The 67,362-nt window shown below is 41.7% G+C and overlaps 4 protein-coding genes across 6 annotated transcripts; 2 read left to right on the forward strand and 2 right to left on the reverse strand.

Moving 5' to 3' along the window:
* The first annotated feature begins 12,124 nt into the window (after positions 1-12,124).
* fdxacb1 (ferredoxin-fold anticodon binding domain containing 1) lies at positions 12,125-19,711 on the forward strand. 2 transcript variants are annotated; one of them, XM_080435771.1, is made up of 6 exons: positions 12,125-12,296; positions 13,530-13,839; positions 16,036-16,192; positions 16,351-16,554; positions 17,435-17,593; positions 17,915-19,711. In XM_080435771.1, the coding sequence occupies exons 2-6, from the start codon at positions 13,656-13,658 to the stop codon at positions 19,176-19,178; spliced, it is 1,968 nt and encodes a 655-aa protein (XP_080291897.1). In that variant the 5' UTR covers positions 12,125-12,296; positions 13,530-13,655; the 3' UTR covers positions 19,179-19,711. The 2 variants fall into 2 exon arrangements, with proteins under 2 accessions (XP_080291897.1, XP_080291898.1); XM_080435772.1 differs by having other exon boundaries at positions 12,142-12,181.
* An 877-nt stretch (positions 19,712-20,588) lies between these two features.
* alg9 (ALG9 alpha-1,2-mannosyltransferase) lies at positions 20,589-32,834 on the forward strand. Of its 2 annotated transcripts, XR_013933581.1 has the most exons (16): positions 20,589-20,756; positions 22,789-22,924; positions 23,215-23,349; positions 23,507-23,577; positions 24,392-24,480; positions 24,591-24,726; positions 24,948-25,035; positions 25,127-25,232; positions 25,692-25,814; positions 27,146-27,300; positions 28,462-28,591; positions 29,540-29,687; positions 29,878-30,007; positions 30,434-30,564; positions 31,793-32,342; positions 32,528-32,834. XR_013933581.1 is itself a non-coding variant. In XM_080434956.1 (15 exons), exons 1-15 carry the CDS (start codon positions 20,611-20,613, stop codon positions 31,914-31,916), a joined length of 1,848 nt encoding a protein of 615 aa, XP_080291082.1. In that variant the 5' UTR covers positions 20,589-20,610; the 3' UTR covers positions 31,917-32,834. The 2 variants fall into 2 exon arrangements, 1 of the variants encoding a protein (XP_080291082.1); XM_080434956.1 differs by having other exon boundaries at positions 31,793-32,834.
* Positions 32,835-35,478: 2,644 nt separating this feature from the next.
* Positions 35,479-42,957, reverse strand: layna (layilin a; the record flags this gene model as incomplete). Its single annotated transcript, XM_080436143.1, has 7 exons — positions 35,479-36,760; positions 37,449-37,545; positions 38,077-38,139; positions 39,189-39,233; positions 40,574-40,731; positions 41,830-42,130; positions 42,942-42,957. 7 exons carry the CDS (start codon positions 42,955-42,957, stop codon positions 35,479-35,481), a joined length of 1,962 nt encoding a protein of 653 aa, XP_080292269.1.
* A 4,136-nt stretch (positions 42,958-47,093) lies between these two features.
* LOC308090871 (complement factor B-like) lies at positions 47,094-59,858 on the reverse strand (the record flags this gene model as incomplete). Its single annotated transcript, XM_080436144.1, has 17 exons — positions 59,759-59,858; positions 59,077-59,262; positions 58,024-58,191; positions 57,263-57,349; positions 56,454-56,593; positions 55,511-55,661; positions 55,102-55,230; positions 54,485-54,595; positions 51,927-52,067; positions 51,545-51,657; positions 50,981-51,095; positions 50,655-50,793; positions 49,502-49,578; positions 49,041-49,138; positions 48,679-48,808; positions 48,463-48,512; positions 47,094-47,177 (listed from the first exon to the last, which is right to left on the reverse strand). The coding sequence occupies exons 1-17, from the start codon at positions 59,766-59,768 to the stop codon at positions 47,094-47,096; spliced, it is 1,929 nt and encodes a 642-aa protein (XP_080292270.1). The 5' UTR covers positions 59,769-59,858.
* Between the last annotated feature and the right edge of the window lie 7,504 nt (positions 59,859-67,362).

Raw genomic sequence — 67,362 nt, forward strand, 5'->3', positions numbered from 1 at the left:
GTGGCAGCCGCTCTCATGCCACTCCATATAGCTGTTTGTACACCTCCTGTGCTGACTGCTCGTGTGTATGTACTGTAGAAGATCTTGTCAGGCAGAAATGGGTGAGGCCTATATCGCGCGATGCGTCATAATCCAAGGAACCCTGGGGAGATCCAAGGAATCAAGAGTTATAGGAAATAAAGTGAAGCGGCCTGTGATAGTGCCACTGCGTGCAAAGTTTCACGCTGATCGGTCTAGCAGGGGCGTACACACACACACACACACACACGGACGGAGGGACGGACAGGGGAGAAAATATAATTAACGTACATGAATGTGAGAGAGAAGACCATTTAACCAAGCAAATCAGTATGGAAACAGCTGTGTAAAGTTGTGCAGAATTATGAGGGATTGTAGATATGTATGTAAGGCAAGAAGGCCACAGAAGTACCTCAACTAGTTTTCTTTTAAGAGTGTTTTTTTAAGAGTTTTTCTTTTCCTGGCTGTCACTTTTTTTTGTCAACCAAACCCCCCCCTTTTCTTTTTATTGCTCCATCATAACATTAGTTTTGTTGCACTGACTGCAGTTGGTTACATGAGGACATGATTCGAAATGCTGTGAAAAATGCAGTATTTCAGATACAATTCTGCAGTTCACCACACTACCATCTTCTGTCATTTTCATGAACATTGGAGCTATAGGCTATTTAATGGCCTATTTAATGTTAATGTTTACTGTATTGTACAGTGAAACATATTGATGCCCTGTGGGATCGATTTTTGATAATTCAAAACCCCGGCAATAACTTTTGTGAAGGACAGTCTGAATATGCTGTGTAGCACCGGTTTTGTGTTAATTGTGCAAAAATGTGGGAGGAGATGGAGATGGAGATGGAGGAGATTTCTGTGCACTTGGGTCTACCTATAGCCTAATAGAACAAGACAAATAAACGTATAATTAGACAAGCTAGCTTGGCTAGTGGACAGCCCGAGCAAGTTTGCACTAACATTAAATGAATACATTGAGTACAAAAGCAACGACTGAATGCCGTCAAGAGTTGATCGATGAAGAAAACAAATCAGAGGAGGCAACTTTAGACCCAGCAAAGCAGCAGCATCGTCATTGTCTTGTAGGCCTACTTGCCAAACCATGTCGTGCAGGGGCGCAGCCATGGGTGGGCTGGGGTGGGCCGTGGCCCACCCACATAGAAAGCTGGCCCACCCAATCGTTTTTGCAAAAAAATAAAATAAAAATTATAATAAATGTTTTGATAAAAAAATCTGTAGAATCAGGCAAAAAAATTGAATTAAATAACATAACCCTAACCTAACCCTAACCCTAACCCTAAAACCGAAATAAAGTAACAAAAAAACGCCCAATATCCGCCCAATAACCGCACATTTTCACGCGCGCGCGTGCATGCAGGCCCACCCGCTCCTGCTCAGGCCCAGCCTATACTAGCGTTCTGGCTGCGCCACTGCTGTCGTGTCCAGGTACAACAAATTACACAATCACCAAAGTGACAATGCAGATAACCACAATGAAAATGAGTTTACTTCACTAGCATGCCATAGGGCATGCCACATTGCTGTACAACGGTCACTTTAAAAACCTGCAATAAGCAGATAGGTCACCCACAACTCAACCTCATGTGTGCTTGAGAGAGGCTATCTATCAATGTGGAAGAGACAGCTACAACATGATTGCTAACATACCTGCACTTAGCCTGGTAAACCCTCCCTCCGGAAATCTCATTTCTATTTGATTCACTCCTGGAATCAAATAGAAATGAGATTTCCGGAGGGAGGGTTTACCAGGCTAACCTGCACTAGCATTTGGTGTTGAAATAACAAAAGATCCAACCCATTAAGTGAACTTAGGGTGAGACATATTTCTGTTGATAAAATGCATATGCATAAAAATATATTTGTATGGTATGTCATCATAAGGATACACAATAAACCATAAGGGCTTATTTCCATTGTGGTCTTTTTGAGTGTAAGTGTATGTAAACTGAATGCCACATGTTGGGGGGAGGAGGACTAGTAGACACATACAGAAACATATAAACAATAAATATATTTAAAGTAAAAGACAGCTAAAATAACAAAAACAACATGGGTACATGGAACCTGCTACAACTCAACTAATTCATAATTAGGCCCAAATGCTATTCAGCCAGAATATGGTAGAGGCACCTGCACCACGCACCAGAGACACTTACCCAGGTGACATATACAGCCTGGTGTGCAGCTAATTAGATGCTAGTCACCCAAACAAGGTAGGGAAAACCAAATTCTTAAAGTAAAACACTGTAGCTGTACCCCTGGGCAAGAACGGTGACTGAAAGTGTCTAAGCAGAAATACAGGCGGTACCACTGAATGGATTTACGTCGGTGCTGTGCAGATCTGTTTACATTCCAAGGGTATGAACTCCGTGTTGTGATTGGTCAAAAAATACAGCTTCCAGGGGAAGTACACACAACGGAAGTCCCCTCCTATAGACACATTTCTGTCACAGTTCTTTTCCAGGCTTTTCTCCTTGTGAGATGAGAAAAGGCTGGGAACGAGGTTTCTGTAAATGATAAAATGGTAAATGGTGCATTTATATAACACCTTTATTAAGTGCTTTACAATGTGCATTATATCCACACATTCACGCACCGATGACAGAAGCAACCATGCAAGGCATCAACCTGCTCGTCGGGAACCGTTAGCGGTTCAGTGTCTTTGCTCAAGGACACTTCGACACTAACCCACAGGGAGCCAGGGATTGGACCGTGAACCTTCTGATTCCCAAGCGGCCGCTCGCTCTCCTGATCCACTGCCGGCCTAACACTGCAATTGTAGCAGGCTGAGGCTGCATTCCGATTCTGCATTTTCCTCTGTGTTACTTTTGCTTTCTTAGCATTGAGCTTAAGGTCGATCTTCCTGCACTCCATCTCTACTACCAGTAGTAGTTCTCTATATCTTTCTCTGCTGTATCCAAGACTAGGGCAATGTTATCTGCGTAGTTGAGGTCAGTAATCATGATGGAGTGTTCTCGCCTTGACTTCCTCGGGACCACCGTGAACCCTGGTGCTTCCTCCCTGCCATTGATTGCGAGTCTCAGACCATGGTCCATCGCTATAATGAACAGGAAGGGGGCCAGAGTGTCACCCTGTAGGACGGCCGTTAGGATCTCAAAGTCTTTGGTGTCACCGTTGTGGGTTTGAACATTAGCTTGAGTCTGGCTGTAGCTTGTCTCTATCATCTGAACCATCTTCTAAGAAACTCCGTAGGCCCGGAGAACGTTCATGAATTTCCCCTGGTGGATGATGTGGAAAAGCCTTTTGGAAGTCAATCACAGTTGACAGGTTCCGCTCCATTATTCCTTCCAGTATCCTCCTCAGCGCCAGTATCTGCCCGCCTGTTGTTCGCTCTGGGTGGAAGCTGCTCTGTGAGTTTCTCAGTAGAGGGTCTAAGATGTGTCTAAGACGCAGTGTTGAGGAAGCTACTTTGAAAGCAGTAGTTCACCATGGCAGTAGCTTGATCAATCTACATTTCTACCCCTGGAGAAATGTAGTTTGTAAAGCTACAGCTACATAGAAAAAGTAGCTCAGCTACTTTTTTTTCAGCGTTAAATTGAGAATGTACCATGTAATGTGGTGATATGAAACAAAATATAATATCCTACAAAAAAGTCACATGCCAGCAGAAATATGCCTCTCAACTGAGTTTTATTTAAAAAAGGTTGACATTTTCTTTAGTAAATATCTGTGTTCCTAAAGTAAAGAAAGACTAGAGACTTACACAAAAAAAGAGGATCTGTTGAGGATACTGTTACATGACAACAGCTGATTTGATCGTCAATCCTAACTGTAAAACTGTAACTTAACTTAACTGAAAAAAAATAATACTGGTCTCTTGTATGGTGATACTGTAGCTACACCTATACATTTGAGTGATACCAGGGCCAATCAGAGGACAATTAGAGGCAGCTGTTGGCTTGTCATGTGCTGACATGAACTCAAAGCAATCAGAATGGAAGAAAAAGGGACAGTCCTTGCTTTTTCAAAGGGGGTTCTGGTACAAGAACACAGCAACCAATGGTAAATAAAAATGAATATTCATTTCATGTTGCCCAAAATTGTAGCTTGTAAATTGAGTAGCTAAGCTACAAAAAATTACCCCAAAAGTGGCTTAACTACTTGATGAGGTACACAAATAGGAATGTAGCTCAACTACCGCAAGCTATAGCAAAATGTAGCTAAACTATGTAGCTCAGCTACTGTACATAGTAGGGCGGCGTGGCACGACAATCGTTCATTTTTGCGAAGAAAGCACCAAATTTGGCAGGAGTGTTGATAGATATATGTTGAACAAAACTGGATATTGGGACATCACAAATTCTCACCCTGGTGGGCGTGGCAGCCATTTTTCAAAATGGCCACCAGCGGTTGATCAAATCCTCCTAGTTTTTGTCCTAGTAGGCTAAAATGTTGCGTGATGTATGTGAGTATGAAGGTGTGTGGGTGTGTTCATGCTAATTGCCTAAAAGGGGGCGTTGCAATGGGAGTGGCCTAGATAGCAGCAATATTTTGGGAGAATTGTTCAAATAGTGATACAAGCTGGAAATTTGGTACAAATCATCTTCGGAGATCACGCTTCGATTTAGAACCGGGCCACTCATAAATCAAAGATGGCAGCCATTTTATTTTCAAGATGGCTGCCAACATTAGGCTGTTTTTGCATTTCTGCATATCTTTTAATTATTTTAGGTCAATCACCAAATAGCACTCCCATAGTATGTTTTTGAACATTTTCAAACAGGACTCAGTTACCATTTATAAACATCTAAATTAAAACATTTCAAAAACACGCCATACAACTGTGCTCACAGTCAAACTCAGGGACAAAATCTCATGACTTCTGAACATGTATTAATCTCCGCTTCGGCCTTTGGCCTTTCGTCAGTGCCACCATTTCAAAGCCATACAGCATCATGGCTGGTCCCCCTACCATCCTATACATCTTCCCTCTGACTGGTATCCTGTTACAAATAACTCCTGAATAAAGGAAAACATCACATGGATGCACCTGGGACGTATCATCAGTGTTGTAGCCTGGGGTCGATGGTGGTTTCGGGTCTCGCAACATACACCCTCGCCGAGGTGACCCGGCCGGGGTTGATCAAGCCCCCGACTTACATCCCAGTAGCTACCCACAGTCAGTCCTCTTAGGGCAAGACAGGGCCTCTCAGTCCGTGTATCCGGGACTACTCTGCCAGTTCTTTCTTCATCTTCACACCTACCATCAGCTCCCAGTACCAACCACAACCTCATGACTCAAGCCATGCTACTCGATACGCTGAGTTGGCACCTTCACCGTAAATGGTAACTCCTGTTCGAAAATGTTCAAAACATACAATGGGAGTGCTTTTTGGTGATTTGGTAATTTACCTCAAAGAATTATAGGCAACATTATGCAGAAATACAAAAACAGTCAAATTTTGGTAGCCATCTTGAAAAAAATGGCTGCCATCTTTGATTTATGAGTTGCCCGGTTTCCTAAATCGAAGTATGATCTCCAAAGATGATTTGTACCAAATTTCTCGCTTGTATCACCATTTGAACAATTCTCCCAAAATATTGCTGTTAACTAGGCCACTCCCATTGAAACGACCCCTTTTAGGCAATTAGCATGAACAAACCCACACACCTTCATATTCACATACTTGAGCAACATTTCAGCCTACTAGGACAAAAACTAGGAAGATTTGATCAACTGCTGGTGGCCATTTTGAAAAATGGCTGCCACGCCCACCAGGGTGAGAATTTGTGATGTCCCAATATCCATTTTTTTCCCCAATATATCAATCAACACTTCTGCCAAATTTGGCGCTTTCATCGCAAAATTGAACGATTAGGCTGATTTCTCGTGCTGCCGCCTAGCTAACATGTAGCTTAATACTCCCCAACACTGCTAAGACGGTTGACGATCATCCGGTTAGCTGTCTTGGTGACTTGTGAGCTCTGGCTGATGCCCCGGTAGTTCTCCGTCTTGGTGAGGTCGCCTGACTTTGGTACTGGAACGATGATCATTGTACACCACAGCTTCGGCAGCGCGCCAGACGCGTGTGCTTGGTTGATAAAATCTAACACTAACACCTGTCTCTCTAAAGAAATTTCGACACAAATCAATTTCTTAGTTATTCTCCACAGAACATGACAGATGTGAACTTAAAATGTGAAACATGCATATTCTTATGTCCCTTAATTGAACAGTTTGACATGCAAGGACTGTGAAAAATAAATCAATCAAATCAATCAAACCATTGCTAGAATGTGTAAGTGTATTTCACATGCTCAAATGTTTATAATGAGGGTGCAATTTGTAAGATCAGAGGAATACAGAGGGGAGTAGGCTATTGGTACTATTAGGCAAGGCAAGGCAAGGCAATTTTATTTGTATATAGCAAATACAAATAAAGACATTGACTGTTAAAATACAACAAACCTGTAGGCTATTAGGATAGTAGGTTTCAATCTTAAACATTGATGATTCTGTGTAGTCGAGGTCAGTAATCAAACAAAAGTACTGACAGTTAACACAGAGGACAAACCCATTGCCACTGCTCGAGGCAGTCGAGGACAAATATCTTGGAGCCTGGACTGCTTCAACAAAACAGAACCCGAAGGTCCGGAGGGCACTTGCCTGGAATGCCTTGCATGTGTAACAGGGCGGTATTGAGGACTAGTAGCCAACTACGCCACCTAGGGAGTTGCGCCCTAGGAAATATTGTATTAGACCTAATAAATAAACTAAACACCTGAGTACATTAGTGACTCTTCACACAGTTCGTGTACAACATAAGAAGCAAGGCAGAAACGTGTTTTAACAAAAGTACAAAAATGTTTTATTTAATAAACAGGTTATTTCATTCATAGGGTCTCATCAACATCAATGAAAGGAGAATGCTTCCAATGGGATGAGAGTAATAATAACCACAGTGGGTTAACAATAAAATATACTGTGCATATATGGGCCAGTGCTGGGGGAAGGGGGAAGATGGGCAGGCCGACTGGCCCAGGGTAGTGGCACCTCAATAGATCACAGCAAACCAAAGCAAAATAAACAAAATGAATTAGCAAACACCACAGAAAAGGGGGGATTACCACAACCACTGGGCGGCCATGGATTCCCAACATGGATCACCAGCACCAGGCATGTAATGGGAACAGTAATTAATAACTTGCAGTAAATATATATTAAAATGACATATTTTCAATTACTAGGGATAGAGGATGCCGTCTGTTATGGGCCTATGTGCCCGGTAGTCTCACAAAATAAACGAAATAACTGAATAAACCCAAAACAATAATCACAACTAATAAAGAAATAAATAAACAATGGTTCTGGCTGTTCAGCCGCAAACCATATCAGGGCATTAGGCAATATTAAGCCGCACGGTTGCCGTGTGATCACCCTTGTTCCACGTCACGGCAGGCCGTTTTGTGAATGGGAGGACTCGGAGTGATGTGTAAGACGTTCTCATTTCTCAATGAATGGTGAAACCACACCCAGCAAATCAGCAGTTGTGTCACCGGCCCTGAAATAACAAGCGGCTGTGTTAACCTACTATTTAATACTGAAATTCAAAGAGACAAGAGCAGAGAGACAGACAGACAGACAGACAGACAGACAGTGAACCTACCACGTTTGCAAGGGCGGAGTGTACAGTTTGCACTGCCCACAGCGGCAGAGACTGGGTTGTAGAAAGCGTCTGAAATACCTAACAAAGCCCAAGGTTTACATTCACTATAATGCCAACGAGACACCAAATGAACGTTTTATACTGCGGAGAAGTAGGACCACCTCTGTGCGTGGTGAAGTGGCACCACAAGCCAAGAGCAAACACTCCTTGATTGTTTGTAGCACACAGGGGCTATAATGACAACAGACTTGAGCATGTGAAGTACACTTACAAATTCTAATAATGGTTTGATCGATCTTTATTTTCAGAGTCCTTAAAGCAGTTTCTTGAATATTTCAACGTATAAGATTTCAAAAAGTCCCTACTATTGCCAAAGAATACGAACGTTTTAACTACTTGAACCCTATACTTAGTTGACTGGATTCCCAAGGGATCTATACTAGGCCCCCTCCTGTATTCGCTCACTAAAGTCTTAGACAGAAAATAGCAGTTATACAAGCTTATAACATGTCGCTATGTGATGCATTGTGAGCTTGCAGATCTGCTATTTTCACAGACGTCCCCTCCAGTATAGGGGTTCATGTGGTTAAAGCTTGAATGAAGCTTCTAGGTGAAAATGACAAAGCTAGAGCATTCCAGTTTTGAGAATAATAAGAATTGTTTGAAAATAACTGGGTTCTCTCCAGAAATCAAACCCACTAATAATAAAAACCTACTACTACTTACTTATTTACTTCAGTATATCTCCTAATTTAATCAAGTGGGACATTTTCACACTATTGTAGACAGTGAAATTCCTCTCAGTAAAAGGATATAGTGTAAAGCATTACCCTTAATTCTAATCATTCATCAATCGACTTTTAAAATAAACATGTTTACATTATTAAAATACAACCATACAGTATAAAACGTTTTGTCGGCTTATAATAGAGCCGACTAAATGTTTTTTGTTTGTTCAAAAGTCAACGGCCGTATGATATAGAGCCGACGAGTGCTAATGACCTTTTCATCCCATCTCCTGCACAGTGTAGAGTTTACATCCCATTACCCTAGGGGATGGACGGCTGCAGTATCCGATCAATTTTAATTTATACATGCACTAGTTCCGACAAAGGTTCAAATTGAAGTGCCTTCTCTCCAAACACCGCAGGGAGCATCCTCTTTCCTTTCCAAGATTACAAATTGAGACATCCTTCAAGAAGATGGAACACGATAGATTTTTGGGTCGCGGATGGAGGATCCAGGGACGAGGCGAGGAGGTGGAACCATAATAATCGGAATTTGGCTTGAGACAGCAGGTTGACAAAACAAAGGAAACGAAAGCTGTGGGAGCACACGGGTTCCATGGACGAACGGCGCATGCACCGGACGAAAGGTCCATGGACGAACGGCACATGCATGGGACGAAAGATCCATGGGAGCATGGTGCATGCGCGGGACAAAGGCGCGGTGCATGTTCTCTAACCTGCTAGGATTACTGAAGCACACAGGGGCTGAACTATTTATTCGGTCAACATAAGGAAACACAGAAGTCATGGATGTGCTTCTGTCATCTATCTCCTGCACTTTTCTGCGTTTGTAGCCGGCTTCATCCACAGCCTCCTCAACTTCATCACGGCAATGTTTATTCATTGACCAGGCAGGGCGACTATGAGTCTCAAACTGCGTCATGCGTAATGCATCAGTACGCTTCTCACCCTGAACTGAGAAGGTGGCCCGTGACGTGAAGTGGGGGAGGCTGTAGACACTCACTGGAGCTGAGTGCACAGCCTCCAGTGGCTTGTAAGGCTTGTTGGTCTTAACCTCACACATATCTCCCTGAATGACAGATTCCTTTGGAGGAACGTTTGCAACTGCATTCTTCCACAGTCTCCGAGCCGTCCTGGACTTCCTAGCCCCCCTTCCTTTTCGTTTTTTCTCTAACCTGTCAGGATTACTATGGGAGAGACACTGCGTCCTGGGGAATGTATCTGTATGCTCATAACCCTGAACTGAAGGGATGGTCTCTGGCCTGATGCATGGGAGGCCGTAGGCACTTGTGAGTGTATCTGTATGCTCATAACCCTGAACAGAAGGGATGGTCTCTGGCCTGATGCATGGGAGGCCGTAGGCACTTGTGAGTGTAGAATATGGAGCACTGCTGACCTCCAGTAGTGGCTTGTAAAATCTGCTGGTCTCCATAAGACTGTTCTCAGTGCTCTCATCCTCAAACGTATCTCCCTGAATGAAAGAGTCCTTTGGAGGAGCATTTGCAACTGACTTCCTCCGTGATCTCCGAGCCTTTGTGGTCCTCCTAGCCTTCCTTCGTTTTTTCTCTGACCAGCCAGGGTGACCGAAGCACCCGGGAAAAGGAATTGTTTCAAAGAGCTTGGCTCCAATCCTTGTGTGTACCGGAAGTTTAGGGAAGTCCTCCCTTGGAATCTTTGGGCCAAACATGCTCTCACCGTGATGAAGGGATAGACGGTCAGAGTACTGGTTTCTCTTCTGGGTCCACCCAGAGCTGAAGTCCTCTGACAGATTAGCTGTAAAGTATTCAGGCCTTTGCCAAAAATGTTTATATTCTACACCCCACAGAGGACTATAGCTTGCTGCATATCTCAGAAACTTTTCTTCCTCCGGAGAAAATAGAAGACTGTTACTCAGCTCCTTTGATCCCCGATACAGAGCTGCAGGTGGGCTAAGGTACTTGAAGCACACAGGGGATGAACCATTTATTGTTTCAACATACGGAATTACTGAAGTCACAGCCTCTTCACCTTCCTCACCTTCTCCCTCACTTATATCGCCCTGAACGATAACTTCATTTGGAAAAGGACTTGTTTCTCTCCGACACTCATCTCCCTGAATAATTTCCATTGGAAAGGGACTTGTTTCTCCCTCACACTTTTCTCCCTGAATGATAACTTTCTTTGGAAAATGACTAATTTCACTCTCACACTTATCTCCCTGATTGATTATTCTATTTGAAAAAGGATTAATTTCACCCTCATATCTATCTCCCTGAACGATTTCCTTTGGAAAAGGACTTGTTTCACCCTCATACTCACCTGCTTGAATGATAACGTTCTGTGGAAAAGGACTTGTTTGAACCTCACACTTATCTCCCTGAATAATAAACTCCTTTGGAAAAGTACTCATGTCATGAGACCCTCCAAAAGGCTTGTCTCAAACGGCCTGGAAGTGAACCTTCTTAAGGTGTTCACCTCTCTCGGTCATTTCCTTGTCTTTCTTTCACTCTGAAACTCTGCCACACCGACTGGAAATATAAATTATAGCCAGTGCTCTGACATCATAATGACGTTGACAATTCTGATTGGTCAATCAAGGCCTCATACCACTGCACAACAGACCTGTTTTACTTTGTGTTTCTGCAGTTCTATTGAACACTCTAATTGACTTTTTTGGGGCGAGGCAGAGCTCAGGCTATCCATCTATGACAGGGTCTCTCTCTGTGTGTGTGTGTGTGTGTGTGTGTGTGTGTGTGTGTGTGTGTGTGTGTGTGTGTGTGTGTGTGTGTGTGTGTGTGTGTGTGTGTGTGTGTGTGTGTGTGTGTGTGTGTGTGTGTGCATGCGTGCGTGCGTGCATGTGTGTGTGTGTCTGACAGCTGCCTGCACCCCACATAGCTTTGCACCCCACGTCTGACAGTCCTGATCAGGACTGTGTCAGACGGACTCGAGTCTGCCTGAGTAGGCAACCCGCCTGGCGGAGATCTGCACTCAGAGGAGCACACTTTTGTTTTCTAATAAGAGCCAACTATGACACACGGTTTAAGAGCATTGATATATAAATAAAATTAAATGAAGACCTACCAACAAGCCCCCCCCCCACCCCCCGCCCCTCCGCCCAGAACTTTTCATTTTTTTAATTCTCTTGTACATATTTTTAACTTTTCATACCAGTCCTGTAAGCTGATTGTATGACGTTCTGTATAGTAGGCCTGGTGGTGTGTATATCTGTCTGTCTCTAACCCTGTCATCATGATTTGTGTGCGTGGGGATCTCATTTTAAACAAGATTAGTGCTTTATGAGCCTTCCAGTTTAGTAGACCTTGTATTGTGAATTTGTACTTCCATGTACTGTTGTTCTCATGTTCTAACTAAATAAAGTACATCAATCAATCCAGCACTTGCAGGAATGTCCCGGAAAACCATTGCGGTAGAGAACACATATTGGACAAAATCTTTTGGGAAATAATACACCATGGCATAGACCATATATATAACCATATGTTTTTTGCTTTGTTTTGTCTTTTGTTTTTCAAATATTTCCAGGTGCAATAAACAAAACAATTGCGTACATTGCCGGACATTAATGCAAATCGTGGACTGTGTTTAAACCTCTGGTTTTTAACCAGAGAGGGAAACGGTATTTGTTTCTCATCGGACCGTTGTAACTGTAACACACATTCACATCCAGAAGCAACACTCGATTGTGAGTGAAAGTGAAATTAATAGTTGTGTGGCATAATAATAACGTTATAATTTACGCTTTGTTGCAATATTACGGTAAGCTATAACCAGGAAAACATTTGGACGTGACCACATTTAGGGTCACTTTTGCTTCGATTGTACAGGACGAAAAGCCGGTGTTTGTTACCCAGGCTTCAACACAGCTCATCAGGTAAGAGGATCTCCTCGTCACTTGTCTAGCTGTAGAATACAACTCTCGCCGTATTTATGATTCTGACGTTTTAAATCTACGAGAGTTGTAGGGTTCACGCCCCATGGAGACAGGGACTTTCTGCACTATGCCCCGTAGACACTCCAAACATGTACAAATTGAAAATAAAGGTGCTTACCCCCACGCCCCAAATGTTAACTCTCGCTACGGGGTAGTAGTTTAATGTAATAATCCATATCTTTCAATAAAGAAGTGTTTTAATGCCGTCTGTGGCCGAACGCCATTTTTCACCCTCGTTTACTTCCAGTTTACATTTAGTGTAATTCCGGGTTTCACCGGATGCGCTCCGTGACTACCCGTCACTACCGCCCATTGGGAACTTCCGACAGAATCGGCCACAGACGGCATTAAAACACTTCTTTATTGAAATATATGGATTATTACATTAAATTACTACCGCGTAGAGACAGTTAACATTGGGGGCTTGGGGGTAAGCACCTTTATTTTCAATTTGTACATGTTTGGAGTGTCTACTGTGCAGAAAGTCCCTGTCTCCATGGGGCGTGAACCCTATAACTCTCGTAGATTGAAAACGTCAGAATCATAAATACGTCTACGAGAGTTGTATTCTACAGCTAAGGTAAGAGGATCTCCTCGTCACTTGATCATGATGACGGTATCCTTCACCGCCGCAGCGTCCATTGATTGACAGCCTGACAGGAGGACATAGTTATTAGTTAACAAATTAAAAGCCGAGGAATCCCCCCCTTTCCACATGTTAGCAGTGTTGCCATGTCCGCTTGTTATAAGCGACTTTGGGCTTGTTTTTCTGTAAAGTCGCTTGTAAATATTGGTGGTTGCGGTTTTTTGGGCTTGTTTCTAAAGTGTGCTGCTTGTTTAGGCGTGTTTCACATTTTTTAAATTATTTTAACCATGTGGTTTTCAAATATCTTTCATGTCATGGACCCCCAAATTAATATGTATTTGTCCCCCTACGCCTAACCCTATCTGAAAATGTTTTGTGCCAGGGAGCCCAGCATACCAGATTTGTGTTGTTAAAAGTTTTCAAAAATCTTCCAAATATTCCGCGTTATATTTCAATATTTTTGAAAATAGCAGATCACAACGCGTCGCATGTAGATCGGCTATTTTGAAATAGCTGATGTATACAGTACGTTTACAGTGATCATGATGTGGCCTAATAGTCGCTTCTTTTTTATCTTGTTTTCAAAGACCTGGTTGCTTATTTCTCTCACAAAATATGGCAACACTGCTTGTCAGAAACAGAGAGGGAGGAGAAGAGAGCAAGTTTCGTCTACAGCTCGCTCTCATCATCTTCCTGTAATCGATCCCAACATCATGTCCACTCATCATCTTGCCGTGTTACTGGTGGGAGAGGGGAACTTCTCATTCTCGGCAGCTCTGTCTCAGTCCTCCCAGGCAGAGACCATCATCAGCATCACAGCCACCTGCCTGCAGAGCCAAGAGGAGGCACTACAGCAGGAGGGAGCAGCAGCCAACATTCAGATCATAAAGGACTCTGGTATGTATGTGTGGTGTGTGCCGTGGTGGAAGAAGTACTCAGATATTTTGCTTAAGTAAAAGTAGCAATACCACAATATAAAAATACTCTGTCACAGGTAAAAAGCCTGTGTTACTTGAGTAAAAGTACAAAAGTATTGGCATCAAAATATACTTAAAGTACCATAAGTAAAGTACTTTTTTTTTTGAAAATTGCAGATCTGTTGTGAGCTTGTAGCTATTTTCAAATAGACTATTTATAAAATAAAAGTGTATGTTTTACATTAAATACTAGTAACTAGTGACTAAAGTTTTTAAATAATTTTAGTGGAGTAAAAAGTATAATATTTGCCTCTGAGATGTAGTGGAGTAGTAGTAAAAGTACTGAAAATTGGAAATACTCCAGTAAAGTAGAAATACCTCAAAATTGTACTTGAGTACATGTACTTAGTTACTTTACACCACTGTGTGTGTGTGTGTGTGTGTGTGTGTGTGTGTGTGTGTGTGTGTGTGTGTGTGTGTGTGTGTGTGTGTCACTTCACTTGTCAGTCACATGTGAGCCCGTTCATATAGGGCCAGGGCCTGGATTGAGATCCACTCAGCGCCCCTATCTAAAATACCATTATAAAAAAGGTGCACAACATAAATGAATTTGAGGCGGGTTAAATGCGAACGCTAGGTGGCGGCAATTGCCATCCCCTGCCTGGGACCTCATCAGTCTGCTTGTTCATCACGTCATCAGGGATTCGATTCCTGGGCCGGTATTGAATGTCTCCTGTCCCCTCCTCTCTGACCTAAGGCCTATCACATGCTCCACATCTGTTGTATTTTGTGTGGAAATGTTTAGATGGATAGACAAATACTTGCTACAGGCTGTTTCTCCAGATTGCACAAAAGTTAAGTAGCCTTTTTCGGCTCTATGTCTTTTCGTATGTTTCAATTTTTATGGCTGAAGCATGGGTGAAAACCCTAGTCAAATTCCCCACAAAGACAATAAAGTTAATCTTGAACTGTTGACTCAGCAAACCCTACTTGGTATCCAGGCCAAGATAAGGAAGTGCTAGGTTAGTGACGAACACACATGAATTATTATCGTGGTAAAACATGCATTGATTGAATAGAGATTAATTATATTGTAAATGTGTTTCACAATGCCCTGGATACAGGTGGGAATCTGCGTGTCCAATAGTTCTTGACGTAGTCTGCTAATCTCACTGACACTCAGTGTCACATACTGTAGATCCAGTTAAGAACATTTGAATCACTGTTTACTATGAGTAAACAATATGTTTGCTCTCCTGATGTTTGTGAGAAAAGTTTGTATTGTGTAAAACAAACACTGATGGACATTTAGCAATCAAAGGCCCATGGGACTTTAGCCTCCTCTGTAGATAGACATGCAAAGTATGTTATTTAGATGCAATTTAGTTGTTTAGGTAGATGCTAGGTTTGATGTTAACATTATCTACTTCCTCCCGGGGATCCCAAGGCGTTCCATGGCCAGTGTGGAGATATATGTGCTATGACAGTACTATGACAGTACTATGACATCATGATAATCTCCATACCGTATGGGCATTATAGGAGGGACACAGACAGATACCATGTACTGTATATGAACATACTGTAACAGGGACACAGGCAGACAGACGGATACACATAAAGAAAGCTCCATATATCTCTCTCTCTCTCACACACACACACACACACACACACACACACACACACACACACACACACACACACACACACACACACACACACACACACACACACACAGTTACAGAGACGTGTGGATTTATAGATATTTCTGGACAACTGCCAATCCCACCAACTTTGGCACATCATACCCTTGTCCCTGGTCCTCTGCAATACACACCCCAAGTTTGAAATAGATCAATCTCGAGATATTTGGGGCACAGATACACAGAGATTTTGTGCATTTATATATAGAAGATGAGAGGTGATATACTGTAGGTGAGTGTGCAAACCTTAGATTATGAGTTCAGATGGACAGAATACTGGACACTGACTTGGCTACAATAGCATAGTAAGAAAAACTCTTTCAAACATTTAATAATAATACAAATAAATACTATAAATACTAGCCTACCCTGGACTAAGCCCATTACACAAACATGTTTAATTTGTCAAAAAAAAAAAGGTTAAAGTTTATCCATGAACGCTGAAGTACTGCATTTATTATGTCTTATATCAGGTGGAGCGGTGCTCTATGAGGTGGACTCTACAAAGCATGGAGAATGTGCAGCTCTGCAGGGTCTTGTATTTGACCGTGTCGTATTCAACTTTCCTCACTGTGGGCGAAAGAGTGGCGTTAAAAAGAACCGTGTACTCCTTAAAAGTTTCTTCCTGAGGTAGGTTATGTTGATGTTTTTATGGTTAATCATTACTTATAGGCAACCTTTTGATTGAACTAAAATAGCGAGTATGCAGAACATCAGTCCTGATGGTTTCACAAGACAGCACATCACACTGAACACAGGTTTTTCTTGATTTTATCCTGTGGGCCCAGCTGTGTTCAGATGCTAAGCGAGGAAGGGGAGATCCATGTTGCCCTGTGCAACGGGCAGGGTGGCACTCCAGCCGACCGACCACAGAGGGACTGGCACAACAGCTGGCAGGTCGTTGCTATGGCAGCAGAGGCTGACCTCATCTTAAGCGATGTCCAGCCTTTTGATGATGAGAAATACAAGGACTACAGGTGTACTGGATACAGGTGAGTGTTACAGCATTCTCAACCTTTTTAATTTCAAGGACCCCCAATTTGATGTGCATTAGGACCCCCATTTCATACCATGTTTCAATCTCTGGGACCCCCACACAAATGTGTGTGTGTGTGTGTGTGTGTGTGTGTGTGTGTGTGTGTGTGTGTGTGTGTGTGTGTGTGTGTGTGTGTGTGTGTGTGTGTGTGTGTGTGTGTGTGTGTGTGTGTGTGTGTGTGTGTGTGCGTGTGTGTGTGTGGTGTCAGGTAGTACACCTAGTGGAGAGTTTCCATTGTCAACAGCACACAGCATGAGACACCTTCACAGAAAATGTTTATTGCAGGGGATTAAACATAAGCAGGTTAGAGGAACTATCTAGAAAGGTATAACAAAACTTCTTCCTGGACCAGGGTAATAAATGGGCGTGGACCCCCATGACACAGATACAGTCAGAAAATCACTCTAACCATCTCGTTTTAGTGGGTCTGATACTTCACAGTGTCTGTGTGTCATATATCATTTATTATATTGTCGCTGTTGGGTGGAAACCTTGTATGTCCACAATCATTACTTTTCAGGAAATGGAAAAAATACCTGTGAATCCAATGTATTTTAAATTGTTGAATATTTTAAAAACGTTTCGTCTTTCTACTTTTACTTGGCTATCGTGTCATACGATGAAGTATAAAATATGGCATTGATTTATGAAAAAAATGAAAAAGATTAAATATGAAGATTATGAGGTTTCTGCCCAATAGCTACGATATATATATAATTTATATAAACAATAAGTGTGTGTGTGTGTGTGTATGATGCACATGCACACACGCAATTTGCACTTTATAAAATGTTTATTCCAGGTGATTTATTCACACTGCTTTCTCTGGTGTGCAGGAGCCAGGACAAGGGCTTCCACGTGGAGAAGGCTTTGCTTCACGTGTTCACACGCAGCCTTACCATCGGCACTGCTCGGAGGATCACGGTGGAGGAGACCGTTGAGGGGGAGAGGGTTCGATACGATTCAACTGCCGAACTCAGCGATTACATTTTCAGGTAACACAGAATGAAGCAGAGGTTCTAATTATGTACCTGTATGTATCCTTTATACATTTCTTGTTCTTATCAATTTTACACCGACTTATGTCAACAAAATCACGTCTTTTTGTTTGATCTTTTCGTTTGTTTTTTGTTCGTAAGATGTTTTCACTGGCACCTTTTTTCAAATAATTTTTTTTGTATCTCATGCAAGAGTGTAACATTTCTTCTCTTTATTTATTGTTAACCCACATTATATTGCAAATTAACGAAACTACACTAGACCCTGAAAATATCTATTCAATTTGCACATGCTTACGGTCACTGTTCTTTCGTCAGGGGATTTCTCTCTCCAACCTCAGTCCATCCTGTCCGGCTGGTTCAGGACTTTGTGCTGAAAGGATTGTCGGAGAAATGGACTGTCTCCATGATGTCCGAGTCCCTCCCCTTCCTCCTCACCCCCAAACAACTACAGAGGTGCTTTCATCAGATAGATGGCACACAATGCTACCAGATACACCACCTTCCCTCAAACCTCACCTCACCAGGCCATGCCTTGACAGAACCTCACTCAGATGGGGATATACAAAAAGTTCACTCCATCTTACTGGACGGTCACAAACCTTCGGACACACTGGTCACTCTTTTAAGCACATGCATAGTTTCAGACAAAGTGAGCAAAGGCAAAAGCCAAGGAGCCGAGCACCCGAGGTCGGCTTGCTGCCTGCTGCGTCCATCACTCCTTCCCCAGATGGAAGAGCTTCTGACTCACATGCGAGAGGAAGAACCAAGACGTGGGCTAAGAAGTGCTGCAGAGATTCATCGGGAGAGAGAGGATAATAGCGTTGATGTTGAAGCTAAAGGGAATGCCAATGAAGCCCCCAATGGGGACGGGAATGCCTTCACTGAGCTCCTATTTGGCATCAGTGGCCTGGTCTTCAAAAATGTTCCTATCAGCCCTTGGGCCCCGCCTGCCTTTCACCAGCTGGTCCTCTGTGGAGTGTTCCCTGTGGCATGTGAACCAATCAGATCCTTAGGCCAGACCCTGGAGACCCTGCTGGCTCCCTACGGCGTCACCCTGGTTACAGAACAGGGATACCTGTGTCTAACTGCACAGCCAATGGGACTGGTAGGTAAGGTGTTTGGTAGTGACATCAGTAACGACACCAGCCTCATTAGCGTCAACATGGCCTTAAATTTGGATCTCCTCGCTGTGCTCCTGTTCTCGCTCCCTGATTGGCGGTCGCTTTGGACGCGTGATCCACGTTTCTTGAAGCACTTTGAACTCTGCCCGTCCCCGGGGGAACCATTCTGCCCGTTTTCCCTGTTCCCCCAGCGCTTCAACTTTGATATCAGTTTCTGGGCGGGACCGTCCTGGGAGGAGAAGGACTTCCACGCTGTGGTCAGAGAGGCCAGCAATGGCACCGTGAATCAGGTTAAACTTGTCGACACCTTTTCACACCCAGACCTTATTCAGACCAGCTACTGCTACAGGCTGAGCTATCACTCACACACACATGCGCTGTCACACACACACGCCCTCCGGCTACACCGATGCTTGGAATCACTGCTGTCGTCTCGATTACAGGTCACCATCAGGTAGCTGGATCTTGGCAAATCACATCCGAGGAGAAACTGACAAATTGTTGGGTTGTTGCCTAATTTGTATCTGCAGAAATGTGGTGACTGATTGTAACTTATTGTGAAAGTAAGCTGTGGTATGACATGTCCATTGTTGTTGTTCGATGTCAGTAATTGTGATGAACTGTATTTTAATCTCATCAATGTTACCAAACTTCTCATGATCTGATCTTGAGCTATGCTAACACAATTGCTCAGGTACTGTTCTGTGTATCAGGTCTGTTTGGGACTGTGTGTAGTTGTACTGTATGTTCTTTTTTGTGTAGTTGTGAAATGCAATACAATAACAGCCTATTAATATAATGAAAAGGCTACTACATAACATATCATGTGGTACATAAAAACAGATGAACGTTAGTGACACCTTTGACTTGAATCAGCTTACTCAGGATTTCAGAAACCTCATTGTACCAATAGACCGTTCCCCTTTTCTCATTCTTTCATGTTTTGTTGATACTGTATGGTCTGTCTGGTTTTGTTTTTCCGTTCACTGTTTGCGATGAAATTTGAGTTTCGCTTTTGAAAGAAAATAAAACATTTCTTAATGATAATTATCATTCATTTGTACTGGGGGGGGGGGGTTACATAATATAGGGTTGAATGTGCTACTGTACAGGTATCAAGCTTGAGGAACCGAATATAACATGACGCCACTTCTCCATTGAACTTCAATGGATGCAGCCTCCATGTTCTTTTCTGTTGCCCTATTATTTTTATGAATGGTGTGCTCGTTCTTGATTACCACTGGCACTGTAGGTATAGTTGAGCCAAAAGACCAGTGACTCTTTGGAGCTTACAGTGGGCCCCTGACACATCTGGTCACTTTTTATTATTATTATTATTATTTTATTTTATGTTTTAGATTTTATTTTATATTTACATTTATTTTATAAACCGGGCCAAACACAATCATTCTTGAATTACTTTTAATGCCTAGATTGCTAGCCTGGTAAACCATCCCGGTCGTGTGAATTCACATTATCATGTGTCTTCATGATAATTGCTACAATTGCTACAAATAGACTACAAAACCTGTGGCTAGTCATTGAAGGCATAAACAAGAAGTTGAAGGGTACATTTAGGATTGATAATGATGTAGTGTAGCCTATTGCCTACTACTGTGTGTGCATTTTCAAATCATGTATACTTTACAACATGATTACAATACCTACCATTTTCCAAAGCATAGATTTGTTATTATCATTATTATTATTTATTTTTACATTTTGGGAAAACATGCCAATTTAACATTTGAGGTGCCCACGCACTGCCCACCATTGCCATTGGTGCTATTCAATAGACAAGGCCACGCGATATTAGACTCTTGAGTCTGGTCACGCGAGATTGTGACGGCCAGTGGCGGAAACGCACGAAGCCCTGAGCTGCTGGTAAACATGGCGGCGAAGGGGCTTCGGCAGCGAACTAGGCGAGGAAGCAGACAGGACGCGATCAACGTGAATAATGTCCCCAACATCGAAGCTCGAACAGCGAAGGAGGACAAGGGCAGTGATGACATGAAAGGTGCAGAGGCTCGGCAGGAGTGAGTATGCCACATTTTATTTAGGTATCTGTATGAGCCCCTAGCCCCGATACATGACTGTCATATGACAGTCATTGATGAACTTCAACCTGGTGTTTGCACTTTCTCCCTTTTTGGCCCGTACATCTACATAAACGTTCAGATTTCAAATTTAAAGTGCTTACCCTATGGCCACGGATGTTACAATTATGTACGGGCCCTCAGGCGTACCCGTATTTTCCGTATTGTTAATTAAAAAGCATTTTAATCCGATCGGTGGCCATTTTCTCCGTATTTTCTTTGCTTTCAACTACGTGACCCTATCGGTTGGGAGGCACTCTGATACATTATAACTATGAGAAAATGGCCACCGATCGGATTACAATGCTTTTTATTGAATAATACGGAATATACGGTTACTTCTAAGAGCCCGTACATAATGGCAACATCCGTGGCCATGGGGTAAGCACTTTATATTTGAAATCTGAACGTTAATGCAGATGTACGGGTCAAAAAGGGAGAACGTGCAAACACCAGGTTGAAGTTCATCCATAATTTACGGTCGTGACAGACGACCGTCGTGTGATCCATGGCTACCATAGCCATTACGTTGTCACTTCATGATGTCAATACAATCATGTTGATGGATCAGTCAGTACTGTACATATAACATAATGGACCATGCATGCACCCACAATGGATTGAAATATAATTAAGTCTTTCGTTGGGTGTGTGTTGTACATGTTGTTGTTGTAACTGAATGAGTCGCATGCTGCTTGGTCTCATACAGTGTCATCACCACTTGGTTTGATTCATTCATTCTGCCTTAAGATGTGACTTAATTGATGTAGCTTTTTTATATTACCTGACCTGTCACACACAAAATCTACTTACCAACATGGTCAATCGCGGCCGTTGGTGACTAACTTGCTGTCACTAGAAACACTATGTAAGAATACTGTACAATTTCTCTCTCTATGGTCAGTTTAAAGCCAAGACACCTCAGGATTAAGGCAGCTTGGGATTTATTTTTCTCTTTGACACGTCAGCAATAAGGTGCCTGTAGGAGCTCCACCTAGAATTATTGTGTAGGCAGGGTACAATTCTTTGTCTCATTCGTGGCTGGTTTGGTTACAGTTTGAGGTAGTGGAGAAAGCAATGGAATAGGCAGGCTTAAGCAGCCTAAGGCATGGGCAGGAAAAGTCCTCACATTTTTTACTTAAAGTAAAAGTATCAATACTGCAATGTAAAAATACTCTGTTTAAGTAAAAGTCTGGAATTCAAAATTTACTACAAAGGTATTCGTATCAACATTTACTTAAAGTACCAAAAGTAGAAAGTACTCATTATGCAAAATGTCCCATTTCACAAGTTTTCAAAATCTTTTGAAAATGGCAGATATACAAGCTCACAATGCCTCGCATCACGACGCATTGTGAGCTTGTAGATCGTCTATTTTCAAATGGCCGAAATGTATATAGGGCTGAAGTGGGTAATGTATGTTTTGTAAAAAAATATTCAAAATCTACAAAGTAACTAAAGTTTTCAAATAATTGTAGTGGAGTAAAAGTATAATATTTGCCTCTGAGATGTAGTGGAGTAGAAGTAAAAAAATACCTCAAAATTTAAGTACAGTACTTGAGTACATGTACTTAGTTACTTTACACCACTGGACATGGGGAAACTGGAAAATTACACCTGCAGTTGTCAGAAACTTGCCCAGATGTCCAATATCAGTATATAACGTTTTGCATAAAATAATTAATAATGCAGCAAGCAATTGATAAACGGCAAGCTTGGATCCTTTTGCGAATTGTCACACCAAACATCAAAATGGCTTCTATAGCCACTGAAAGTTAGTAAATGCCACTAATTAATTTACTGTTTTGATTTGTTATTGCTAATTTGTAATACTATTACTTACGGTATGATCGCTATGCAAAACACTCAACAGCGAAACCATACTTTTACAGGACTTTTTTTACTGTACCATACTTAAGTGTGTGTGTGTGTGTGTGTGTGTGTGTGTGTGTGTGGCGTGCGTGTTAAACAGTCCAGTAAGTCGAGGAGGGCAGGTATGGGCACCCGAGGGGTCGACAGCATTCAAATGCCTTCTCTCTGCACGCTTCTGTGCAGCACTGCTCAGTAACATCTCCGACTGTGACGAGACCTTTAATTACTGGGAGCCTGTAAGTAGTGTCTGCATTGTGTGTGGAATTTCTGGAATACTAAGTAATAAGATATGAATGCATTTAATTTGTGTATAAATAATAATAATAATGAGATGTCAGTATCGTCTGATATCATGTTTGATGACATTGCACGAGGGGCCACCGGGCCAGGAGTGTGTGCCCCCATTAAGCAGGTTACTGTACAGCTGTGCTTCTTTTAGCTGTAGTTTGTCTAGTTAGTAGTTTGTCTATGCTCTTTCTTTCTTTCTATAATCTTCTTTTTTCTAACATAATGTCCCATTGGACAGATGCACTACCTGTTATATGGCACAGGGATGCAAACATGGGAGTATTCTCCATTATATGCCATCAGATCCTACGCTTACCTCTGGTTACACGCCCTGCCTGCTTGTCTACATGCTCATGTACTACAGACCAACAAGGTAACTACACTCTTATTTCTCTCTCCTTGTCCTCTTTCTCTCTCTCTCTCTCTCGCTCTCTCTTTCTCCATCTATCTCTCCCTCTCTCTCGCAGACACATACATACTGTAGGTCTCTGTAAAAAACATTAATTCCTGTATATTTGTCTATGTTGCAGGTTTTGGTGTTCTACTTTGTACGATGTGCCCTTGCTTTCTTCTGCTGTGTCTGTGAGCTCTATTTCTATAAGTGAGTAGTGTCTTCAATGAATGGGTGAACAGGGGGATGTGTTCTTTTTTTGATTATCTAAAATGTATACAGTAATTATATTTTAAAGTTGCTCGTAAGGGATAATGTACAGTACAGTAAAGTCTTCACCCTGTCATGGTTTATTTTCCATTAATGACTTCCTCAATGTACATTGTCCTGTTTATCACATGGCTACTTATAAGCAAATTCAATAATTTGACACTAAACATTGATTAAAAAAAAAAAGTTTTGTTATAACAAGTTTACGTTTCCATAGCAATGTGTAAACGGAGGCAGAGTAGCGGTTCTTTAATGAGAAATAACGAGCCCAGATTGTCATGATTGACCAATCAGAATTAGAGTTTCAGCAAAGCTGTGCAATAAAGAAAAATTTAAGGGTTTTGTCAATTGTCAGTTTTTAATGATTGTTACAAAACAAACAAAGCTCTGTGTGTCTGTAGCTCTGTCTGTGCCCAAAATCTGTTCTGCCCGGTTCTCCTCAGTGGCTGGAGCAATTGCTCTGCATTTGCACACACAGCCATTGACCATTACCGTGTGCACGGAACACCGAAGCCCATTTTTTCGTTTTCCCCAAATGTCAGCTGTTTATTAGCGTTTTTGTGTTCGCTGGCTCCCGGGTTGCCAAATCATGTGCGTGAAACAAGCGTGGGTGCTCATATCCCCCGACTGCGTATGGTCTAGTAATAATAATTTAGATTTTATCCCATTGTCTGATAATTGCCATGTGAGTAATCGTGTGTGTGTGTGTGTGTGCGTGTGTGTGTGTGTGTGTGTGTGTGTGTGTGTGACTCAGGGCAGTGTGTAAAAAGTTTGGCTTGCACGTTGGCCGCCTGATGTTGGCATTCCTTGTCCTGAGCACTGGAATGTTCTGCTCCTCGGCAGGTTGGTCCAAAAACAGGGCACCTCTACACCAGAGAACATATTGGGTAACACAACATAACAACATGTTTATACGACATGTGCTGATCATTTTATGTGGCCTTTGTCTGCAGCATTCCTGCCCTCTTCGTTCTGCATGTACACTACTTTGGTCGCCATGACAGGCTGGTTCCAGGACTCGCCTCCATTGGCCATCCTGGGGGTAGCTGCCGGTGCCATTGTTGGGTGGCCTTTCTCTGCTCTGATTGGGTAAGATTGAAAAGCTCACAAATCCTTTTTTATTGAGTTAAAAAAGCTCATTTTGAAAAGTGTTTTTAATATTGCATACACAATTTACAGTCTGAGATTACATAACCTGTACTTTATGTATCATGACTGCATCCAATGCACAGACATAAAAAAAATACAATTCTTTCTCAAAAGAAGTTCTGTTACTAACGTAACGTTACCTATGGCCTGACTGTTGGTAGGATCCCGATTGCCTTGGACCTGCTGTTGATAAAGAGACAGTGGAAGAGCTTCATCACCTGGTCAGCCGTTGCTCTGCTGCTTCTGCTGGTGAGACTTCCCCTGACACTCACCGGTCGTTTAATGGGAACGTGTGCACATGTCCGCTTCTTTACAGATCGCGTTTGCCTTTCTTTCTCAGGTACCCCTAGTGGTGGTGGACTCTTTCTTTTATGGGAAGCTTGTCATCGCTCCACTAAATATCCTGCTGTACAACGTCTTCACTGAGCACGGCCCTGATCTCTATGGTAAAGACACCACCAGTGCCTCTGCTTGTTTTGTGTGCTGACCGACATTGGCATAATACATTTCGGTGTGGGCGAGAGGTTTGATAAGAGACTAGACATACTGTACAACAGTAGCTCTCATAATCTTTCATAGTATACAGTATATATATTCAAGAAAGATGCATATTTTCATTCGTATTTTCATATTTGATAGACATGCAATATATTCACTTTATAAGAGACTTATAAGAGATCAAATGCGTTGACATGTTTAGGCAAGATTGACTTCATCATCAATATGATGTCAGAAGTCCACATGGGCACCATGCTTGTTTGACATGTAGCCTGAACTCTGAACTGCACCGGTGTTTCAACCTTATTACTGTATTACTGACACCTGTATTTCCCTCTGGGATCTATAAAGGTTTACGTTATCTTACATGTTTTTTAAAGTAGGGTTTGTTGTTGTTTTTGATGCAGGTACAGAGCCTTGGCATTTCTACTTTAAAAATGGTCTCCTGAACTTTAACCTGGTGTTTGCCCTGGCACTGTTCTCTCTACCACTAACCGCTCTAATGGAGACACTGCTGCACAGGTTCAATGGTGAGTACTCCATTGTGTGTGTGTGTGTGTGTGTGTGTGTGTGTGTGTGTGTGTGTGACAGAAGCTCATTTACAGTATATTTGGGAGGACACATTTGGCCAAATGAGGTAGATATTGTAGACCACTGACTTGTGCTTTGTTCACAAACTACTCTCAAGATTAGACAGGCCATGATGTCATAATTACACTCACTCTGTCTTGTTTTTACAATCATGTCAGCTTGAGGTGGTATCTCACCACCTCAAGTTGAACCCAGACAAGACCAAGCTCCTTCTTCCCAGTTAAGTCCTGCCCGATGCAGGATCTAACTATTTACATAGAGAACGTCCTGGTGACTTCGGTTCCATCGGCCAAGAACCTGGCTTGGTGTTGTCCTGGACAGTCAGCTCTCATTCAAAGCCCACATTGCAGCGGTCACTCGATCCTGTAGGTTTACACTCTATAACATTCAAAGGATCAGACCATTCCTCACCCAGGAGTCAGCCCAGCTCCCTATCCAGACAGTCATATAAAAACTTGACTACTGTAACTCACTCCTTACTGGCGGAGGCCAGTAAGGAGTCAGTTACAGTAGTCAAGTTTTGAGGCTTAAGTGCATGTGCACTTAAGCCCCTCCAAATGATCCAGAATGCCGCGGCATGCTTGGTCTTCAACCAATTTTCACATGTCTTCTCCCTTCTCCGCTCCCTCTATTGGCTCCCAGTTACTTCCCCCACAGAGTACAAAACACTGATGTTGGCCTACAAAGAAACCAAAGGTATGGCACCCCCATATCAAAGCCTGATCCAACCCTACAACCTTTCCCGCTCACTCAGATCAGCTAACACAGGGAAGCTGTCAGAACCTTCCTTAAAACATCCAGGACACAGCTCCACACGTCCCAGACTCTTCTCCCTTTTGGCTCCCAAACTGTGGAACGAACTCCCCATTGCTAGTAGAACTGCAGACTCACTGCCAATCTGAGTCTGAAGACTCACCGCTTCAGACTCCGCCTTAGCCCGTAGCACTTGCCCTAGCACTGCCCTAGTCTTGACAACCTTGCAGGCTTATGTAAAGGCAAAAATGTAGATGGCATGTTATGTAGACAGACGCTATAGGTCGTTTGTAGACCTGGCATCCTATAGTGTGCATAGTTTCAATGTATATTATTGATTTTTTAAAATATTATACTGTTTAGACCGATGATAGGTTCTTGGTTAACCTACTGTATGATCCTAGATTACTATTTCTATGCATTGCACCTTGTGTTTTCCTTGCTTACTGTAAGTCGAGCGTCTGCTAAATGCTTAAATGCTTAAATTGTATGTCTTACTGTTTGATTGTCTCTTCAGTGCAGAACCTTGGACGTCCATACTGGCTGACTCTGTCTCCCATGTACCTGTGGATGTTGGTGTTCTTTACCAGGCCACACAAAGAAGAGAGGTTTCTTTTTCCCATCTACCCCCTCATTTGCCTCAACGGAGCAGTTGCGCTCTCCTCCCTGCAGGTACGTGGTGAAATCTCACACCATTTGTAAACCACTGGATCACGAGTCGACCCCAAAGCTGCACTGTAAGACATCCTGACAGCATCACAGACAAAGACAAAGAATCTTTAATTAAGACCAAAGGCTTTCTATTTGTGCTCTTTTAGATATCATCCCCCATTTATTCAAGCATACCCAGATGGGAGCGCCACGTATCTAACAAACAATAGCGCCCTCTGCTGTAACCCTACACCATTGCAACAACGGTTACATTTGCACTTTTCAGAGGTTATAATGTGTTGAAATTCTTTATTGGGAATAACCCCTTGAGATGAACCATCTCGTTTTCAAGGGGGTCCACAATTACAGAATACATAATAATACATACATTTAAAAACAACAACCCGAACAATTCAAACAACATCAACCAAGGGAGCAAAACAAAACATAACACTAACACAACAACAATACACAGAGCACATACTGTATATGAATCATTGCATCATAGATCTGTTACAATGATTAGTGAAAACATGAACAGGTAATCTCAAGGTGAGAGGATAGCTCAGTTTTATACAACTGAAGAGATGTTATTGACTGAATATGAACAGGTAGATTGTTCCAGTCAGAAGGAGCTTTAAGCCTAAAGGATTTTTTGGAAACTGATTTATAGTAGATACTCATGGAACATCAAAGAAAACCTGTGCACGATGTTTAGAAGTGAATCATCCATATACTGTTTGAGATACTGTGGATAATTAAAATGAATACATTTAAAAATGAACTGTAACCAGTGCTGCTGTCGGCTTACTGTGGTAGATGGCAAGTTAATATTTTCATACATGGTGTAATGATGAGTCGTATATGGACATCGAAGAATAAAATAAATCTGCATAACGGTTGTATATTGTATTAACCCATTAAGACCGGAAAAGCCTATATGTTGTTGTACCTTTAAAATCGGGAAAGTATCTGTGCCATTTTAGATGTTAGTTGCTATGTACTGTATATAGCAACTGAAATTAAAAAACAAAATTGAATGAAAAATAAAAGATTTTCTGAAAACTTTTACATTTAGAAGGCCTTTTTAAAATCTTCTTCGGGTCTAAATGGGTTAAGTGGGAAAACTATATGACTCTGTGACTGTACACTTTGCAAGCTTCCTTGCCTCTGTGTCTGCAGAAATGCTACCACTTCCTGTTCCAGCGCTATCGTTTGGAGCACTACACTGTCTCCTCCAACTGGTTGGCTCTGGGTTCCCTACTGGTCTTCACACTGCTGTCACTGTCTCGCTCCATGGCCCTTTTCAGAGGTACACGCACGCACACACACACACACACACACACACACACACACAGAGGTAATTGGTAGTTTAACGCATTATAGAAACTAACAGAAATAATGTAGTTCAAAGCATGATGATTTTACAAGGAATTTACTTTGGCCGGTGATACAGTGAGTGGCAACCCTATATTAAACAATAGGACTACTAAAGTATATGACCACACATATGGTTGTGTAAATCGACACTGCACAAGACACAGTACAGTCAGACAGTAAATTGAACATTAGACACCAGGCATCATAGCAGTCATGAAGACTGAGAATTAGGTCTCATGATTGTATGTTGCTGTATTCAATAGAGGCACCGACTCTAAATGCTTGCATGTGTGCACATGCAAACACTGTTCAGTTTACCAGTATGGGAAGGTATGATGCCCATAATTTACCACTTATATTTTAGCCTTTTAGCTGGCATTCTAATCCAGACAACAGTCAAGCACAGCCATAAAATAGGCATGAATTTATAGAAATGAAAACGATCCTTACTGTGTTAATGTTGGTACACATTTGTAGTGCTCAGAAAATGTTCATTTGATCCTAGTATTGAAGTAAGAAGTGGTATGTTGAAGTTTAAAACACATTTTTGGTTTGGTTTTTAAATCGAGTTATATCAAAACCAGCATGCACAGTTAAATCGTCAGTGTTAATTTAACCCTTAGAGTGTACACATGTAAACCAAATGAACCCTTTCAGGGGCTAGCGTCGAAGTGTCCTTGAGCAAGACACTTGACTGACTCTAACTGCCCCGATGCGCTGGTTGGTGTCTTACATGGTTTCCTGCCATGAGTGTGTGAATGGGTGAATGTAATGCACATTTTAAAGCGCATTGGATGAAGGTGCTGTAAATGCTAATGCACCATTTATTGCATGGATTACACTCTAGGAGAAATGTCACTTACAGTATCTCTGTCGGCAGGCTACCACGCCCCTCTGGACTTATACCCAGAGTTTCACCGCATCGCCAAGGACCCTACTCTCCACTCTGTTCCTGAAGGCAGGAATGTTAGCGTGTGTGTGGGCAAGGAGTGGTACCGCTTCCCAAGCAGCTTTCTCCTACCTAACAAGTCAGTATTGAAATAGAATGTCACACCACTGTTTCCATCCAGCTGTTAATTACATTTTAAATTTGATGTAAAAAAAAAACTCTTGACCAAAATTATTAAATTAAATATAAAATTATGAATGTTCTCGATAAAACCATTTAGATGTTTTTTCTATTACTTGCATATAATAATGCTTCGTTCACATCTCCAGCTGGCAATTGCAGTTCATCCAATCAGAGTTCAAAGGACAGCTGCCTCAGCCCTATGCCTCCATTCCATTGGCTACTCAGATCATTCCAGCCAATATGAATGACCAGAACCTGGAAGAGCCAAGCAGATATGTGAGTCAATCAGGCAACATAACAGTAACACTTTATGATGTGGTTCATGGTGAATTAACCATTAGTAAATGTTATTTTAATGTTTATGTTACAGAAATTGACAATTAGTTTGTTACTAATGTATGTACTGTACATTAATTATTTCATTCATGAAATTAGTTAACTATTGTTTTTATAGTACCATAACAATTTAACAGCCAAATCCATTGCTTAATAACATTTAATTAGTAGTTTTTATTTAATTGATGAACATGGATATCTAATAAATGAATATTAATGAATAATTTTATAATATAATATAACCTTACCATTATCTTGAGTTTTACATTTACTGTAGTGTACCCTCACCATCCCATGACCCGGTATCCCTACTGTGGACTTTTCTTTTTACTGACTCCATAGTGGATTTGTTTTGCCGTCTTGCAGATGGATATTCGGCAGTGCCATTACCTTGTAGACCTAGACACAGAGAGCGAGACGGCCCACGAGCCACGCTACTCTTCTAATAAAGAGGAGTGGAGCGTTATTGCCTACAAGCCTTTTCTTCAAGCATCCAGGTACTTTCTCAAACACATACGCAGTTCACATTAATTGAAAATAATGTTTTTTGTGGACCTTGTAGGCCCTTGAAAATGTGGGAATTTGTGAGTTTGTTTACGACCAACAAGAACACGTATTTGTTGCCGAGTCTTTGTTCACACTTGGCACAAGACTACATTTTCTCCTCTAGTGGACTCAAGGTGCCCTTTGGTCATTTTGCATATTGATTACCAAATAAATACTGAGTCCTTGCACAGTTCAGAGAAGGACAAGTTCATAGGCATTAGGCAATCATACTGTCAACTGAAATACTGTAGATTGATATGTGTGGTGCAGGCTATTTGAGGTGTCACAAGCGGCACAACAGACATTATGCAATGTAGTACATTGGCCTATCCATTCTCCTTATAAACAAATAGCATTGTAATGTTTTCTTGGTGAAAAAGCCTAATTATAGTTAACTTCGCTGAAAATGTTTGTGCTGAGAATTTTAAGCTTGGTGAATCATTTGTATTGCCTATATTCCACTATTTTCCAGTGCTGAGTCAGTTCCTGCTGCCAAATTTGTGAATCCAAATTTGCGGTATACAGCACAAAAATGTGTGCTTGATGTGCAAAGGCTTGAACAATTCCGTTTTAAGAATTCTCAAATGTTAATGTTAAGATGTAGGTCAGCCCATTCAGATTTTGTAAAAAAAAGAAAAAATGCCCTGACAAAGCCCCGGAAAGCAGAAAACTAAGATAATCAAAGACTCAAAAAGTTACATCTAGAAACCCTTCTCTATAAGGTGGACATGAAGATAATATTCCGGAGAACTTGCCACGTGCATGAAAACACAAAAACGGGGTATAGAAAAATAAAACAAGACTTGGTCTAATGACTGTCATTAGACCAAGTCTTGTTTTATTTTTCTATACCCCGTTTTTGTGTTTTCATGCACGATCAGGCTGAAGTCCGAGATCCACATGAGAGGCTCTCATGTGGATCTCGGACTTCAGCCTGATCCGAGCTGCGTTAACTTCGATTGTAAAAATGTAAGTTTAAATACTTCCTAAAATGTTAAAAATCATATGTGGTGGTTAATTCCTTGGCCTACTGGTAGTGTGCACAAGAAATTGGTGCTGATGGGTCCAGCAATTTGCGAGATAGGCTCTGGACACACACAGAGACGGATAGACCCTCTTATAAGTAGATGGCTAGCCTCCGACAGAGCCCCGCCGTAATAAGCACTATTTCTCTCTCAGGTCATCTCCTCTTTTTCGAGCGTTCTACATCCCATTCCTGTCAGACCAGCACACCAGCTACAGTCGCTATGTTATCCTGAAACCACGGCGACCAAAGCAGCCTCGCAAGCGCTCCCACGGCTGACCTCACCGCCCTAACCGTCAGAACTTTGGAACGGTGTTGGTTCTGAAACTCTTTGAGAACACGCAGATTGTCCCTCGACTCTCTTTCAAACACCTCCTCTCATTCCTCCATCCTTCAAATGTTGTGGGTGTGTGTGCGTGTGTTTGTGTAGCCTACTGTATGTTTGTGTACGCGGGTGTGTGAGTGTAGGTGGGATACTGTATGTGTGTCTATGTAAAGATATTTAAGTTTATATCTCTTTATGAAATGCGTCAAAGATATCTCACCCTTTAAGGACATCTATGTCTGCTTAAGCCTGTCAGGGGCATCAGTGTGTGCAAGGGAAAGTGTGTGCGTGCACGTCCGTGCGGGCGAGTGGTTGTGTGTATGCTTGGTATGTATAAGCAGGACCTGTGTAGCAAGCATAGTGTGTGTGTGTGTGTGTGTGTGTGTGTGTGTGTGTGTGTGTGTGTGTGTGTGTGTGTGTGTGTGTGTGTGTGTGTGTGTGTGTGTGTGTGTGTGTGTGTGTGTGTGTGTGTGTGTGTGTGTGTGTGTGTGTGTGTGTGTGTGTGTGTGTGTGTGTGTGTGTGTGTGTGTGTGTGTGTGTGTGTGTGTGTGTGAGAAAGACACAGCAGGAAATGAATGTGGGGGTGACGCACACAAGGTTTTGGCCAGATATTGTCCCAGTTAAGCTGTTGCACATAAACATAAAAGTATTGAGTGCTTTTCTTTTCATGCTGAACCTGGAAATGTGTCGTGAACAATTTCAAGTTTAATCTGTTAAAAGAATGATCTCACAGTGCGGATTCACCTCTAAATGAATGTTATGTGACTATGTGGTCTTTTGGAAACGTAAATGGTCGAGGATGAATGTCTTTGTCAAAGTGAGGGTGCATGATTAATTTAATTTGAAATGTTAATAAAAAAAACATAAGTACACACCTCTTGTCTTTTACTATGGAGGAAATGGATTACATTGGTAAAATTAGATCACACCAGGTTGGAACCAGGCTACATGATAGTAGGTCACCTGCACTAATTAAAAACAGTCAGTTAAAATATATTGTTGCTGTTGATCAGAAACCTTGTATATCCATATTTCAACTTTTTAGGTTTTTGAGTAAACTAATGCCCAAGCATGTCGTGCAAAAGTAGTGGAAATAGCCAAGTTCACATGGCTTCGCATGGCGACGTGTTGTGAGCTTGTAGATCTTCAGTTTTTGAAAAGTCTCAGTTTCATAGATATTTAACTAATGAAAAGTATTAACACAATCTTGTGACTAAATCCAACAACATTGGATCCACTGGAACTCGGGGTGCTTTTTCCCCATCTCCTGAAATTTAATGGTTTTGGACATAAAAGGTTTATACTCAACAGCGAATGTATGTTTTTGAGTTATGCTCAATGGAAAAGAGTAGTTATACAATATTATACAGTGAGTGTTATGATGTGGGGGGGGGGGGGGGGGGCGTCTGTCATGTCTGTTCTGTTCGACAAATATCGGTACCACACACTGACAAGTATTATGTTTCAGACATTTTATTTCAGAGTTCTTAGATACTGTATCAAACATACAACTCACTCACTTGTAATTGGGTGAGTTTTCATTTGAACAAGGCATGATGCATTTTAAATAATACACACACAATGCAGTACTTTCTCATTCTCTTTAATATCATGCCAGTGCTTTGTTCAGGCTGCAGGCTCTCAAACAGATTTCAGTCAATGAACCCCTTTCCACTTGCAAACCCTCTATTGGATGGTGCCGTGTTTGTGACACCAAATACAGGGTCGTTGGTAGGTGGTGATGGTGTGAACAAAGCTATAAATGATTGTAAACAGTTAATTACTTGAAAATGACCTTTTATATTGGTTTGTTTGTCCTTCCTTTTCAAGTGATGTCAGTTTGATGTGCCATAAATTCATAGAGGTAGTCTCTCCCTGACCATGTGGTCTATTAGAAAAAACAGCCTTGTATATCCATATTTCAACTTTTTAGGTTTTTGAGTAAACTAATGCCCAAGCATGTCGTGCAAAAGTAGTGGAAATAGTCAAGTTCACATGGCTTCGCATGGCGACGTGTTGTGAGCTTGTAGATCTTCAGTTTTTGAAAAGTCTCAGTTTCATAGATATTTAACTAATGAAAAGTATTAACACAATCTTGTGACTAAATCCAACAACATTGGATCCACTGGAACTCGGGGTGCTTTTTCCATCTCCTGAAATTTAATGGTTTTGGACATAAAAGGTTTATACTCAACAGCGAATGTATGTTTTTGAGTTATGCTCAATGGAAAAGAGTAGTTATACAATATTATACAGTGAGTGTTATGATGTGGGGGGGGGGGGGGGGCGTCTGTCATGTCTGTTCTGTTCGACAAATATCGGTACCACACACTGACAAGTATTATGTTTCAGACATTTTATTTCAGAGTTCTTAGATACTGTATCAAACATACAAATCACTCACTTGTAATTGGGTGAGTTTTCATTTGAACAAGGCATGATGCATTTTAAATAATACACACACAATGCAGTACTTTCTAATTTTCTTTAATATCATGCCAGTGCTTTGTTCAGGCTGCAGGCTCTCAAACAGATTTCAGTCAATGAACCCCTTTCCACTTGCAAACCCTCTATTGGATGGTGCCGTGTTTGTGACACCAAATACAGGGTCGTTGGTAGGTGGTGATGGTGTGAACAAAGCTATAAATGATTGTAAACAGTTAATTACTTGAAAATTACCTTTTATATTGGTTTGTTTGTCCTTCCTTTTCAAGTGATGTCAGTTTGATGTGCCATAAATTCATAGAGGTAGTCTCTCCCTGACCATGTGGTCTATTAGAAAAAAACAGCATCTTCAGGCACAGAAAGGAGAAAGCAGAATTTATATTTTGTCACACAATGGTGTTGCTCACTTCGAGCTGGCAACGTGAAGTGCAGACATCACATGATCATGTTAGTCGACCCTCTGGTGAGCACCTACAAGGTGGTCGACATCAGGAAAGCTGTTGTGCGACAAACTATAAAGTAGGCTTAAGCCTGATTCTTATACTTAATTGTGCACCGGCGTCACGCACAGAAAATGGCAGATCTATCACCTGTGCGCAACAAAATATAACTCAGGCTTTACGGGTTCATGACCCCACAGTGATCCCACAAGGCAAGAGCAGCATAACAAGGCCATGCAAATAGGCGGCCAAACAGGGCACACACACCCCTATACTCCGTGCAGTTTAGGTCAGGAAAGGGAAAAGTTAGTTAAATCTCCTTTTACATTTTCTTTAGATTGCAAGGGGGGAGAAAGAGTGAGGTGGCGTTTTACAAAAGTCACATTTGGATTTGTTCGCTTGTTCGGATTTGTTCACTTAAAAAACAACTCTCACAGTCCCATCAGGAACAAATGGCTTTATCCTACTGGTATCTCAAGGCACCTCCTCTCTTTACTGGGTAAAGAGTTACACGATCTCCGAGGAGCTCTGTTCTTCTGCACCCCACCACTCCCCTCCCCACAATCCCACACATGCATGTACTGTACACACATACCAGTGGACACACGTTACACAGAAGCAGTATGGTGCATTAGTAGTTGTTATTGTTGACCCATTCTGCTTCATTGAAGTATCGCCTGCCACTGCCAAGGACCAGCTCATTTCTGTAACAATCCATGTTTGGTTGGTAGGATTTGCGGTTTCCATAATACCCAAGACTGGTTTGGTATGTATCTTCCTTTCCGTTGCTCAGATACGTCTGATAGATGTCAGCCTTCACTGTATGCCCACCAGGCGCAAGACCATGATCGTAGAACTCACCCCTCCCTCCCAGACTGCCCTCATACATCTCCTGCTCGCCATAGTTGCCAGACCCAAAGTGCTCACTCTTTGCTGTACGACGGCCTAGGCTCCTGTCATACATTTCTCTGTTCGCAGAACGGCTTAGGCTAGTGTCATACAAGTCCCTCTTCCCCATGCGACTCAGGCTGGGGTCATAAGAGTCCCTCTTTGCTGAGCGAGTCAGGCTTTTATCGTACGAGTCTCTCTTGCCTGAGTAAGTCATGCTAGTGTCATACGAGTCCCTCTTTCCTGTGCGAGTCAGGCTTGTGTCGTATGAGTCCCTCTTTCCTGCGCGCGTCAGGCTTCCTGCACGAGACAGGCTGGTTTCGTATGAGTCTCCCTTTACCGTGCGAGTCAGGCTTGTATCGTACGAATCCCTCTTTCCTGCACGAGCCAGGCTCGTGTCGTACAAGTCCTTTCCTGTGTGAGCCAGGCTTGTGTCGTACGAGGCCTTTCCTGTGTGAGTCAGGCTTGAGTCGTACGCGTCCTTCCCTGTGCGAGTCAGGCTTGTGTCGTACGCGTCCTTCTTTCCTGTGCGAGTTAGGCTTGTGTCGTACGCGTCCTTCTTTCCTGTGCGAGTTAGGCTTGTGTCATACGCGTCCTTCTTTCCTGGCCGAGTCAGGCTTGTGTCGTATGCGTCCTTCTTTCCTGGTCGAGTCAGGCTTGTGTCGTACAAGTCCTTCTTTCCCGTGTGAGTCGAGCTTGTGTCGCAGAATTCCCGGATGCCCCGGCGCCCCAGGCTGAGGTCATTGAGGTCAAAGTTAAGGAAGCCGCTCTCTGTGCTAGCGAGTGTCACAAAGCCACTCTCTGTGTCCCGACCCCCCAGGTTGTCGTAGTCACCGGTGGTGGGCGAGGAGACCTCGGGGGAGGAAACCTGAGATAGGAATGAGGAATTATTGGTGTGCGGACGGGTTGCCATCAGGTCGTCTTCCTTCTGTAAGCGAATTACGTTGTAGACGTCGGTTGAAGTTGGGCTGGGACAGAGTCCTAGCTCGGTCTGACACACTTCTGATTTCTGTTGCTTCTTCCTTCTGACACCAGTGAAAAAAGAAAAATGGACATTTAGTAGAAATGCGAAAGTCTCATACCTCAACAAAGAAATCGATAGGAATAAGAATAGTGACTTTAATGCCCTCAATTACCGTTGCAGTCTTCATTACAAATCTTAATCTTCCCAAAGTACTTAGGCATGTCAACTGACGTGCCTAATTGCATTGTCACAAAATGATTATGCTGCATATAAGAGCAGTTTTTACTTCGTCCACAGCTGAAAAACTGTCTTGATTGATGTAACTTCAGCCAGCCAAGTGGCCTTTAGAGTATGAATTAGCTACTTGGCTACAGTTTAGATTAGTCAGCGTGGAGGGGATATAACTGCTCATCAGTATTCAGACAGCGCATTTCTCTTTTAGTACAGTATATGGTATGCTTAATATGCACTGTTTGTGCCAGGGGTTTCCCTAATATATGAGGAGTGTCCCAACATGTTTACGATGCACTTAAAGTTCTGCATGATAAGTAGAATTTACTATTCTGTGAAACACGCATAATAGTAAACGTTGAGTGGTAAATCTACTGTAGAACAACACCATCCATATTAATTGCATGTATTATTTTATTTTTTAAATATTTAGAATAACCAGGATTTATTGTTGAAATACAGTACCCCGCCCCCTCCCCTCTCCTTAAAACCTTGATAGATTTGCTGCTGCTCCTCACCGTCTGACCAGCAGTTTGTAGCAGCAGACTCCCGTCACAGTCAGAAACAGCAGGAGCAGAGGTATGGTTGGAAGGATGATGTAAATCAAATTCAGGGCTGAAAGACACATAGAAAATAAAGATCTGGTTTTAGTGACGGTATTGCTTACCATCTCTCAGGGATCAATAAATATCTTACCTTAATTGGGACCCTGGACTCCAATTGCTCACTATTGACTGTTATATTAATACTCGTATAACTAATCGGTAGGTCCGTGAAAATGTGACTGCCAGGCTGATCGCTGTTCTAAATCATTATGTTTATTGCAATTTAAATATCCATGTCCCTGCTGTACCTAAGGCTTTATTTTAGTCAAGTACGCTAGCCAAAGACATCAAACAGTGCGGATCTAACTAAAAACATTAATGTATTTCTTCTCGTGTGTGAAAGGGCCCTAAGTTGTAGCGTTAGGGCACTTTGACTCTTGTTGGCCATTGCTACAGAAAACTTGATGTATGACCAATGTATTTCTTGCCAATCAGAGAAGTAGCAGTACATGATGTTGCTGACCCAAATACAAAATTAGGTGGCGATTTTGGACATCTCTGTCACACCTTCATGTTGAGGTCTAAAATGAATGCTACGGACCTGTAGTCCTGTTCTTCTCGTGGTCAGCTGGCTTCCAGGGAAGGATAGCTGTAGGTAGGGCATCTGTAATCACCAGCATTAGTTATGGTAAGACACTTCAAACAATCAATACTAATCATATTTATTCCTAAATGATGTTGGCTATTGTTTCAGTTTAGGACAAGCTTAAGTTAACCACTTGAACCCTATTGACCGGGGTCCCCCAGGGTCTGTACTTGGCCCCATCCCTTTTCTCCTCCACGCCAATTCTCTTAGTTGAAAATAGCCAATCTACAAGCATACAGTGTGCTGGTAGATCTGCTATTTTCGCGGGATGTTTGCCTACTGTTTGTTTACATATTATGAAATAACAATAAAATCCTCTCTGACCTTACCTTACTTACTAAGGTCTGAGGAAGAGCCTCCCGGCTCGAAACTTTACCACCAATAAAGGAAAAAAAAACACGATGGGAGCAGCATTCTGGTCTGTGGATTTTATTGTTATTCCATGTAGATTTTTTTATCCAGCACCCAGCCCAGCAGGACAGGATGTGCTTGTCTTTTCTCTTTTGTCACTTTGTGGCACCTTTTTCATTGATGTTTACATATTAACATTAACATGCCCAGAATAGGGTTCATGTGGTTAAATAAGTCAAATAATGCACAATGATGATGGCATCAATGTAATTCATCAACAACTGGCTTTATCAGTCATACCGTATTCGTCATAGTTAATATATGCATACTGTAGAATCTCAGCCAATATGTAGTGTCCTTGTTGGCTGCTGGAGAAATTGTTCCTGTTGTATGATTGGTAACCATAAAAATGACTTGTTATAAACTGTTAACGGACTTGTTAAAGTGAGAGTTAGTCTGAGGATTTTGAGTTGCAATTCATGTTTGTAGGGGTGCAACAGTTAATACATATTTAATTTATTGTATTTATAACTAACAAATTATAAGTTGCAGCCCTAACTATATGTGAGTTCTGTATGTCCATGTCCTACAGTATGTTGGAGGTCCTACGTTAGTTGTCTGATGTCACTGCACTACGTACCAAAGAAAAGTCCTTCTGTAAGCCTCAACCTTTAAAAAAAACAACAACAAAAAACGATTGGTACAAACTGTCTTACCAGTTTGGGTTGAGTTGGGGGAAGGCGAAGGGTCTAGTGTTTTTTCTGCAAAAGAAATAGATACATCATACACAATCATCAATGTTCTGTGTTCACAATCATTTGAGAAATTTCAAATGAAATTCAAAGGCAGTTATATTTGTACACATCCCTGTGTGCGTGTGAGTATAAAATGTGCGTACCCAGGGGCGTAGCAGCAAATTCTGGGCCCTGGGGACAAAGATTCACTGTGGGCCCCCCTATGATTTATTTTCTTTTTTTTAGGCCCCCCTTACCTGGGGCCCTGGTAACTCAGTCCCACTTACCCCCCCCCCCCCCCCCTGTGACGCCCCTGAGCGTTATACTTGGTTGTGTATCATGTTGTGCACCAAAAATAGCAGATCTACAAGCTCACAACTTGCCGTGCTGTGAAGCGTTGTGAAAGTGTAGATCTAACATTGTGTGCGACCACGGTGTGCAACTAAGTATAGATCAGGCTTACCGTGAAAGTGTTTGTGTATCGCTTCCCAGGCCCGGCGCCAGCATGAAATGACTGAGGGTGCAGTTGAAAATTGTGAGGGTGCACACCAGTACTCACTGTCTCCCCAAGCGAAGCACGCGCGCGAAAATGTGCGGTTATTGCGCGGATTGTGGCCGTTTTGGGGCGTTTTTTTGTTACTTTATTTCGGGGTTAGGATTAGGTTAGGCTTATGTTATTTAATTCGTATTTTTGCCTGATTTTACCGATTTGTTTATCAACAAATTAATTATAAAAAAATAAAATGTAATTTATTTATTTATTTTCAAAATAAACTGAGGGGGCACAATTTGAAACTGAGGGGCCAGGCACCCCCGTGGCGCCGGGCCTGTAGCTTCCTCTGTGTGTGTTAATGGTGAGGGTTAGTTTGTGTGTGCATCTATGTGTGTGTGCATGTTCATGTACACACAGTGGTGTAAAGTAACTAAGTTACAATTAATTTACAATTAATCAAGTACAGTACTTAAGTACAATGTTGAGGTACTTTTACTTTACTGGAGTATTTTCAATTGTCTATACTTTTACTTCTACTCCACTACATCTCAGAGGCAAATATTGTACTTTTGAAAACTAGTTACTTTGCGGATATAAATGATTACATTATAAAAAACACATTAACCACTTCAGCCCTATTTTATACCTAGGCTATTTGAAATAATATACTAATAATAATTTTCAAACATTTTAGTACTTTTACTTTTGGTACTTTAAGTACATTTTGATACCAATACTTTTGTACTTTGACTCTAATTTTTAATTCCGGACTTTTACTTGTAACAGAGTACTTCTACATTGAAGTATTGATATTTTTACTTAAGTAAAACATTTGAGTACTTTTTCCACCACTGTGTACACGCGTCTGCCATACCTGAGGTGTATTTGCAGATGAAGTTGTTCTTGGTCTCACAGTTGTCATCATTCCATTGGAACATGTAGAGTCCTCCAAGGCCAGGGGGAGCGGACGGCTGGTGGTACATCACCACACACACCTCGTACCCGCACGATGGCTCGTCCCAGTGCCAGTTCCTACACACACATACAGAATCTTTCAAAGATCTTTATGAAGCAGGATGGGCAGGCTCTTTATTACTGTGACGCTCAACCCTTTTTAATTTGATGTGTGCAATAGGCCATGGACCCCCATTTGATACTATATTTCATCTCTTCGACCCCAATCTACACTGTAAAATGATCAGTGTTAAGTCTGAGAGTGAAGAAATGGACCTGTGTCCATTTAGGTACATTTTGACACTGTCTTTAATGAACACTGAGGTTTTTTTTTGCTTTTTATAGGGGCATCCTCACGCCCCTTTTAAACTCTCGGCTCTGTTTCAAAGCATACGCAGCACATTGCAGATGACACGATGTGCTGGTGATCCATTTGTGCTCTCTGTGAGTTATGATTGAGTTAGGGTCCATTTGGGTCCTAACTCAATCATTTAGCTGGGGACACTCTATACCCAGACCCTAATAATTCTTCACCAATTAGCCAGACAGAGTGGGAGACAGTGAGGAAAGGTGCTTGAGGAGAACTCTGACAGAATGTGCCAGCCGGGTGTACGTGTGGTAGTGAAGATCTATTGGGGACTCCACGCAACACTGCACTGCAAAAGAATCACTGCGCTGTGATTAAAAGTGTAGAATTGTCCGCATTGCAGTCAGTGTTGCGTGGAGTCTCACTGTCTTATACGTACGTATGTACTGGTATGTGCACTGCGCCTGCCAAAGAAGTGCTTTATAAAACAAGACAAAAATTAAAAGGTATATGATAAATAAAAAATACAACTGTTTAAAAGCATAGCATTAAAGGATATAAACAAGGATGAAAGAGAGGCCACAAATAAGATGAAATAAATAAGAAAGGCCTTAACATAGAAGTACATTTTCATGAGTGATTTATAAGATGTCACTGATTTTGCTTGCCATGGGATCCTCAGGCAGGGCGTTCAGGCAAGGCCTTGGTTTGGTGCCCGGCCCATAAAGTCCCCAATCTCCCCCCAGGTAATGACGCAGGTTTTAGGATAAACCAAGAGGGGCCTACCTGACTATCTCAGACTAGACAGGTGTGCAGAAACATCTTAATATTAATATTTTGAGTTTCAGTGACTAATATGTGCTATGCACCTGAATGTGGACTTGCTGCCGTCCACCCAGTAGTACTGCGAGGAGCAATCGGCCTCGAGGCTGTCCTGGTCTCCATGGTTACGGTGGAGCCCAATCCAGAAGTCTCCATCGGAGGGGCGGAGTTCCGTGATCAGTTGCTCTATGATTTTCTGCTCGGCCAGAGACTCCACGCTCAGCAGCTCTCCGCCGTCCCTTCGGCAAGCAATCTCCGCCTCTCCGAAGTTCAGCCGCCGACGGGGCTCGGAGAAATACGCGAGCTTGTAACACGGTTTCCCTTTCCCAACCCTACAGACACGTTGACCTGCACACACATGTCACCTCTGATTATTATAGATAGGCCGGATAATATTAATAATGACATTTTCAGTAATCCCTTCTTTGTATCAGCTATCAAATTAATCTGCTCGGTAGAGCTGGGCAATACAAAATATATTGAAACCGACATTTAGAACCAATAACTAACTTAATCTTGCTCATACTGTAGGTTAATCAAGAAGCAGGTCCCCCCCCCCCTTTTTAAATTTATGTATCAATGAATTGACACGAAGAAATTCTAATGGCTTTTTATAATCGAGTTTGATGAACCACTTAACCCTGTATTATACTTCGTTGTACAATGGTAGCGTGCAAAAGTAGCCAATCTACAAGCTCACAACGTGTCTCATCGCCACGCGTTCTGAGCTTGTGGATCAGCTATTTTCACTATTTCCTTTTCATAATTGTTCATTAATCGTAATTTAGGCAAACGTTTGAAATAATCGTGATATTGATTTGAAGTCATCGGTACCAACACTGAACATTGAATCTTGTGAACTAGAACGTAGGCCGCATGCACTGTCTATGCCCCTTAACTAACAGTGAGAATAGTCTGTCTGTACAATAATCTGTCTACCCTGTAGGCTGTGGCCACATCCACACTAAGATGTTTGTTTGAAAATATATACCTCCTATTGTTGAACTTTTGCTATGTTTGCACCAACATCCACACTACTCTGTAACCCCTAAAATGTAGATATTTCAAAACACTGGTCTATGTCTTACATTTTCTCTACAGGTTCAGTTGTGAAGGCAGTTCATGGTACAGAATACTTTTCTAAGCGTATATAACGTACCTCTGGCTTCAAACATATTTGCTTCACGTCCAGAGAGACGCCATGTAGTCAGACCATAAGAAAAACAAGCAGAAAGATGCACAAATTAATGGTGTGTTTAGTGTGTGTGTGTGTGCGTGTGTGTGTGTGTGTGTGTGTGTGTGTGTGTATGTATGTGGGTGAGTGTGTGTGTGTGAGTGTGTGAGTGTTGACGTGTCACTTACCTGTGATTAGGTTAGGTGCTGTTGATGGAATGAAATATAAAAGTAGAAGTTGACAGAGAACTGTTATCAGCTTCATCTTTTTCATTTGTCGTCTGCTCATATCCCTCTGTGTTCAACTTTTCATCCCTTCCCCTGTTCATCCACTCAACCTTTCAGTGTGAAACGCTACCATCCTACCTACTGTATACTTCTTACAAAAAATAAGGGAAAAAATTAAATCTTGGGGAAAGAAATGCTGAAATTCAGAGTGAAATCCTTAGAAATTGCATAAACTCAAATCTCCTTTTTCCATCAGCCCAAGGCTGGAAGAAGGAAAGAAAGAAAGTGTGTGGCAGACCAGAGAAAGAGCAGAAGGAGCCAGAGGGGGGAGGAGGAGGAGGAGGAGGAGAATGTGTTTGGGAGGGGGGGCTGTAATCTGTTAAGAGCAGTCTTAATGATTGGAAGAAGAGGCTGCATCGATCGTAAGACATCTAATCATGCAAGTGCTCCTGGCCGTAAACGCTGACAAGAGGCAGACTTCATTCCTTTATTCCTTTAGCTTTTGACATCGTCATTATAACGATGTAACACGAAAAAGTTGTTCACTGATGATTCAAAGAATGTTCTCTTGTGGGGGAGTGGGGTGGCGGGGGACACTCACTCACAACAGTGAGTGTAGGGTTTAATATGATAAAAGTCATAAGGGAGATTTTTATTCAACCATTTGGAGACATTCACTGTACACTGAATTCCCAGGATCAGCAGAACCCACATTTCGGAGCATAAATGAGTTTGTGTGTGCGTGTACGTGCAGTCCTTAATGATACTGTAGTAATTTCTAAAATGGCCCATAAGGTTGATTTAAAGCATGCAGAGAGACACAACAGCCAGAGTTCCACCAGCGTGCCATCTGCAATGTGCTGCGTATGCTTTGAAACAGGGCTGAGAGTTTAAAAGGGGAGTGAGGATGCCCCTACACAGTAAAAGACCTCAGTGGTAATTTAACTAAAAGAGTGTAAAAATGGACCTAAGTGGATGGGTCCATTTTTACACTCTGAGTTAAATTAAAACTGAGGTTTTTACTAGATAGAGTAGACTTTCCCTGCATCAGTCAAAGTGTGTGATTACGATAACACGATCCTTCTCAAGCACATGGTTATTGGTTTCAGTGTGAAAATATTAACCGCTGTAACAACGTTTAACGTACATGATTTAAAGTGTTTTAGTGTGTGTGTGTGTGTGTGTGTGTGTGTGTGTGTGTAAAGGCACGTTGATGACGTGCACCTCAGACAAAACTTGATGCAGGGGCACTGAAAATATTGACTAAAGCAAGGCTCCTCATGCGTTTTGAATTTCCCCATGCATACAGTATGGCATCTGAGACATCTAATTGGGAGTCAGACAGGGTTTTATTCAATTATCCCAGCACCCTCTGCCCAGTGCGCACCCTGAACTCCTTCTCCCACCGCCCCTCCCATCTTCTCCTCCTCCAGCTCTATGATCTCCTCCCATCTAACCTCCTCCCCCCTTTCTCAATCACTTAAAGGGACCTCAGATGGATGGCCCCAGGGAAAATTGGTGCATCACTGACTAACTGTACGCCACACGCACACACACACACACACACACACACACACACACACACACACACACACACACACACACACACACCGTAATAGTCATCATAGTATAGTACAGTATATGTAACAGCCCCACAATCTCCATCATATATGCCACAAATTACACACACATAATCAAACCATACGTACAAACACACACACACGCGCGTGCGCACATGCAAACGAGCGTGCATGCACACTCACACACACGCGCACACACGCACGCACACACACACGCATGCAAAAGAGCGCACGTGCACACTCACTCACTCACACACACACACACACACACACACACACACACACACACACACACACACACACACACACACACACACACACGCACACACACACACACACACACGCATGCAAACTCACACGTGTGCACACTCACACGCACAGGCACACTCAGCAGACCCGATCTTTTCCTGACCAGGAAAGTAGATAGGGCGTATCTGAAAATATGACTTGTGGGTGCTTCAGTAAATGTGTAAAAGGGAACTCCAGTGTATGTGGTCTTCTACTCTATTTGAACCCTAGCATCTCTATTCAGGACTTGAAGATTGGCGAAAATAGCCCATCTACAAGCACACAACACGTCGCGGCAACGAAGATATTTTAGTGTAGAGGCAAAACAGGAGGGGGCCTAGTATAGTGCCCAGGCAGACTCTGGTCAACTAAGTATATAGGAGGGTTTAAGTGGATAAACAAGTTAAAGCTGTTGTAGTGATTTTCTTTATATTCTGATAGTAATCATTGCTATAGAGTGTTTGTTCAGTAACAGGGGTCTCCCCATCTCTCCAGCTCTTTAGTAAACAAAAAAATACATTTTCAGGTGGGTTGCCAATTTCATCCAATCAGAGAGAGTACCCATTTATCAGCTTCAATGTTATATTGTTCCAGTTTCAATTGCGTATGCTCATTTCTTTGTGTCATCACTTACAATTTCATTTGTTTATCCTGTATCCTCAGAGACCCCCATTGAACAAACTCTATAGCAATGATTATTATTGGAATGTAGAGCTATTTAACACATATTTTAACAAACAAATTTCATTTAATCCTCTCTTCAGGGCAGCCTACTGATCAAATCTGCTCATCCGTTCTCAAGTGATCTAGTGTAGCGGCTAATTGAATTGTTGCATTATAATCGTTCACAAGTGGAAACAAGTACCAAATTTGCGCAACTACTCCTTAGGGATTGCTCTTAAGATAAAACCCATTAGCCAAGATGGCCACGCTGTTAATACTTTTTTGGGAGCAAGGTGGTTTAGAATTGTCCAATATTAATGATCTTGCTATCGAAGCATATATTTTTTTACCACAGAGAAGCCAAGTTAATACCTCTGGATAGGCTAAGAAGCTTCATTCAACCATATTAACCCATTCCCGGGGATGTGCGCAGTCTGCGCACCCAAACTATGTCAAACTTGAGGCTTGGTACTGCAGCTGGCACTACGGTTCCCATAGCCTGTGGCAAAATGCTAATAAACAGCTTAAAAAAATGTAAAAGTTACAAATCAGCTTAAATTGATTGTTGGGTAAAGGGGGTAGCCTATACTTGGATTCAGAAGTCAGGGAAACAGCTACTGAAGCCAGAACATTTTGAGAACCAGTGGTCCATGGGCTAACCGGAACGCTTGCCCAAAAACACACTCGCCCCCAGTTTTTTGGGGAACGCTCACCCCCAGCGGCGGAACGCTCACCCCCAGCGGCGGAACGCTCACCCCCAGCGGCGGAACGCTCACCCCCAGCGGCGGAACGCTCACCCCCAGCGGGGGACCACTCGCCCCACTTGCCGCAGAGTGCTCGCCACTAAGCCCGCTTGGTGAGAACAGACTACAGCCCCTAATATTAAGCTAGCAAGTAGTTAGGCAAAAAACAGTTACAACGACTGAAGCAGTCTTGAGCCACAAAAGGGTAACCGGAAGGCTCGTCCCAAAACACGCTCGCCCCCATTTCTTCTGCAGACCGCTCGCCCCCAGCGGTTCTTGTATGTTTGTATTTGTTTTGCTGAGGATAAGGTTAGATATAAGTTTGGGGTTAGGCATAGTTTTACTGAGGTTACGATTAGGAATACCGACCGTTCCGAGGTCGCCGGATTTGCCACTGGGCGAGCGTGTTTTGGGGCGAGCGTTCTTGTATTCCACGAAAGGCATCGTTGAGCGAGCTCAGGCGAGCGAGTCGCCGTGCCGAATGCTGCGATGTCTGCTTTAGCCGACTCCGTTTGAGTTACGTCACATAATCGAAAGTCATCCCTCCACCAAGTCAGTAGGTTCTGGCGGCCAGAAATACCTGGTGGGTCCGACCATTCCGAGGTCGCCGGATTTGTGGGTCCGACCGTTCCGAGGTCACTGGATTTGACCCGGGGGGCGGGGAGAGTGTGTTTTGGGCCGAGCGTTCTTATATTTGTCCATGGTATACCCAACCCCACCCTGGCCCCACAATATGAGGGAGATTAATTTGGGAAGTAACTGCCCTCCTTGTATGAAGGGAATTGGAGAATCATGGGTACATAACAAAATGGCAATGCAGACAAAGTAGAAATCAATTGACCTAATAATTAAAAAACTAAACAAAAAACATGACTTGAAAGAGTAATTCATATTTCTTTATTGTTTACATCATGGCCAATAATGAACAACTACAGTAATAACCAAATAAAAAGACTGATATGTTTAATGATGGTGAAATTAATTGTGTTTCAGACTAGCATCTACATCTACATGGACAAACACTGAAAAAGTTGTGAATACATCAAATAAACACAGCAAGTCACCATCAGAACATTTAGTTATCTAAAAACATGATTGGTGCATACTCAAACTGGTCATCGTCAGCAAGTATTCCTTTGAGAAAAGGGACAACTCTGAAAAGATTGATGTGGAAATCTCTGGAGGTTTTGTTTGACCTCGGTAGTCTCTCAGTTGTACACATGTTGTATACTCCCCAGCTGACGACTGCAACCTGTCAAGGAAACATTATTATGAGTTCTATACTTGATTTGTCCCAATAAGGGAGACGAACTTACAGCTCATAGAACACAACATACAACAGAATAAGGACAACTATAAGACTATTAACTTTCTTTTGAGTATGTGCATCTGTTTTCCTTTCACAAGAGGAAAGACACACATTCCGATACCACACTCAGATTTCACTCTGAGCGTTGTCTATAATTGTCTTTAATTAGTCTACTATGGATTGTGCAGGCCAGTGCTGTCTAGTTGCAACCAATATTTTCCTAACTTTTACCCCCATCTCCCTTCGAGTGTGCAGGTCTTAACTCAAGGCCGATTCTACAAATGGCCTCTAAATCAGTAGTTCTCAAACTTTTTTGTGTCAAGGACCCCCAAATTGATATACAGTAATATATTATATACTGTATATATGGCCGTGGACCCACCATCTGAAACTGTTTTGTGCCAGGGACCCCCCCAGAAGAGAAGATTTCTGATTAAAAAAAAAACGCTTTTCGGCAAGTTGAATTTATCTAAATTTTTACCCTTTGCTTTTTGCTGGCTCCACCTCCTGCTGTGATTGGAAAAGCAGTGATCACCCTTCTCCATATATGGAGCCGCTTTCTCAGAACAGCGAAATACCGCTGCTTTTGTGAATTTGGCATTAAAGCAACAATAACTTTTTTTTCTCTTTCCTTCCATCCACTTTGACTCCACTTCCTACAATTTGCTGACATGACACTAATACACGGCAACTCACCTGTACTATGCGGCGCTCATACTCCTTGAACAAAGCACCACCAGCGTCCCCTGTAGCAACATATTCAAAGAAACTTCATAAATACATACATTAATTTTCTGTTTGATCATTTCAGAAATAATACATATATCATTATATTGAGCTAAGTGAACAATACACACAATATGCTGTCACATTTGCACGTGGTCTGGAGATGAGTATAATAATGGATCATACCTGGGCATGCTATGTGATCTACATAAGGGGTCTTGCCACCAGTGCAGATGAAGTTATCAGTCACAGCAAGGGTGACATCCTCTGCAGTTACTCCATAAGCGAACTCTGCATTTTGAATACAATCAACTCTCTGCATTGGAGAACAGGACAACAACAAAGGTACAGTTAGCGTATGAGCACATGTGCACATATGAGTACAATATACAGTATTTATAAGGCATGTGAGGCTATATGAAAGCGTACACAGTAAAATCCTCAAGTGTTAATTTAACTATGAAGACAAATGGAACAAAATGCACCCTAACGTCCACTGGTATTTTACTGTGTACTATAATGTGCAAAGTATAGGCACAAAAACTCACATTATCACCAAGCTTGGCATAAACATCTTTTTCCTCTAGACCACCCTTGACGGTCAGGAAGGCAAGTCTTTCAAGTTCTTTGTTCAACAATCGCTCCTCTGTATTAAGAGAATGCATATAGTGTTCACTAGATGGGATAGCATGCAAATTATTTGATATCAGATCAGATAAAGTGTATTGATCGATGGCCCTGGGTGGACATTGGGTCATTGGCGTCACATCAGGCAAGGTATAGATAATTGTAATATTATTTTATTGTAGTTTTACTTTTATTATACTATCAAAAGTAAAACTACAATTAGAAATACCAAAACATAATTTAGTTGTTGAGTTTCTTTTTCTTTATTATTTATCTACAGTTTTGTTGTGAAGCTCAGCCTCTTTGTGCTTTATGAACGATAAAGTTATTGTGACATTATGGTGTTGTGATGTCTTGGTGGGTGACATGTACTGTACGTCACCTTGTTGCCTGCAGGTGGAAACGCCAACCAGCTTCAGAGCATCACTGGTTGTCTGAGTGCAAGGTATGCAAATGGGCCTGGGAAAGATCATGACATAGAGAGGCTGATACAAACATTAGGAAACTATAATATAATATGTAATGTCCCATAGGTTGTTCAGCTGGGATATTGCCCTGACCAGCGTGTTCAAGTTATGGTTGCCTACGAATTGAATACCAAGGCCCTCATTGGAAACAAGTCCGCAAGGACTTTTATGAACGGACCTGTTAGACAAAGTATTTTAAATGTAACTGTGCTGTTTTACATTTTTTGCCTAATAAAATATTCAATCAATCAATCAATGGTACCCAGCCTCGGCTGGGTTATTGCATGGGTGAAATAGGCTCTCTCTCACTCTCTCCCTCCTCCCTCTCTATCTCCCCTTCCTCCTCATTTCCGTGTTTCTTGTGTGTGTGTGTGTGTGTGTGTGTGTGTGTGTGTGTGTGTGTGTGTGTGTGTGTGTGTGTGTGTGTGTATACTGTTTATACTGTTTGTATATAATAGAATGTTCAGGCCTAGACTTTCAGATCGCTTTGATGCCGTGTTGATTTTGACAGCAAATTTGGATTCAGTTCTAGTCATAGTCTTTTGAATGAAATTCCATTTAGTTTTAGTCATATTTTAGTAATCTGAAATGTTTTAGTTTTAATCTAGTTTTAGTTGACTAAATATCATAAGATTATAGTCTATCTACAGTTGATTAAAATGTATTTTGGCGGTGCTTTGATGGCGTCGTAATGGCTGATTTTACACTTGGTTGCATGCTGAAAATAGCCGATCTACAATCGTGGCTTAGTTTTCATTTCGTTTTCGTCAGTGAAAAAAGGTAGTCGACGAACATTATTCGTCATAGTTTTAGTCGACAAAATCAACACTGCTTTGAGGCCTGATAATCACTCTCTTGTAGGAAAAACAATCTCACGTTTTGTCACATTTCGCACCCGTTAACATTGAAACATGAAAGTAGTACCATGTAATGTATGTGTATATATATATAATCTATATTTATATATATATATAATCTCTCTCTCTATATATATATAATCTATATACTGACATCTTAATTTGCTGGTAATTCAAATAAATAAATGTCATAACTGTTGCAAATGCTTACCTGACTTGAGAGGAAAAAATTACTTTTTTTGTCAGTTGAAGGAGAGCCACATCATAGTCATAGAATTCTAACACTCCTTGATTCACTCTTTTTTTAATATCGTAGTCTGGATGAGGGTAGATTTTCTTTACAAATCTAACTGTGTGGGGACAAGATCAAGAAAAAATGTGCATGTTACAGCTAACAGAAATGTTTAGGTTACGCTAATCCTGGCAAAGAAATCAATTAGCCACCACCAGTGAGCTAAACAAATGAATATAAAATACAATCCACAGTATGAATGTAGAGATTAAGCGTAAAGGAAAGTGAAAACATGTTACAATTACCCTGTTCATCACTGGTGTAAACTCTGATATCTTCAGCTTCATCCTCAAATTTGATGCAGTGTGCAGCAGTCAAGACAAATCTGCTGCTCACCAGAGAACCAAGGCACTTCCGTGTCTAAATAGAACATACAGGATATGTCAATTTAACATACACTGTGCATACAATAAATATACTGTGTAGCCTGGTGTATGAAGACATGTCTCTTATATATCTTATATATCTGAGAGTGTACAAATGGAACCAAATGGACCCTATGGGTCCATTTGGTTCCATTTGTACACTCAGAGTTATGGGGGTCCTTGAAATTAAAAAGGTTTGAGAAGTGCAGCATCAACTGAAGCATTCAAAATACAAAATAATTTATCACTGTAAATTATATATCATAATGTGATACATTATGTGGTATCGTAATGTCATACTCGCCGATACCGATACCAGTATTTTAGGCAGTATCGGAACGTTTTTTCCGATACTGGTATCTGTATCGGAACAACTCTAACTGCAACTTATTTACAACAATACAAATATAACAAAAAACTATAAAATGTAAAAGTGTAAACTACCCCAATAGTAATTTCCGCATTCCATGGATACTTGTACTCTGCCCATTGATTGTCCGCATGTTTACCACCTTTGTCAAGGTAAAGACCGCATAAACCTTCAACCTCTGTTTCATCTGCATGAGAAATAAATAAATCAAACACAAGAAGGACATCAGGTTTAACTTGAGAAAAGTTGATTAACACGAATCACGTTAAATGTATGAAGTTTATTGGAGATGCAATATGCAGTATAAAGTATACATTATTGCGTGTGTGCGTGCGTAGATAGATAGATAGATAGATAGATAGATAGATAGATAGATAGATAGATAGATAGATAGATAGATACAGTAGATAGATACTTAGTTAGTTAGTTAGTTAGTTAGTATAGCAGAGCACTCACCAATAATGTCGTCAAAGGTTTTGTCTAAGTTGTCGACATTCACTAGTCTGAAGTAATGTTGTTCAGGGCTCCCCTCAGGTGCTGTTAGAGGCATGAGGTCTTCATCAAAGATATCAGATCCAATGGCGAAAACATAAATGTCTGCAAGAGACAAGATGAATGCAAGGCTTTACAGAGCATGGTTAAAACAGTACAGCACATTACCAGGTCTGATCTACCAGCCATCCAGTACCTCTACATCAAGAGGAGAACGGTGAAGCCCCAGGATCATTAAAGATCCTTGTCACCCCACTCTGTTCACTTTGCTACTGTCTAGCAAATGGTACCGGAGCATCAGGTCTACATTTGACTCAGGGACAGTTTATATACCCAGGCCATGTTCACTTTGCCGCCACGTCTGCAGTCAGTTATGTGAGTGTGCTATTGTATTTACTGTATATATTATAAAGACTGTACAGCATTATTGTTATTAGGATATCTATATCGCTATTTTGCTATTCTTATCCCTATTTTATCCCTACTAGACTGTACCGATCTACTCTGGAACAATGCAAATTGGGAATGCATGCCCACTGTTATGCAATACCTCTCGACCCGAGTACCTGTTGTACCCGTCTGTGTCCCTTTTGTGCCCATTCATGGAGATCTCTGTATATGTCTGTCCATGTCCCTTTATTGCCCATACAGTATGACGCAGGGGCGTAGCCACGGGTGGGCATAGGTAGGCCTGGGCCCACCCATTTGGTTTTTCTGCCCACCCCCAAAAAAATTGAAAAAATTAAAATAAAAAAATATTTTTTATAATCATATTCAGCCATTTTGATAACAGTGTATATGTTACAGGTAGATTGGCATTCCAGGTAGAATGGAAAATAAGCGCTTGTTTTCACCGCCCGTCCGCCCCCCAGGCAATTCTGTAGAACCAACGCCAGAGGGCAATGCAAGCCACACATGAGTCCCACACCACACACGCACGCATGCACACGCACACAAACGAGCACGCACACACGCATACGCGCACATGCACACGCGCGCGCGCACACCCGCGAACAAGGGGGCGAGACTGAGGAGGCGGGGCTGGCGGGCTATGTTAGTGCAGTGAGTGGCAGTTGGGGCAAACCATAGCGGGGCAAACGCAGTCCCCACAATATCATTTACTATTCTGTGCCTATCGGTACATAACTCGGACGACGCTTAGTCGACTAGGAGACCATTGGCCGGTCGTCGCGGGCACTCGCGCCTGGGGGCGCTCGGGCGCGACTCCATGGCCTCAAGGTCTCCTAAGTCGGAGCGCCTCCGTCATGGTCCAAAACTATACTTTATCGGCGAAAAAAAATAGTCTGCGGTTGTTTGTCTGCTTAGTCGACTAGGAGACCATCGGCCGGTCGTCGCGGGCACTCGCGCCTGGAGGCGCTCGGGCGCGACTCCTTGGCCTCAAGGTCTCCTAAGTCGGAGCGCCTCCGTCATGGTCCAAAACTATACTTTATCGGCGAAAAAAAAAAAGTCTGCGGTTGTTTGAAAAAGTAATGTCCCGAGCAGGAGTCAAACCCAAACTCCCAGTGATAGTGGATGGGGAGTCCAATGATTATCGAAGTGCGCCACTGAGGCCAGTATGTATGTATATTCATGTTGTCGTTCTCGTCGTCCTCGCATCGCAGCCCCGCCCCGAGCCTAAAAACAAGCGCTCCACTTCCAATCTACCTGGAATGCCAATCTACCTGTGACATATATATAGGTATCCGAAATCCGTCACAAACCGCGAAAAAAGTGTCTGAAACCGCTAATAACCGGAAATTTTCACGCGAGCGCGCAGTCAAGCATCGCAGTCCAGCATCGCAGTCCAGCATCTGCGCTCACGTGCGCGCGCGATGCCCACCCGCAACTCCCGAGACCCAGCCTCGGCTAGCGTTCTGGCTACGCCACTGGTATGTCGATCCCTGATGTCATCAGTATGGAGGTTTTGGACAACTAGATCCCCATGTATGCCTATACATAGGCGCATATTGGTCGGATCTGCGGTTCTGGACCTATCCGAACCACTAGACACCTCACTCCCTCGAGTCCTCGCCGATGCGTGCACCGAGTTCGAGGTCGGTTGGTCCCGTATATGCGCATGACCATTATGGGCATAGCGGTCGGCTCTGTGGCTCTGGACAACCGGATCTCCATTATACTGTATGCCTATGGGAGTGTCGGGTTTGTTTATAGTTGTGTCTAAGTCATAATGACGGGGCGGTTCTGGACAACGCCTATCTGATCGAGTCGATGCCGGGCATGGTCGTACAAATGTACAGAGAATTATTCTATTTATTTGTGTTGTATTTATTGTAAGATTATTATTATTATTATTATTATTACTACTAGACACAGCACTCCAGTGCTCTCAGTGTCATTTTTTTGAGCGCACCCCAAGTTGAGTCCTGACTTAATGATGTGGTAGGCAACATTGGAGAAATTAGCACAATCTTGTTTTTGAAAGCTGTCTTAGAACACTGTCTAGATACAAGCATGATACCACACTTGACAAATGACAAACAAAACAAAACATTGAACCTCACCAAGATATTCCTTTCTATTTTCCTCGTCAAGCTGGCCAGCTTTGTTGTGATAGACCATGTGTTTTATATGAGCCACAGTGCGTTTAGGTGAACCTCCCATATTGTATCCACCTGCAATGAACACAAACCAAGCTATTGCAATGATGCAAAATGACAGATTTACTGAATAATAGGGATTGTGTTAATTTGGAATTCAAAATGTACTTGAGTAAAAGTACAAAAGTATTGTTATCAAAATGTACTTAAAGTACCAAAAGTTGAAAGTAGTCTACCCATTATGCAGAATGTCCCATTTCACAAAGTTTTCATTTGTATAAAATGCATAAAAATCTTTTGAAAATAGCAGATCTACAAGTACTTAAGTACAGTACTTGAGTACATGTACTTAGTTACTTTACACCACTGTTACCAGATATGTAGCACCCTGGCCCTCCTCCTTCGCTCATTAAAATCTGCTCTCCCCCTCCCATACCCATGCCTCCCACTACTGCATTATGATTGATTTGCCAGTGCAAAATGACTTCTAACTGAGCTTGGCTATTGTAATTACCCATGTTTATCAGAAGGGGTGGATAATTAAATATAGTAAATATATAAGTCAGAAAGTCTCAAGTTACCATCAGAAAAGAGGAGGATGACATGACGATGCTCTAAAAAGCCTTCTTTAGTGGTCTGCTTTATCCATGCCATCCTTTCCCTGATCATTTTAAATGCCTCAGTCAGGTCTGTCCCAAGATCATCTACCCCTGAGACACAAATGTGTGACACACACATAGACACACACACACACACACACACACACACACACACACACACACACACACACACACACACACACACACACACACACACACACACACACACACACACACACACACACACACACACACACACACACATATACACACACACACACACACAATTTAAGGGGTAGATGTAGGACAAAGTTGTATTATAACATTTGAAACAGGCATTTGTGAAAAAATAACGTTCTGAACCATTTGGTTAAATGTGTTCTTTACTCACCTTCTTCTATTTGAAATTTAGCTACTTCATCCCGGACAACGTCAAGTGTTGGCTTGTTCGCACCAAAAAAAGCATTTATGTTGACAACCTCTTTAATGGTAGAGGAGAAGAAGAAGATTTCATAATTGGGAGTGACGGAAAAAGAGGAAACCTGCATAGACATGAAAGACAATTTGTTTGTTAAACAGAATACTGTAGATCTGTGCTAGACAACATTGAATGCATCAGAACATGTTAATTAAGAACTGTAATTGCTCCAAAGTCTTAAGCAAATTATCAAAATGAAAGTCGATAAGGCTATGTGTCTTTAAACTTCTCATGTGACATTTAACCTTAAATGTATCCAAGGAACATTGGTGGCGTAGATTGTGTTGGGGCTACCAGAACTATCATTTAGCAAAGATTAATAACTATTATAAAACAAATGATCACTTCCAATATATTCACCAGTGACTGTATACATTACATTACATTACATTACATTACATTACATTACATTACATTACATTACAGTCATTTAGCAGACGCTTTTATCCATAGCGACTTACAATAATAAGCATTCAACATAGGTAGGGAACAAAACTACTAATCACCAGAAGTTTTAAGTGCATTCTCTTCTAAAACAAGCAACTAAGAGTATACCCAGCACAAGTGCAATAAATCAGCTACCTACTTTCTTAAACAGATGAGACAAAGATGAGACAAATAGGACAAATAGGAAAATCAAATGAGCAAGAGATATACAACATACATACATACATACATACGCACGCACGCACGCACGCACGCACGCACGCACGCACGCACGCACGCACACACACACACACACACACACACACACACACACACACACACACACACACATATATATATATATATATATATATATATACATATACACACACACATGTGTGTCTATCAAATTCATGTTTATTTGATTCACCTTGGTAATAAGTTTGGTAACTGCAGCTTTTGCTTGTTCAACCTCCTGTTTATAAATGCTCATGCTAATGTCGATGGCGATATAGATGTTAAGCGTCCCATTCTTTGGAATTCTGATTTTTCTCCCCTCTTGCATGTCCTCTGAAAAACAGAGAAAGACAATTTGGCAATTTCATGACATTTGACACAAATGTCCACTTGAACTCAAGAATGAACCAAGTATGTGGCAAAGGTCAATGGTCACTGTGACCTCACAAAAAAAATTCATTAGATTCCTTCAAAGTCTTCATTTACTACACTAGTGTGCAGTATATGGGTCTGGATGGAAATGGATGTAAACGACAACTGGTTGCCATACTGTATAACCATAATACAGTTTTTCTAGTTTATCCTGCCATCATATGAAAAGTTACTGTTGTTTTTCAATGACTAGATGGCAATTTGTATTTGCCCACCTTGTAAACGAATATAAAGAAGAAAAAGAACAGAGAGGACAGGCATATTTTGTCATCAGCTAGAATAGATTAACATTAATTCTCTCTGCCATGAGGTCAAACTTTTTGTGAACACTTCTAGCAGGGCTATATATAGATATTTGAAAAAGTCTCCACATTTTTCAAAAGTAGCAGATCTACAAGCTCACAACACGTTGCACTACGACACTGCCAAACCATGTGCGAAGTTGAATCAAAATCCAATCAGCTGTGGCTGTTATGAACACATAGACCCACTCAAGGACAGAAGTGATTGCAATACACAAATCTATTTAATTAAATTTTGGTTTCAGGAAATATTGTTTCAAAAACTTACCAAGGGGTTGTAGCTCAGTGAGCCTTTGTTTGATTGAAGTACCGAAAGCCTCAGAGACTTCCCGTGCAGTATCATATGTATGTCTGTCTGTAACGGGAGCCAAGTTCACATACTGGATAGGATGTTGGATTTGATTCCAGGACATTTTCTGACTAATTAAGTAAGGGTAAATTCTAAAGAAACGCCATCTAGATTGGGTTAAATATTTTCATTATCATTTTTTTTATCCCACGATTTTGTAACCCTTTTTCACCCAGTGCCAATTATCTAAGTGATCCTGGGCGCTACACTCCCCCCGCCAGCTTAGGGAGCCCAGAGCCGAGCTCATGCCTCCTTCAATGCATGAGAGCCAACTGACCTTCTTATCACCTGACAGGGGGGAGATTCCCCAGTAGGACGTAACACGTGGAAGGAACACGTTATTCCAACCAGTTCCTTTCCCCTCCATCAGGCGCCCCGGCTGTCATGGGGGAGGTCGGTCACATGTTGGGTCGGTATAGCGACCAGGATTACTACATGTTTTTGTGAGGGTATTACCTACCCTAGCAGACACGGGGAGAACATGCAAACTCCACACAGAGTATAAATATTTTCATTTTTGATATTAAAACGCTATTTTGATATGAAATGCTTTTCACGTCTTGTATGGCAACTTGATTTGAGTGGTACCCATATATTGTTTTGGACTATAATTGTAGCTTTAAAATTCATAAATGTAGGTTCATAAGGGGTGACGTCCCCTTTAATCTGTAATATCTTACAATAACAAGCAGGTTCCATCCCAGTCCATTGGCCATTTTCTTGGCACACTCGTTCACGCGAGCCCACCAAAAGTAAGTTGTTAAGGCAGCTGTATGTCACCTTGTCATATCTATGCACATCCTTTCTGGCGCCAGCTGGAACACCAGGATCAGCACATTTACTGTCCGCTGTGAAAAACATAGCAGAAAATTATACTTTTTGTCTCATCTATATTTATAATTTATTGTTGTTTCAAGCTCAGGGTAGAGGACAGAGTAAAACAACTTGCATTGCACCTGGTCTTCAAGATACGCAAGAAAACAGGGATGCCCATGTACCTGACAGACTACTTCAATAACGTGAAAGACACACACAGGCACAACACCAGAGGGAGCTCCACTGATCTCATGCATATGTCTTTAAATGTCTTTATGAATTGAATACACAGGGCCACAATGGAAACAAGCTCCTAGGGCTTTTTGTGTTATCCTTTTAACAGTCATTGTAAAATCGTACCACAGTACATTTTGCAAACTGTTAATAAAGTATTCAATCAATCAATCAATAATCTAGAGACACAGGAAAATCTCGACACAGGGACAGTCAGGAGGTTCCCGCCTGCAGGACCTCAGCCTGCATTCTGGCATCATGTAAAAGCTTTCATCTAGACACAGATTGTATTGTCAACTTGTTGTTAACTATGTTAGTGCAGGGGTCTTCAACAGGGGGTCCAGGACCCCTAGGGGGTCCTCAGAGTTACTACAGGGGGTTTGCCAAATCTGATATGATTTTTTTTTTCATCAACCACTACCTTAGCATCCATTTCCTGAGGAGAAACCTAAGCCAAAAATAGCAGATCTACAAGCTTGTAGATCGGCTAGTTTTGGCAAAGAGTTATAGGTGTAGAGGGGAAAAAAGAGCAGTAAAAGATTATCTGAAACACAATTGTATACAATATAGAGGGGGTCCCTGCTTCATCACTCTCTCAGCTAGGGGGTCCTTGGCCTGAAAACGTTGAAGACCCCTGCGTTAGTGTATTAGTATTCAGTATTCACAGGCTGTTTAGGACTTACTATCCTGGCCGCATATAGGAGTTGCTCCACTCCACTTGCCGTTCGATTGGCAAACTCGAGAGGCTGAGCCACGGAGTGTGTACCCAGACCAGCATTCATATGTTGTCTCATTGCCCACATAGTACTTCTCCTCAAGAGGGTAAATGCTGCCTTGCTCCAGGACAGTTGGGTCAGGGCATTCGACCACTGCAAAAAGAAATAAAACAATGTTAGTTAAAGCAACTCAAAATATTGGTGAGATATCTTCAATAGTTGCTCCATAAGAAATTATTTATCCAAAATAATAATCTCCCTACATTGCAGAGTGAAACAGGTCTCAAAGTCACAATTTTAGCACAGAAACAAATGCGAACAATGCCAATGTATAAAATTACAAAACCCAGTTAAGCATTTTTTTTTTGCATCTGTTTACAATTAATTGGTAATGGCATATCTCTGTTGATCTCCCAAATGCACAGTAATATAAGTAACATGTTGATTCGGTTGCAGAAGCATAGCTACCGGATCTTCTTCGTATTTAAATTAGTAAAATCAACACAAAATGTAATTATTTCCAACTAATGCTGAGCTGAGTTTTGTAATTTTATACATTGGCAAAACAGTCTTTGTTTGCATTCGTTTAACCAGAGAAAATGTTGTTAACATCCTAATTTCTAGGAAGATGTGGCTAATCAGCACTTACGTCTACACATCTGGCGAGAAGGGAACCTCGGCCTAGGTTTCCAGGTGCCAGTGGGTAGACACAGGCGAACCAAATCAGGGTATGGATAGTAATTTTTGGGGCAGCGATATTCCAACTTGCTGTTAGTTCTCAGCCCCTTGGTCAGGGTGTAATGACCTCCTTCAATCTGTAAATTTTCCTCAGTGCAGTTCTGGTCAGCTCCGCCACCTTGAAAATAAATCTATTGAGGTCAGTGTTTACCTGTATCAGTCCCTCAGTTAGATTATCTCTGCCAGTCTGAAGGCCGGAGCTGGAGATTATGTTTTTGCTCCATCTGTCTGTGTGTGTCTGGCTAATCTCGTAAACTACTGAACTGATCTGCGCCTAATTTATTGAGATGGGCAAGGAAGTCAACCCTCCCTCCCTATTTGTAGGGCGACAGATAAGGGACAACTTTTGATTGTTACATACTAGTCCATTTCTAAACAACATCAGTTTCTTTTTCATATAATCATATGGAAATCACTTAAAATGTTAAGTTTTGAAAATTGAATTGCACAGATGACATCACTGTGCAAGATACATTCAGCTGCCTGTATACTGTATCTGGTTTTAAATGCTAGACTCATTTGAACATTGTATTTGTCTAGCATTCAAAACCAGGTACAGTATATCTCTGCTGTCGGGCAGAAACCAACCAACTCCAAAATGTTAATTGTTCAAGAAATGAAAAAAACTAAATATCATCTTTTCAGAAAATGAAGAAAACCTTATATTTTTTAAAACAAAGCAATACTGCCGCATCAAAGTTGGTATTGTGATTTTATATATTGTCAGATACTTGCATGTGTCATTATTATCACCACTTTACCCAAATCCAGCTCAAGTGGAGTTAGGAGTTTTGTCCATCATTGATATGAACAGCTGACAATGGATCTCCAAGCTCACAATGCATCACTACGCATGAATTAATGCCCTGATGCTTCATGACACTGCTTCTATAGGCCTACAATAATAAGCAGGACTTTAAGATACGACGCATTGTGAGCTTGTAGGTCGGCTATTTTCAACACAAAGAGGGTTTCACAGAGTTGCAGTTTCAGTAGAACTAGCGAGAGAAATGCTATGAACTCATTTCTCATTCACATTGCTCTCCTCAGAAAACACTACATAGATTTTAGAATAGAATTAATTGTTTTCATAACATTAGCGTCAGTGCTATTTTGATAAACAGGTACACTGCATAGTTACTTTTTAACAGACTACGGGGGAAAACTCTGCCTCTTTAAACTTTGTTTATCTTCCGCTCAATACTGTCTTCAGCAGCAGCTCTGTGGCTGTGAGTCTGTGTGCTACGCAGAGAGAAGATGGGGTGGAGTTGGGTGGTTTAACTGACAGGATCCAAAAACACACCGTTTTTAAGTTGCTTGATTCAATATTTAGACATTTGATATTCATTTTATCAGACATGCCCCGTCCTATTGAACCCATTGAACTTCAAACTCTTTTTTAACCAATCATGCTAGACTCATTGAAAACACACCATGGTTCTAGTGACTGATATAGTCCTTCTAATGCATGAGGGTGCCTGTGTGGGGTCTGTGTGCGATGCACAAGTAGACTTTAAAATGACTCTAAAATACCCTTTTAAAGTAACTTTTACTTTAGCAAATTAACGTATTATGTTGCACCACTGTGCATGACCTTGCTCACTCAGTGTTATCAAAAAGTAAAAGTCCTATGCAAAACTAGCAAGGAGTAAATATTCAGACTGTGATATGTTAGCAAATATTTCCCTTGTAGTATTACAACCAATGTCTTACACTACTATTTTTCTTGCGAGTATGATCCTGATCATTCTTGATCATATCAAAACAAAACAAGCTGTAAAATATTGGCATAGGCCTAATCTAATATTTTGCAAGAGTTTAACAAGATCTACTGTAATACAATATGCTGAATCATTCATAACAAAAAAATTATAGCATCTGTAGTGAAAACAAGCTCACCCATAAACTGAAGACATAATACCAGTGCAAGCCAACACCAGTCAATGGAAAAGGCCATGTTGAAAATGAGAGAACAATTTGAAAATGAGATGGTTCTGCAAAAAAAACAACCATTTAATACAAAGAGGCAGTGCAAGTGGGAGTAAATAAAAGGCCTACTGCTCTGTCACTTATTAACTATGAGTAAACTAAAAGGTGATCAATAGCTACCATGCATGATCGAAAACATTTTCATTGACCTGCAATTATTGTGCACGTGTGACGTCATCCACTCCATTGTTGCATGGTCAATAGAGCTTTTCAACCATGTAAACATCTCCAAAACCCTGATGAACTTCACCCAGTATGTGTCCTACAAAACAAGAGGAAACTAGAAAAAGTGCTCCTCGGAGCACATGGTCTCCGCCAGGTCAGGTACGTTATTGTGGCCTCCTGGTGGCGCTATAATAGGCCAATGTGAAAAGGGTGCCATTTATTCTTAGGTCATTCACGGCAATCGGACACTGCATTCATGATTTGAGGCATTTTGTTCCAAAAATGTGTTTTGCTAAATTAGACCTGCTGGTGGCGCTATAACAGGCCAATGTGAAAAAGGGTGGCATTTCTTCCTTGGCCTAGTGGGAATGTGTTTGTGAAATTTCACGGAAATCGCAAGCTGCGTTCATGATTTGAGGCATTTTGTTCAAAACGGACCAATCCCAGGGGCGGACTGGCCATTTGGCGTACCGGGCAAATGGCCGGTGGGCCACTGGGCCCCAAAAAAATGATATATATATTTTTTTTCACTCCCGTTTTAGGATTATTACGGTCATTTCCGGGTCGCGCGGCCCAATTATTAGTTACGTTAATGTTTGGGCTGGGATGCTTTCCAGCAGGGGCCTCAGTGCGGCTGCAGAGTTCATGTGCAGGGCTGGGCTGAAACAGTGAAACCCCCCCCCCCCCCGTTGACAAAACGGCCCGGGGGGGTGGTGGGCCGGTTCGGACCAAAATGCCAGGGCAGAATTTTGGTCCCAGTCCGGCCCTGACCAATCCTGTAAATTTTGGAAGCAAACCTTAGCCAATGAGGATGAAATATGGGAAATCGGACAGATCCGTGTTGATCACATGACTATAGAGATACTGTGTACCGATTTGCATGACGTTTGGATAAAATCTGTAGGAGTAATGTAAAAAAATGGGTTTTGCACAAATCGGCCTCCAGGTGCCGCTATAACAGGCCCATGTGAAAAATTTGAGGCAGATTTTCTGAATTGGCATCCAGGGAGTGTGTGTGCACAGTTTCGCAGCGACCGGGCCAACGGTGCCGGAGATTAGCTGGTAACACACGGACAGGACGGACGGACGGACACACACACACACACACACACGGACGGACGGAGGGTAAAACATACTCTCTCGCCATGCCTTTTGGCCTGGCGGAGACAATAAAATCCTGGCTCAACTGTACATCAACGCTAAGGAGATGAATAGCTGCCACCAGGGAGGTCAGAGGAGGTGGAAGAGTTGAGAGATGAGTTCAGCACAACAGACTGCAGGACCACAGTGAGGACATAGTTTCTGCCAGTGTATCACAGATTGATTAACTTCTGTGAGGAGAATATTATGGCAACCAGGACGGTACAATGTCTCTTTCCGTGACCAATCGTGGGTTTTTCTTTGTGGGTAAACACAAGGTTGAATGTCTGATAACATAACGGAACTATTGAGAAAAACAAGTCAAAGTACAAACAAACTTGTCATTTCCCAAACGTCAAGCAAACCTGCGTTTAGTTTTGTTAGTGTTCCAGTAATGATTAATTGAGCTGCTCCTTAAATGGATGCTGACGCTGTCAGTAGTTTGCACTGATAGAGAAAAATAATTGTCAAATAAGCCGCTTCATGGGAATCTGGGAACCTATTCGGTTAAAACGATTTTTCCCCCCCTTTGTTTTTGCCTCTAGGGGCACCACCTCTTTTTTTTGTGTGGAAACAGGAACTCGGTTTGGCTCCTCCTCTTTCTTAGTGCACTTCCTCCCGGGTGCTTAATTCTGTGTTTATTCCTACTAACAACAACACTACATGTTTAGGGCAGTGGTGCTGGCAGAGAGATTAGCTTCATGGTAACTGAAGGGTCAATTTAAAATCATTAAAAAATAAATAATAATAATAATAATCAACCTATCTTGTCAACCAACCAAAGTAAAAATGAGCAGAATACAGTAATACTTATATATTTAATTGGGATTTTTCAATGGCAATTTTGTTATGTTGCACACATTATAACTTAAAGCTGCAGTATGTAACTTTCCTCTTCTACCCCGGATTTGAACCTGGTTACCTGAGCAAGTGCTGAAATTGTGACGATTGAGCTAATAGAGCCTGCCTGCTTGCTCAGGAGATAAATTGAATCTTGACCATCAGGTAAAAATTTGTGTCAGATCCTGTGTATAGGTGAGATATGACCTTTGACGCGATCTAAATATCTCAATAGAAGAGCAGGGAGACAAAATACAACCACCCCAATTGTATAAGTTATATTGTACTAGACCATACCCGTGGGGGGATATGCGCACATAATTTGGCAACCCGGGAGCCAGCGAACACAAAAACGCTAATAAACAGCTGACATTTGGGGAAAGCGAAAAACGGGCTTTGCTGTTCCCCGTGCACATGGTAATGGTCAATGGCTGTGTACAAATTCAGATCAATTGCTCCAGCCACTGAGGTGAAACGGGCAGAAGAGATTTTGGGCTCACCACCCGCTCACCACCCATACAGAGCTTTTGTCGAATTATAGGAGGATTAACATGCAGATTGGACAAAATTACATCTTATTCATAAAAAATAAAAGTCACATAGTGCCAATTTAGTGTATTTTCCTTCCATACTTACAGTGATCCAGAGGAAGGACATCTGTCCTCATCTTCTTGGCACATTCCTGCATTGACAACCCACTTTCAGAGGGTGCATGTTCCTCTACAGCGGTTCCCAACCTTTTGTGGATCATGTGGCCCACTTAAAAAATGTCAAAAGCATCTGACAACTTAACACGGCTGCCGATTCGCAAAAAAAATCAGTGCATGTTTATTTTAATGATCAATGAATCTCTTGTTTTCCAGCTTGGATAAATGGAACTAACCATTAGTTACTATCGTAATATTGCTTTACGTTCCTATTTATTGGTATCACTATGTTTTAAAGAAAAAATATCATGACATAATTTTTGATATTCATGTTACATTAAATCTTAGTTGTCAATTATTTGGGGAACCACTTGCAATTCTGTAATTAATCGAATAGTATGCTCTCTCGTTACTGTAGCAATGCCTTTTGTGGTCATGTTCAAAACAGATTCAATTTCATTGGCAAGCATGTTTATGTCTTGTACATTAGACACATACAGAGCAATGAGTTGAAAGATCCAAGTTGGCGCAATGCCAGACTGCTGGTCCGCATTGCGTAGGCACACATAGAGGACTGGACAGGGGCCTTCCAAGTAACTTTTCCTGGTCCCTGACCCAAGCTACAGTAGACTGGGATGGCCTAGGATCAGCATACAGGGGCAGTGGTAACAGAATTCGTGAATAAAAGAACTACGTTTGTTAACAAACCTTAAAGGAGTAGTTCCCCCAAAAGAATACTTATTTTCTATCCATTACACACCCCATGAAGCCTTGAATTCATGGAGATTTTTTTGTTTTAGACGCATTCCTAAGCCAATAATTTGATGACCGGGTGTATTTCCGGTAGGAGACTCAAAGAGACTCATTTGAGTCTCCTACCGGATACATTAGCATATTTCCGCTGGTAATCAAATTATTGGCTTAGGAATTCGACAAAAAAAAGAAAACTCCATGAATTCAATGATTCATGGGCTGTGTAATTGATAGAAAATAAGTCATTTTTTTGGGTGAACTACTCCTTTAACCCAATTACACCTTTTGCCCATCACCCACACCAATCCCAGAGTGTCCACAATATATCCCAACCCCACCCTGGCCCCACAATATGAGGGAGATATTAATATGTGAAGTCACCTCCTTGCATCAATGGCTCTTGCAGTCTGTTCTAAAAAATAGAAGAAAGAAAGAAATACCCTCTTGCTCCATTTTCCTTGCTGGATACATATTGTGATTGTCATAAATATTAGTCCTTGACCCTGCATTGCATTTTAACTGCATTTTAACTAATAGTGTTCACTTGGTTGTGGTGTATGATAGATGTATGTGTCTGTTTGTATTGTTTGTGTTTATGTTTTGTTCTGCTTGCATGGTCTCTTTTGGAAAAGAGTAACTTTAATCTCAGTGACACTTACCTGGTTAAATAAAGGATATGATGATAAACTGTTCATAGGAAGTCAAACAAGGAAGTGAATAAGTGGGAGGGAGAGAACAAATACAAAGGATTCTTGTTCTTTGTTACATTCCTTAAAACAAAGAAGAACCCTTGTACATTTGATTCAGACATTTGATGTGTTGTATTTGGAGACAAAGCTTTGCACTGGTTCATGGTGTATGTATGGTGAACCAGTAATGTAGTGAACAATGAATGTAGCCCTCTCCATTTGCCTATTGTCGGTCCCCGAGCACTGTATGGTGGATGCTCCTTAGGATGGGATTTTTTTCCCCCAAGGGGACAATAAAGTCAAATTAAAGCTGCAAGCAGCGATGACCGGGCCCTCGCACCTCTGTCCACGTTAGGGGCAAATATCAGAAGAGGTGGCGGAGAGGTGGCGGAGTTATGTAACACCAATGAAGGAAAAGGACTTTAAACAGAGTCCAATGAGGCGACTCACAAGTGGCTACGACAATCGGTTCAATACTTACAGAAAATAAAAATAAAAACTTGACCTTGTAGATCGGCCGTTTCACGAAAACTCACGCTTTTGATAACTTTTCATCATTAGGGTCTTTTGTGTACGCTGAGCGAGTTTGAGGTGGATCCTAGGAGGAGTTTGTTACAGAACGACCCATGAAAATGGTATACCTGTAAAATGCGCTAAAACGCCACAATAAATTCAAAATGTCTGACTTCCTGTTGGGTTTAGGTCATGGCTCCAAGAGTCTTTTTTGTAAGTCGTTGCTATAGAGCGTCGCAGTTCCCGCCCACTTCCTGTTTTTTTTGGTGCCGGAAGAAAAAACTCAATGCATTTTTCCATTGACATTTCCAAAAATATTTATATCTATTAATTTAAGCCTCGAATCAAGCCATCATGACATGACATGAATCATGACCATAAACGTTTGATTCTGTGATTTTTTTTTTGTTGAAAACGGCAAAACAAAGGGTATTTATTAAATATAGTATATCATATAATTAAATATAAAAAAAAAAAAAATCACAGAAAAAAACGTTTTATGGTCATGATTCATGTCATCTCGTGATGGCTTGATTCGAGGCTTAAATTAATAGATATAAATATTTTTGGAAATGTCAATGGAAAAATGCATTGAGTTTTTTCTTCCGGCACCAAAAAAAACAGGAAGTGGGCGGGAACTGCGACGCTCTATTAAGGGGTGCTATTAAGCCATTAGCCCACGCCCCTTTTTTAGACTATTAAAATACGTAATTCTTTGCCACGTGTGATGTGTGTGCAAAGTTGCGCTACTTTTTGAGTAAGTTTAGGCCGTCAAAAAC

Source organism: Gymnoscopelus braueri, assembly GCF_963280865.1.
Source record: "Gymnoscopelus braueri genome assembly, chromosome: 8".
Lineage (NCBI taxonomy): Eukaryota > Metazoa > Chordata > Actinopteri > Myctophiformes > Myctophidae > Gymnoscopelus > Gymnoscopelus braueri.

Bases quoted from the DNA above. Each gene is read 5' to 3' on its own strand.
- alg9 (XM_080434956.1), top strand. From the start codon at position 20,611: ATGGCGGCGAAGGGGCTTCGGCAGCGAACTAGGCGAGGAAGCAGACAG. The intron at 24,727-24,947 runs GTAAGATTGAAA...GACTGTTGGTAG, and splicing joins CCTTTCTCTGCTCTGATTGG to GATCCCGATTGCCTTGGACC. The intron at 25,036-25,126 runs GTGAGACTTCCC...TTTCTTTCTCAG, and splicing joins TTGCTCTGCTGCTTCTGCTG to GTACCCCTAGTGGTGGTGGA.
- fdxacb1 (XM_080435771.1), top strand. From the start codon at position 13,656: ATGTCCACTCATCATCTTGCCGTGTTACTGGTGGGAGAGGGGAACTTC. The intron at 16,193-16,350 runs GTAGGTTATGTT...CTGTGGGCCCAG, and splicing joins CTTAAAAGTTTCTTCCTGAG to CTGTGTTCAGATGCTAAGCG. The intron at 17,594-17,914 runs GTAACACAGAAT...TTCTTTCGTCAG, and splicing joins CTCAGCGATTACATTTTCAG to GGGATTTCTCTCTCCAACCT.